Source organism: Lissotriton vulgaris, chromosome 7, assembly GCF_964263255.1.
Source record: "Lissotriton vulgaris chromosome 7, aLisVul1.2, whole genome shotgun sequence".
Lineage (NCBI taxonomy): Eukaryota > Metazoa > Chordata > Amphibia > Caudata > Salamandridae > Lissotriton > Lissotriton vulgaris.
In genome coordinates this window covers 553,609,014-553,681,102 of record NC_141695.1, presented here as the reverse complement: position 1 = coordinate 553,681,102, position 72,089 = coordinate 553,609,014, and the positions used below count along the sequence as shown (strand labels likewise).

The 72,089-nt window shown below is 45.9% G+C and overlaps 1 protein-coding gene across 2 annotated transcripts; it reads right to left on the bottom strand.

Annotated features, from left to right (window-relative positions):
- Positions 1 to 17,840: 17,840 nt before the first annotated feature.
- Positions 17,841 to 56,291, bottom strand: RNF222 (ring finger protein 222). Of its 2 annotated transcripts, none has more exons than XM_086930647.1 (2): positions 56,236 to 56,291; positions 17,841 to 19,899 (listed from the first exon to the last, which is right to left on the bottom strand). In XM_086930647.1, exon 2 carries the CDS (start codon positions 19,856 to 19,858, stop codon positions 19,217 to 19,219), a length of 642 nt encoding a protein of 213 aa, XP_086786773.1. In that variant the 5' UTR covers positions 19,859 to 19,899; positions 56,236 to 56,291; the 3' UTR covers positions 17,841 to 19,216. The 2 variants fall into 2 exon arrangements, with proteins under 2 accessions (XP_086786773.1, XP_086786772.1); XM_086930646.1 differs by lacking the exon at positions 56,236 to 56,291 and adding an exon at positions 38,174 to 38,316.
- Positions 56,292 to 72,089: the final 15,798 nt, after the last annotated feature.

Below are 72,089 nucleotides of genomic sequence, written 5' to 3'. Positions count from 1 at the left end.
TGTTTAGTGTTGTAAGTAGTGATAAATCTAGAGCTCCCACGATTTAATTGTTTTGAATTTGATTTACGAGTTCTTGACGGCTCAAAAAGTAGGGACTGTCTGGTCAGTTTTTTAGCTTTGCTAGCAGCACCTTTAAGGATTGTTTTGCTGTAACCCCTTTCTAGGAATCTCTGAGTCATCTCCTCTTCGATGGTGTTAAACTGTTCATCACTACTGCATGTCCGTCTGGCCCTATAGTATTCCCCAAACGGAATGCTCCTTATTAATGCAGTTGGATGGGCACTTTCTGCATGAAGTATTGAATTCCCCGCAGTCTGTTTTCGGAACACAGTGGTTTCTAATTTATTGTTCACAGGGGTTATTCTAATATCGAGGAAGTCAATTGAAACCTTACTACAGTTTCCCACAAATTCCAAATTTAAAGAATTTTGGTTGATCTCCTCAATGAATACGCCGATTGAAGCCTCTGTGCCCTGCCACAGCACGAAGACATCATCGATATATCGTACCCACAGAAGGATATGCTGCGACCAATGATCAAGCGGGCCCCCTCTGAGCACCTGTTCCTCCCAGTAGCTGAGATGAAGGTTGGCGTAACTGGGGGCAAAACAGGTGCCCATCGCGGTCCCCCGTTCCTGAATATAAAGATCATTTCCAAAGAGAAAAATGTTCTTAGATAAACACCATTCCATGATCTCTAGAATCATCCTATTTTGTGATGCAAGGCGTATTGGTCTTCTATTCAGATAGTGCTCACAAGCTTTTAAACCGTCAATGTGTCTTATACTCGTATATAGAGTAGAGATGTCCAATGTCAAAAGGACCATACTAGTGGGGTCCCAACAAATATCAAAAATACATTTCAAAAAGTCAGTAGAGTCTTTTATATATGATGGAAGTGTTCTGACAATAGGATTCAGAAAATAGTCTATGTATCTGGATGCTTTCTCGAATAGGCTCCCACAGGACGAGATGATGGGCCTCCCTGGTGGACTAGTGGGATTTTTATGGATCTTAGGCAACATGTAGAAGACCGGAATCACCGGATTATCTTGTTTAATATATTTATGTTCATCCCAACTTAATAAACCAGATTCTTTCCAGTGATCCAGTCTTCCAGTAAATTCTCTGACAACGCTTTCATATTCCTTAGAACTTATTCATTTGTAACAGCTGTGGTCAGATAGTTGACCCATGGCCTCCTTTTTGTACTGTTCCTTTCCCCAGAGTACCACATTGCCTCCTTTATTGGAGGGTTTCACCAGGAGTCCATCCTCCATTTGTAATTTTTTTTTACTGTTTTGTGAAAATTAGCTTTCTTCGGATTCATCTTGCATTTCTTTTGATTTTCTTGCAAATATAAACTCTTAAGATCTCTGGTTACATTCTCCCCAAATAGGTCTACATTATCTTTCATCGTTTGTGGTAAAAATTTAGATGTAGCTCTAAATGGAGTATGATCTTCAATTAACATACCATTTCCTAAGTCAGAATTAACATTATTTTCTTCCATGGAGGTGTCATCCATTAACGTTATCATATCTTCTAAAGCTAGCAATTCGTTGACAGTGAGGGAAGGTTGTGTAGTGTTCAGTTCCATTTCTGGGCTCAGAGCAGCATTACTATTTTTAGTTGCATGCATTTTGTTAAGTTTAAGTTTCCTAATATATTTGTAGAGGTCCATCCTACTGTTAGGATAATTAAAATCATTGGTATCACAGTAGGAGAGCCCCAACTTTAGGATTGTCTCATCGTCACTTGTTAATTTCACTGAACTCAGATTAATAATTGTCGTGTCTTCTTTGGTAGTGTTGGCAACATTTACTGCTTCTTGCTGTTCGAGCGCAGAGATCTTTTTGTTTGCCAACCTTGTGCTCCTCCTGTAACCTTCCCCCCCTCTTCTTTGTCTTCTTTTCCGCGGCCCCTTCCCCACCCTCTTCCTTTCCCCATGCGATGGTCCGACTGTTGTTCCATGATCATAAAACGGACCTCATCCGTTACCGGCAACCGTACAAACCAGCAGCACTACATTAACCATCAGGCCACCTGTGTGGCCACGCCCACCTGGGCGGAGACATTTCTGTTGAAAAGGGTGCTGGAGAACTGCCGTTTACATGCACCGAAAAGCCGTAGCCCATGAGGAAGTGCTCATGCACGAAACGCGTGGGCGGAACTGGAATTAAGGCGAAACAACTTGGCAGGCTGTATGTGGTTTTTCCATTAAAGTTTGTGGCTAATGAATATACCTTTGTGGGCCCCTCACTGCAGGCAACTTTTGTTTTGATATATATATATATATCCCAACAAAATCCAGTACGCGAGAAATAAAACTCACTGGTGCCGTGGCCTCAATTTCAACGGTATTTAATTATACAGCAACGGGTGCCCTAATAATTAAATACCGTTGAAATTGAGGCCACGGCACTAGTGAGTTTTATTTCTCGCGTACTGGATTTTTTTGGGATTTAAGGGAGTGGCGCCCCTGCCGCGTTGCCTGCCGTGACAGTGGCTTGGAATTTGCCAAACTACGTTGGGATATATATATATATATATATATATATATATATATATATATATATATATATATATATATATATATATATATATATATATATATATATATATATATATATATATATATATATATATATATATATATATATAACCTACTGGCGGTCGCCAGTAGGTAGTTATAGTTAGGATTTTTTTCAATGCAAAATCTCAAAATTCTATTGTGAATAACTTTGGCGCCAGTTGACGAATCTGCCTGAAAATTTCCTCAAATTTGCCTCGCAGAGCTCCGGTCCTTCCTTGAAAGTTTGGGGGGGATTCGTGAAGCGGGGCCGAGATAAAAGGGGGGGCCCAAAACGTGTTTTCCCCATGTTAATATCCATAGGGCGGTCGAACTCACTTTTAGCCCGAACGGCTGAATGGATTTCCACCAAACTTGGCAAAATTGTAGGGACTGGTAGCCCGATGTGCCTTTGCTATGTCTCAAGATATGTGCTCCAGTGGGTTTTGAGTAATTTAGGTTAAAAAAATATATATATATCTATGGCAGCGCCCCGGTACGCGCACCGGGGAGCGCTCTGGTGGCGCCAGGCGAGGTGCGCACGGAAAGCTGATTGGCTCTCGGGTGTCTGTAAACATTCGAAACAGTCCGGAGCGGCCGCCATCTTGTGTCTCGGTAGGATCGAGACACAAGAGGTGGGAAAAACAAAGGGGGACCCCCCTTGACCCCCTAGGTTTGATGTGGGGGCTATAAAAGGGCCATGTCATGAGTGATGTAATATGTGACGTCATCAGCAGTGCATTGCAGGCGCGCAAGTTATAGTGAGTCCAACTAACTATAACGTGGGAATTTCAATGGTTTTATGTCAGTAAAATTTCCAGCTAACTATAACTGGTGTGAAACCTATGGTTTTTTCAGTGAATTTAATAGGTTTTTTAAATGCTAATTCCTAACTATAACTGGTGTGAAACCTGTGTTTTTTTCAGTGAATATATATATATATATATATATATATATATATATATATATATATATATATATATATATATATATATATATATATATATATATATATATATATATATATATTCCCAACTCCTTACTACAGAGTACGCCGTCGCCTGCCAGAACAGCGGGTGTGTCGTCGCAAAAAGGACTTCCGTAGTCGAGTCCTTAATATTAAATTCTCCAGCACGCAGTAGAACAACACGCTTGACGACACCATGTGCTGGCCAAAATTCTTTTATTGAGTCAGCCCCTCGGACGCGTTTCGCCTGACCTGCAGGCTTGATCACCGAAGGTTTATGTTTTGTGGAGGCCATTATAACCCATGTGCAAAGCCCCGATCACGTGATAGTAAACTACAAAGCGGTAGACATGAATAACAGACTCTTAGTTCTGGCTGAGTTACACATTGTCATCAAATCATCAGCGCTCTTAGATTAAACGCGAAAAGCTGTAGATTGCATGATTTAAATACTTTTTACACAATGCAAAATTAAATACATGCATGCAGGTTATTGGCATAGTAATTACAACAATTAAAAATTAGGCTGGAGGAAACTATGTTATCCCTATGCCATAGCCCGATTTTTTCAAAATGCCATATTATCAACTTGCTTATCGCTTTTCTCTTCTATACTGCCCCAGTGGGCTTAAACGTCTGTGCACACTTCAGAATGAATTCCATGTCATTTCCATTTTATTGAGCCTCTAGTGGGCTAAACTGTTCTATGTCTATCAAAACAGCACTAAATAAACATCACAAGAAAACAGCCCCAGGTGTGGCTGTGGGCAATCCTGTCCTTAATGAGAACCTGTCAGTGGAAGACATGGACATGATACTGGATTTGCAGGAAATTGACTGTATGTCCATTGATGATCAAGCTGCAGAACAACAAATGAATCTGGAGTCAACTACACCAATGTCTATTGTGTAAAAAGTATTGAAATCATGCAATCTACAGCTTTTCGCGTTTAATCTAAGAGCGCTGATGATTTGATGACAATGTGTAACTCAGCCAGAACTACGAGTCTGTTATTCATGTCTACCGCTTTGTAGTTTACTATCACGTGATCGGGGCTTTGCACATGGGTTATAATGGCCGCCACAAAACATAAACCTTCGGTGATCAAGCCTGCAGGTCAGGCGAACCGCGTCCGAGGGGCTGACTCAATTAAAGAATTTTGGCCAGCACATGGTGTCGTCAGGCGTGTTGTTCTACTGCGTGCTGGAGAATTTAATATATATATATATATATATATATATACATCTGCACAAACTCCCAACACAGCCACTACTGGTTCTAGTGCCATTCAGAACCCTCCAGGCAAATAGGAGACGGACCACAGTCAGGATACACAGATGTTTTATTCCAAGGGTTGAAAACTGCGAGGGCAAGACGCGTTTCGGGCTTCCAAAGCCCTTGTTCACATGCATCGATTCAAAGACATTTTTTCAATTTTATAATGCAGTGCAAGCCCACCTCCCCGCCACTTTACACTCCGGTCACGTGATCATAAAGGTAAACAAAAGACTTCACATTATGAATGATCAATTAATTAACATGTAAATACATGAGTTATATTTGCAAAAAAATATGGCTTTCTAATAGCAAATTATTTGCATTTTAAACGGAACATTTAAATTAATTAAATTTTCCTTTTTTCAATTGTTTTGGGATAAATCCCTGTGCAAATGATAACATATGTGCAAAGTTTCGCGACCTGTAAACAGTTGGGGAGCGGGAAAGATGGTGAAAGTGCAAATACCAATTTGTCATAGAATCGCAGTCTGCAATTCGTGGAGTAATTTGTATTTGGTGCATAAATGCTGGTAGAGGGAAAATGAGAAGAAAGGGGAAAAAGTGCTGTGAGTGCATGATGATAAAAATCTGTGTATACAATGTATGAATGCTAATTTAGACATTGGAGGAAATTAGATTATTCCCTATCTGTCTTATTAAAAACATACATAAAACCATTTAATACCAGTATAAATATATCATCATATAAAAAGTTATAGAAAAAGACACCAAGTGTAAAAATAAGTGCTAAAAGATCTCACATCTACAGTTCATGAATATATACATAAAACAGTGAATATTATATACAGTGGAGAAGCAGAGCAATATATAGAAAAGTGGCTGACAAGGAACTTGACCAGCCACTATGATTATAATATATGAACATATTATTCATTAGGTGGTAAGTATCAGAACGAATCACCTCCCTAGATCACAGGGAACCTGACCTATCTAGGGGGCTACTGAGGTACTGTTGGGATGACAAGTTTTGTAGTTCAGCTTGTCCATATTAGAGTGAGTGATTATAAAAAGTGGCGTAGATCCTCAGTATTGTTTAGGCCGTTCGCCCATTTGCTGTCGAATTCGAGAATCAAGCTCGACTCTAATCGCCTCAATTTAAGCTCCCTATTGCCTCCTCTTCTTGGCTTCGGACAGAAGCTATCACATAGTAAGAGAGACAATTAAGATCTTTGTTGTGGGTGCTTTCGAAGTGGCGAACCACCGGATATGCCTGGTCACTGTGTAGGATAGCTCTAATATGCTGCAATATCCTGACGTTCACTTGCTGTTTTGTGCTGCCTATATAGTTAAGGCCACAAGTGCACGTCAGGACATACACAGCATATTCGGTTTTACAGGTATGGCTACCCTTAATTGGAACATCAGCAGTAGAAAAAGGAGTTCTGTAATGAGTCTTGTTAACTCCAAACTTGCAAGACGTACACTTTCGAAAACCTGCTGATATTAACCAATTAGGTTTTTGTTGCAATTCTGGGCTGCTCTGATCTAGAATTGCGCCCATATTTTGTGCCCGCCGGAAAGTGACCAAAGGTTTATCAGGTAGCATGCATCCCAAAACAGTATCTGTTTGAATAGTAGGCCAGTGTTTGTTGATGATCTGCCTAATTTTGTTTTCCTGGCTGCTGTAATCTGTAATGAATCTTGGGCAGTCTACATCGTCTGTTTCGATCTCATCCATAGACACATTATTCTTATTTACCAGTAGACTTGCTCTAGACAAACTTTCAGCTTTAGCCAGAGCTTGGTTGAATATCTGGTCTGAGTAGCCACGGGCCCTCATCCGTACTTTCAATTCACCAGTGCATTTTTTGAAATCCTCAGCAGTACTACAGATTCTTTTTAACCTTAGGATTTCTCCGTAAGGTATGCTGTGGATAGTGTGCTTAGGATGGAGGCTTGCGGCATGGAGCGTTGTATTACCTGCCGTGGCTTTCCTATGTAAAGTAGTTTGGATGTGGTTACTGTCGTCTATGTATATCTTGACATCTAAAAATTCTGCTTGCCTGGCACTGATGTTGAAAGTGAATCTTAAGTTGAGGGGATTATCATTGATTTCAGCAATGAATAGTTCTGCTTCCTGTTCATCCCCTTGCCATACAATAAAAATGTCATCGATATATCTGAGATATTTTACAATCTTCTCCCGCACCCAAGTCTGGTGTGTGACCTTGAGGACCCGCTCCTCCCACCAGCCAACGTGTAAACACGCATAGCTGGGGGAGAAGCAGGCTCCCATGGCCACACCCCTTAATTGTTTCCAGATTTCCTTACCAAATGTAAAATAGTTGTTGCTTAGACACCAATCAATCAAACTTAATATCACCTTATTATGTTCATACATTTCAACAGGTCGTTGGCCAAGGTAGTAAGTTATTGCATTTAAGCCATCGATATGTGAGATGCTGGTGTATAATTGTTCGACATCAAGAGTAATGAGTAACATATCATTCTGCCATTCCAGATCCTCTATTTTGGCCAAAAAGTCAGTAGTATCCCGAACAAAGCTTGTAAGAAGAAGTCAATATATTGTCCCACATTTTCTCCACAACTATTAATGGCGGAGATAATGGGCCTCCCAGGAATTGGTGTTGTTCCTTTATGGACCTTTGGAATTAAGTAGAGGCACGGCAGTACAGGATGCTCATTGTACATGAATTTGTATTCATCTGCTGAGATGAGGCCTTCTCTGCGATATTTTAGAAGCAGTTTGTGCAAAACATCATTAGCTTTGGAGTACTCTTTATTATTAGATTTGATGTAACAGGCAGGATCTTGTAATTGCCTTAATGCCTCTGCAGAGTATTCAGACTTAGGCCAAATAACGATGTTACCCCCTTTATCGGCAGTTTGTATTACAATATTGGGGTTGTCTTTTAGCTTTTTCATGAGTTCAAAGTATTTGGTCTTTTACACATTATATTTCTTTTTCTTATAGTTGTTGGTTCTTCTGTACTCTTTCTTGATTCACTACCTTAAGGTTTCCCTTCTATATATTGAGTGGTAACATATGCAATGTTTGGAACCATCTCTGGTGCTAGGAAGCAAATAATGAAATATGATAAATACAATGATCCTTTTGAGAATAAGCTGATATATGTCTATGAGCCTGGGGGTGAGTATACCTATTCTCTAGTGTAGCACACAGTAAACATTCCCATGTAAATGTCAACAGAACTTAAATGAAGTAAAAGAAATATTCCTTAAATTCAGGTACAAAATTTTCGCTATTCTTTTTCCTTTAGTCTCCCAAAAATTAAGAAAAGAGCGGGTCCCCACAGCGCAGGAGCTCAGGATTAGGTAAGTAATGCAGGGTAAATAAATAGCAGAAAGAATATGGCAGCGCTGGAGCGCTGTTACCGTGTAACCCAGAATCAGCTCTGAATTAGATTTGTTCTTCTTTTTTAAATGCAGGTCCGACGAGTGCGAGAATCCAGGAAAACCTCTTCTCTTTTAAATGCAGGTCCGATGAGCACGAAGAAACACCAGGACGAGAAGGGGCCCGCAGACACATCGGAAGAAGCTGCCACGAGTAAACAGGATGACGCACCAACACCAGCCGGGAAGACGTGAGGAACGCAGAAAACTGGAAGAACATCAGGTAAGACAGCACGCCTTCCAACGCAAGAACACGTATCGATGCCTCACTCAACCTAAGTCCCGCGCATGCGCAGAGGAAAACAAGCGGCCATTTTAGTACTTTTCCTTATTCTCATGCACCTGTCCTTGGGTACGCATGACAGTACACCCCCCCATCAACCCCTCTGCCGGTTTTGGTTTGTCAGGATGCTTTCTGTGAAAGAAAGACACTAACCGAGGAGCAGGTACTTGGCTGGCCGGCTCCCAGGTACGTTTCTCAATTCCGTAACCCTTCCAGAGTATCAGATACTGAAGGTTGCGTCTCACCCTACGTGAATCTACAATCGCCTCAACCTCATATTCCTGTTCCTCATCCACCATCACAGGCGTGGGGACATTAGAGAGACGTGTGCCTGGTTCTACCGGTTTCAGGAGAGAGACATGAAACACCGGATGGATTTTGATTGAGGCCAGAAGGTCTAGTTTCATGGCTACAGGGTTCACCACCTTTCAGATCTTGTAAGGACCTATGTACTTAGGTTTGAATTTGCAGCATCCTCTCAAAGTCAAATTCTTAGCGGATAACCAGACCTCATCACCCTGTTTGTATCCAGGCTCCGTACATCTGTGAACATCCGCTCCCCTCTTGTAACTAGCCTTGGTCCTTTCCAGGTTCACTTGTGTGGTCTTGTGTACCTCTTGTAATGTCTTCATAAAATCTGTAGCTACAGGAGTTGAACAAAAGGAAGAAAGCGGTGTTAAGATGGTTCGGGGATGAAAACCGTAAGTGCAATAAAAGGGTGAGTAAGCAGTGGAACTATGGCAACTATTGTTATAAGAGAACTCAGCTAACCATACCATCTCATACCACTCAGCATGAGTGTGCAAAACCTGGCACCTGATATGTTTTTCAAAACATTGGTTAACTCTCTTGGTTTGACCATCTGTCTGAGGATGGTGACTTGAGGACAATCGTATGTCTATCTTCAATAGGTCTCCCATTCCCCTCCAAAACCTAGAGGTGAACTGAGTCCCCCTGTCTGATATCAACACGGAGGGAAGGCCAAGTAAAAGTACCACTTGTTGAAGGAATACAGAGGCTAATGCTCGAGCAGTAGGGAGGTTTTTCATGGGAATGAAATGGGCCAACTTAGTCTATAAGTCGACTACAACAAGAAGAGTAGTATTCCCCTTATTTGTCCGAGGTAATTCTACAATGAATTCTAAGGACACTGTGTGCCAAGGACCAGGTAGTGTAGGTAGAGGCTGTAATGATCCTGCAGGATTCTGATGAGAAACTTTCCACTGGGCACACACATGACATGTCTGAATATAGAGTTTTGTGTCTTTTCTCATAACAGGCCACCAAAAGTGTCTATGTAGTAAATCAAGTGTCTTATAACCTGGATGCCCTGCAAGGAGATGAGTGTGACACAATTCTAATGCCTGTAATCTCAGCTCTTGAGTTGGGAGTACTAAACCTCCTTGAATGTATGTCATATCTTTTTCTACAGTGACTTCCTGTGTACCTGTTATTCCTTTCATGTCTGTGGTTATTTGTGCTTGCGTCACTACCTTTAGGAAACTTTCTTTGGAATATATAGTTCCAATTATTCGATCTCTGGCTACTATAGGGGGGGGGGCTCGCCGTGTGAATCTATGGGTTCATGTCCTAATCGAGACAGGGCATCTGCTTTTCCGTTCTTCTTTCCTGCTTGGAACTGTATAACAAAATCAAAATCACTAAAAAACTGAGTTCACCATTGCTGTCGCATGGATAAAGTCCTTGCAGATTTCAAGAATTGTAAATTACGATGGTCCGTTAAGACTTGTTATCTTGTGGTCGGCCCCTAATAAGTTCTGCCTCCATTCCTCAACTACTCTTTTTACAGCTAATAATTCCTTGTCTAATTAGACTAGTTTACTTCAGCTGGAGTCAGCTGGAGTGAGCAATAAGCCACTGGATGAAGGACCCCTGTACTGAGATCTGTCTGAGAAAGCACCCCTCCAACTGACACTTTTGAAGCATCAGCCTCGACTACAAAGGGATGTGAGGGATCAGGATGCCTTAGTATGGGAGCTTGTGTGAAAGCTTCTTTGAGTCTGCAAAAGGCTGCCTCTGCCTCAGGAGTCCATTGAAATTTCACTCCTTTTTTCAACAGTCTAGTTATCGGGAAGGCTATATCAGAAAAACACTAACAAAACATCTATAAAAATTGGCAAAGCGAAAAAAGCTCTGAATCTCTTTAACATTGTGTGGTGCATGCCAGCGATAGATAGCACCTACCTACTTTGGATCCATACTAAGTCCCTGTGGAGAGATTATGTATCCCAGGAAGCTTACCTGCTGAGTGTGGAAATTACATTTCTCTAGTTTGCAATACAAATGGTTGTCCCGCAAACGTTCTAGTACTCTCCTTACATGGATTACATGTTCTTGCACGGACGGGGAATAAAATAAGAGATCATCGATATAAGCACCAACAAATACGTCTAGTATATCCTTTAGTACCTCGTTAATAAAAAATGGAAATGCGAAAGGGGCATTGCATAGCCCAAAGGACATAACTAGATACTCATACAACCCGTACTTGGTACAAAAGGCCGTCTTCCACTCATCTCCCTCCTTGACTCTCACCAGATAGTATGCCCCTCGCAAATCTAGTTTGGTGAATACTTGCGAGTTTTTTATTTGATCAAGGAGGGAGGTGATTAATGGCAAGGGGTATCTATTCTTGATGATAATAAAATTCAGTGCTCTATAGTCTATGCAACATCTAAGACCCCCTTCTCCCTACGGAATAAAAAAAAGAGAAGGTGACTTAGAAGGGCGAATAAAACCTATTCTCAACATTTCGTCCAGGTATTCTCGTAGGTACTCATTCTCTTTTTCAGTCAAGGAATACACTCTGCTACTAGGTATACGAGCGCCAGGCTGCAGGTCAATTCTGCAATCATAGACCCTATGTGGGGGGAGGCTAGTGGCTTGTTCTTCATCAAATATTCCCCTAAGATTATCGTAAACGGAGGGCAAAATACCTTTGTCAGTATTCGTGGATAAGATACTTTTCTCAGTGTCACCTGGATCAAGATAGATATGTTCTTTACAAAGATTCTGCTTGAAAGTTAAAGTCATATTTTTCCAGCCGATAAACAGACTATGTTGGCATAACCAGGGTAGTCCTATAATCGCTGGAAACTGAGGGGAATTTGTAAGGTCAAACGCTATCTTCTCTTGGTGGTTCTCAATTACCAACGTCAAACCAATATTAGTGTGCTTAATGGGGCCAGGCTTCAGAGTACTACCATCAACTGTGGTAACTTCCTCCTACGACGATTTAGATACCCAAGGGATCTTCTGACTCTGAGCCCACTGAGCATCCATAAAATTACCCGCTGCTCCAGAATCAACCATAATTTGCACCTCTACTACCTGTTGATCCCACTCCAGACGTGAAGGCAGAAGGAAATGACGTGGCTGGGAAGTCATTACTTCCATGGATGAGACAATCAAACCTGAATTGCCCGAAGTCCTTGTCTCCTGAGACTTCGGGCTCTCTAGTTTTCTGACCACCGTTTTGAGAGGACATTCTCTCAGAAAATGGCCCTGTTTCCCACAGTACAGGCATAATTTATTATCACGCATTCTCTGTTTTTCTTCACTACTGGGCCCTCAAATACTACCTATTTGCATAGGTTCAGGTTCCTCCATTTTTCTCTCCGGATCAGGTTTTCTTTCACGATAAGTAAAAACTCTCCCCTCTGACCTACCTCTTTCTCTCTCACTTATTCTATGATCCAATTTGACTACTAGATAAACAAAGGCAGGACAAGACTCAAGAGGGTCTACTTTTTGTGCCAATGCATCCTTTAAGTCCGCTCTTAACCCCTTGTAGAACAGAGCACTACGCTTTTCTTTAGGCCATCCGGCTTCGGCTACTAATCTATAGAACGTGGAAATGTTAGAGGTCAGATCCTTGGTTCCCTTTTTCAACGTTAACAGTTCAGTATTAGCTGAATGGGTGAAGGTATGTCTATCAAACAATTTTCTAAGTTCTCTTCTAAAAGCACTGTAATCTTGTAACAGTGGGTTGTTTTTCAATCAAGGGTATTGCCCAATAAGCCGCAGACCCCCCTAAATAAGAAATAACAAATGCTACCTTAGCCTGATCTGTAGGGAAACAGGAAGCTTTGCACATGAAATGGAGCTGACACTGGCTGATAAAAGCAGCAAACTTAGTAGTGTCTCCATAGAAATGTTCAGGAGGCGCCAATGGGACAGACGTAGGTGTTGTTACTTGTACTACTGGACTATTAGTGCCTGGATTAGGAGACCTTATGCCTGGATCAGTTTTCATTTCCCTCTGTATGGAATCCACCCTGGTAGATAGGGATTGAGTTTCTAGTTGTAAATTACCTAACATGTGAGCCAAATCAGCTTGAGTAACCTGATTAACATCCATGACGTCCAGGCGGAAAGAAAAACTATTCTTTTTGGGCTTCACATTTGTAAGAATCTCACCTATTTTTTCTGCAGGAACATCATGGATTTGAAGTAGGGTCCTCAACTTCTCCAATTAAACAATTGCACCCAAAACTATTAGGGCGGCAAGGCCGACACTATTAGGGCGGTAAGGTTGTAATGGTAATCCGGGGAAGAAGGGAAACAAAACAAGGAATAAAAGGAAAGAAATTCAGTTTGTTGTTTAACACCAAAGGACCCGTCTGGAAGGTGGTAGGCTGTAAATAGGAAAGAGTTAACACATTAGAGGAGTGAGGTAAATGTCTACTGATAGTTATATATATATATGTATGACTCTTTCTTGATTCACTACCTTAAGGTTTCCCTTCTTCTATATATTGAGTGGTAACATATGCAATGTTTGGAACCATCTCTGGTGCTAGGAAACAAGTAATAAAATATGATAAATACAATGATCCTTTTGAGAATAAGATGATATATGTATATAAGCCTGGGTGTGAGTATACATATTCTCTAGTGTAGCACGCAGTAAACATTCCCATGTAAAAGTCAACAGAACTTAAATTAAGTAAAAGATATATTCCTTAAATTCAGGTACAAAATTTTTGCTATACTTTTTCCTTTTGGCTCCAAAAAATTAAGAAAAGAGCGGGTCCCACAGTGCAGGAGCTCAGGATTAGGTAAGTAATTCATGGTAAATAAATAGCAGAAAGAATATGGCAGTGCTGGAGTTCTGTTACTGTGTAACCCAGAATCAGCTCTGAATTAGATATGTTCTTCTTTTTTAAATGCAGGTCCGACAAGCGCGAGAATCCAGGAAAGCCTCTTCTCTTTTAAATGCAGGTCCAACGAGCGCAAAGAAACCCCAGGACGAGAAGGGGCCCGCAGACACACCGGGAGAAGCTGCCAGAGTAAACAGGACGACGCACCAACACCAGCCGGGAAGACGCGAGGAACGCAGAAACCTGGAAGAACATCAGGTAAGAAAGCATGCCTTCCAACGCAAGAACGCAAAGCACTGCCGCTTGCTAGATGCCGGGTTTTGACTCACTCGACCTAAGTCCCACTCATGCGCAAAGAAAAACAAGCAGCAATTTTAGTAGTTTTCCTTATTCTCGTGCGCCCGTCCTTGCGCACGCATGACAACAAGATGCTTTTTCACTTGGTGTACACAGGACTGCATCTCATGTACTGGCAAGGGAGCACGTTGACTGGAGATGCAGTACGATGTCAGAATGGCCCACTTGCCTCATCACAACACATATACAATTCATCTGCACAAGGCCGCATCTATCTGACGCCAAAATGAGGATGCACTGTGAATGTGACTGATCATGTACATGAGTAGACATGCCACCACCAATGTCAGCACACATGCAACATTGTGCCCATGTGTCTGACTTGTGTGCAAGATTGTGTATGTGCAGTAAGATCCCACTTGAAGCACATGCACATTCTTGCACATAACTCAGACACACGGGCACTTGGAAATGCATGGTGTTGAGGCAAGGGGGCCATTTTGACACCCTACCAAATCCCCAGTTAATGGGCCCTTTTGCTATTGCATGTTGCCCTTATGTTGCCCTTATGATGTTGATCTTGGACTATATTGAAGTTACTTTTCTCTGCACATTTCCAAGTCTGTGTGCCCACCAATACGTGTCTTCCAATGTATTGGTTGAGTAGGGTGATATGTGTCTATGCCACCAGGGACAAGGGTATACAGGACATGATCCACAGTCATTGTGGGTATGCACTGAGTGATATTTAATTGGGCAGGAGTGTCATTGGGCCCATCCACCCCCGGCCCCCCAGGCCATGGTTGTTACTCACTCAATCAATCAATCAATCAAGGCATTCATAGAGCGCACTACTTACCCGGAGGGTCTCAAGGCGCTTGGGGTGGAGGTGGGGTTCCGCTACTGCTCGAACAGCCAGGTCTTGAGTTTCTTCCTGAAGGAGAGGTGGTCTTAGGTCAGGCGGAGGTCGGTTGGGAAGGTGTTCCAGGTCTTGGCGGCCAGGTAGGAGAAGGACCTTCCTCCTGTTGTCGCTCTTCGGATGCGGGGGACGGCGGCGAGGGCGTGGTTGGTCGATCGGAGGGGGCGTTTGGGAGCGTAGAAGTTGAGGCGGTTGTTGAGGTAGCTCGGGCCTTGGTCGTGTAGGGCTTTGTGTGCATGGGTGAGGAGACGGAAGGTGATTCTCTTGTTGACGGGGAGCCAGTGCAGGTCTCTCAGATGTCTGGAGATGTGGCTGCGTCGGGGGATGTCGAGGATGAGTCTGGCTGAGGCGTTCTGGATCCACTGGAGTCTCTTCTGGAGCTTGGGGGTGGTTCCGGAGTAGAGGGCGTTGCCGTAGTCCAGTTGGCTGGTGACGAGGGCCTGGGTGACCGTCTTCCCGGTCCTGGTCTCGGTGGGGATCCACCGGAAGATCTTCCGTAGCATGCGCAGGATGTTGAAACAGGACGCGGAGACGGTGTTGACTTGTCTGGTCATGGAGAGGGAGGAGTCCAGGATGAAGCCCAGGTTGCGTGCGTGGTCTGTCGGTTTGGGTGCGGTGCCCAGGGCGGGGGGCCACCAGGAGTCGTCCCAGGCGGAGGGCGAGGAGCCCAGGATGAGGACTTCCGTCTTGTCTGAGTTCAGTTTCAGGCGGCTGGTCGTCATCCACTCGGCTACGTCTTTCATCCCTTCGTGGAGGTTGGTTCTGGCGGCGACGGGGTCGTTGGTCAAGGAGAGGATCAGCTGGGTGTCGTCGGCGTAGGAGATGATGTTGAGGTTGTGTTGGCGTGCGATGGCCGCAAGGGGGCTCATGTAGACGTTGAAGAGGGTGGGGCTGAGTGAGGAGCCCTGAGGAACGCCGCAGATGACTTCCGTGGCTGCAGATCTGAACGGTGGTAGGCGGACTCTCTGTGTCCTTCCAGCGAGGAAGGAGGTGATCCACTCCAGGGCCTTCTCCTGGATTCCGATGTTGCTGAGGCGCTGCACTAGGGTGCGGTGGCAAACAGTGTCGAACGCCGCGGAGAGGTCTAGGAGGATGAGGGCCACTGTTTCACCGTTGTCCAGCAGGGCTCGGATGTCATCGGTGGCAGCGATGAGGGCGGTCTCAGTGCTGTGGTTGGCTCGGAAGCCAGACTGTGAGGGGTCGAGGGATCCATTTGTCTCGAGGAAGGCGGCCAGCAGCTTATTGACGGTCTTCTCGATGACTTTGGCTGGGAACGGGAGGAGCGAGATGGGGCGGTAATTCTTGAGTTCGGTGGGGTCCGCTGTTGGTTTCTTTAGAAGAGCGCTGAGTTCTGTTGCTGATGTGTCTGGTCCAGTTCAGCAGTATCCCGTCCTGGAACTCCAACCACCGTCTCCTCAATGATGACAGCGGACATCCAACGCATCCTTCTCCTCCTGTGGTGCTGGACTCCCACCTCCAGTCTGCATTGCTGCTTCGAGATTGGCTGCAAGTTTGGCCTTGGTCTTGCGCTTAGCATCATGCCAGCGCTTCTTGCAGGCATCCACTGTCCTCCTCGCCTCTCCGACTGCATTCACCTTGGCTGCGATGGACTGCAATATTGCATTTTTTGTTGCCAATAACACTGCCGAGCTGACAAAAAGCTGTTGCTGTTTTTCTGTCACCTCTGCAATCAGGACCTGGTTTTCCTGGTGACTTCCTCTTCCTTTTCTGCTTGCCCTTCCCTTGGGTCTCTGTCTGGCCTCCTGGGTGTTTGGGGGTTTGTTGTTGGCTTTGGTACTGGGTCCAGCTTCCTTTATGGTTCTTCTGTATATTTCCCTGTTTTTTTTGTGTTTGGGCTACATAGCGGGCGTTTTACAGTGGTTTTTCCCGCCTAACGTGAAAAAAGTGGTCTCACGCTAATTAGCATGCAGTTTCTGGCCGCTAATTGGCCCATTGCCACTTTTTTCACGTTAGCGTAAGTATTTTTAATGCTGTGCCGCTATTCTTAATGCCGGAAAGTTCACCCAGTAAGGGAAACTATCGCCAGTTAGTGACATTTTGTGAATACGCTGCTAACACGGCGATTGCTTTCCGGGCTACATGGCGATAAAAAAACTGCTGCTAACTGAGGTTATCAATAGTTATCGACAATCCTTGTACATATGCCCCTAAGTTTCCTGAAGGTTGCCGCAAAGAGATTTAACACAGAACCATACATTTGCCTGGATGAAACTTTGTCTGGCCACGCATGTATGTAGATTTGATAATCCTCAAGCGCAATCCTCTTTCCTGTGTGTTCACTACTTCCGGAGGACTCATTCAGGAAACATTATGACCCATAGGTACTTACACATTTTTCCATTGGCACAGAATAAGGAAAGTCCTCTGATACATCAGCCCTTATGTTTTAAGAACTAATTAACAAACCCACCAGGGCCCTTGGAGCTTGGCCTCTGCTACTCTTGATCAGCCAATGGTGAAAGCTAAAAGAAAATCTAACGTTTGGCCATCAGAATGAAGAAAACATTGTAATATAAAATATTGCTTTAATTGAAAGAAATAGAAGTTACATACCATAAAATAAATGCAATTAAAACATATTTGCACAAACATTTTTAATTCGAAAACATATTGAATAAATAGTAAACAATGCCTTGGAACTAATAATTTAACATTTTCGAACACATTAAATTTACCTACAAAAGCTTTTAGTCCTAAAATCTTGCATCTATGAATAATAACTTTCTGTTCCCTGGTGTTGTTATTTGGTTCAGGTAATTCTCAAAATTAAAATACAAAGTAAAGCCTCTTGGAATTCTGAATAAGTAACTGGTATTTTTAAAACTTCCTTAAAAAAACTATGGTACATTAAACCTTTAATTTTGGCTTTTTGATGCAGTGTGAGGTTTTATAAGTAACCAATGTTTGTGATAGATTTAGTTGGCTTTATCTTATTTTGGATTTCGCAAATGAGGATTCATATTGTAAAAGAAAGTGTTGCTTTCTATCAATAGGACTAGACAATAAATTGCACTATACTTTGAAGGAAAAGAGGTTGAGCTAAAAGGCTCTTTTAAGATCCCTAAAGGAAGTAAATAATGGGTGCTAGAACACACCATAGTCTAACACTGAAATTAGTCAACGTGTAATATTATAACAGAGTAATACTACTGAGAAAGCCAGGTAGGCAAACTCAAACTTGCTCCTTCATCAAAGAGTTTTAATGGAGTTATTTTGTTAAACAATGTGGCAAAAATCAACAAAGCCGACTACAAACATTCGCAGACATTCACTTTTATTTATCTAATTGGTAATTCATTCTTTATAGTACACATACGGTCAGCGGACCCATCCGATTTGTACATGCCATCAAAAGTTACGAAAGATGTACCAGTAGATGAAAGCATCACAGTAGATTTTTAATGATTTCGTCTTTTTAAATGTATCTCACAGAAAAATTTGCTGATAGTTTGAACAATACATATTGGAATGTATTTGCATAGACTGCAAACAATTAACTATTGCTGCAAATACTCTCTGGGATAAACAGTAATCCATGTAAATACTGCTGCTGGTATTAATACACATAGCCTTTAAGTCACCACCCACCTTGTTGCTAAAGACTTATGTAATACATTCTGCTAGGCTTAAATTAGGTACAAATTACAATAGCTTCTGTATACCATAATATTGCAGATCATGCACCATCAACTAAGGTATGCTCTATTAATATTAATGTAGCAAAAACAAAACTAAATGGCCCTGGGAGTTTCCCCTAGGGTATAAGGGTGATTTATTTACTTTTTTCAGGACCGTCAGTCTTTTCCTGACAGTCCTGAAGATGAAAAAAGTATATTTGAACGTCCACCCTAAAAAGACAGATGGTCTGAGGTACTTATACCGAGGCCCGATGTTTGTAGGGCTGTATGTCTAAGGTTTCCACCAGCAGAGCCAGCAAGGAATCCGCCGACTGAAACAGGTTGGTTTGCCTGACTCTATACAGAGCACCAGAATCTACACTTTTGGGGGACAGAGTACTACATTAAACTATGTCTCTAAAAGACCCTAAGTAGGTTAGTTTTACTACCTGCTTTTTATTGCCTGCTGTCATTGTAATACAGTTTACCTGTAGACCATAAATGTGCGAAGGTGGAAACAAACATGAACATTGTTGTCTCTATCACTGGATTTTACCATATGCGAACAAATGATTGGTAAGAAACTTTGACCCTTCCATTGAACCATAATCATAGCTTTCATTTCCCTTGCAGATTTAAAAAATCCATCAATACTTTGGACATTGAAATGCACAGCACAGCCACTTGATGAATAGCACAAATTGCAGTTTATCATTGTGCAGGTTAAGGTCTTTAGCTGCATTCACGTGTTCTTTTTGGAGATGAGAATCCATGGAAGTACAGCTGCCAAAATGGCGACCACCAGGATCATCAATAACAGCAGTATCAATGATGGAGAACGACAGCAGTTGAGTCCTGTGCGTGGGCTTGCTGTGGTTCGCCTTTCACTCTCTTCATTGTCCATTGGCTGGCCAAATTCACTGATGACGAAGATCTGGGATGTGGCCAAGTTGTTGGTGGATGCAGTTCGCGATTCCGTCGGACAGATTGCTAGGTACCTTGCAAAGTCGTGCTGTATGTCATTCTCAATGGCGATGACCTCAGTGTTGGGAACTACCAATGTGTTTGTAGATCCCACTCCCGCTGGATGCCTCAAACAAGACGGCGACAGTGGCACCTCCAGAGTTTGTGCTTTCTCTTCGGGCTTGGGGTGCCAGCATAGGCCTTTCTTGTTCAGAAATGTGACATATCTGCAGAGGGGGCAGACAATGTTCTTCTTGATGGGTCCTTCTTGCTTGGCCGTCACCAGATACTTCACCAAGCAATCATGGCAGAAAGTGTGTCCGCAGCTCAGCCTCCTCTCTGCTGTGGACATACTGTGGAGGCGCTCATAGCACACCGGGCACTCGGAGGAGCTATCCTTACTGCTCTCCTCATCTGACATTGTTGTGAAACGGCCTGGTCAATTTTTCAGTCGCCGCCTCACTAAAAACGAAAAATTGGAATAATAAGTGGAGATGCAACAAGAAGTATACGCTATGTGGTTTTCATAAAAATAAATACTTTTATTTTAGATTGAGACATTTCTTTAAGAATCCAAGTGCTTATTACTGTAAACCACAACATTTATGCCCATAGAAGAAGGGCACAACGTATACTGAGATGTGTGTGCCCTGTATGCTGTTTTTTTAAACCAAAATATAGCATTTGTACACAGTAGAAAAGAGAGAAGACGCGGAACATATGATGGGCTGTTTGGAGAAAAACCTTTGACTAGAATTCCTATGTTAATAGAGTGAAGTAAAATGTCATATGTTGCCATGAGGTAGTAGGAAAACAAATAATCATTTAAAAAGTCAACATGGCTTGTGTAGGTGCGTTCATGTCTTGTTGTGTTGGATTCTTCGTGCAAGGAGGGTGCTGGTACTTAATAGTAGTCTCAGAAGAGCCCTGAGAAGCCGAAACGCCACTTAGGCTCAATTTCCCCCTTTCCCCTCTGAGTAGGTCTAATATCACAGTGAGAAAGTGAGAAGCTTCACCAAAACGACATTGGTAGCAGAACTGACGTCCAAAAACATTAGACGTCACAATTATGTGACAGGAAGTGACCTCAGATGATTTTTGACAGAGGCGGTGTCTCATTACTTTGGTATGTTTGGCATCGGGGGGAGTGATTGTGAAAGGCCATGAACAGAGAGTTTGGCAGTTCAGCCTTCCCTTGTAAATGCACTGAGGTTTTTTTTTATTGGGCAGGAACCTATGAGCGAACAGTTGTCGTGTTTACAAGTATTATCACTTGACCTACATGCTAAAGGGTGGGGAGATTATTTGACGATATGTTCTTAGGACGACAAACCAGTTAACTCGAGTTCACTTCCTGAAACAAAACTCCGGAGTAGAGTATACCCTCATGCTTCCGTGCTGCTTGTAACAATTTTAAACTGCGTTCAACCTCATACCGTGATATTGCTTTGTACTTCAGTAAACAGCGATAGTACGTGCACCTCTGCTTATTACAAGCAACCATGAATCTGTACGTCCTTGTTTTGCTGGTACAGATGTTTTGTGTACTTCACTTTCTTTGAAATAAACGTCCACCTTTACATACCATAGACCACTTTTTTAGTTAATTTATCATCCATAGCCCATACAGCCTGTAAAATGTTGTAACCAGAAGATAGAAATGTTCAATGATGTGCAGCAAGCCATGGACTTCTAAGAAGAGGCCAGGGTCTGATGCCAATGCCCCTAAATGACTATCAGCAGAGCTGAAATATTAATGGAACTATTCTATTCTATTCTATTCTATTCAGCACTTAAATAGTGCATAGCTACCCTTAGGCATCCCAGCGGAACTGGCTGCTATACTTATAACCGTGTGGGGCCACCACCCATTCGTTGCAACCAAGTGGTCAAGACTAAATGGGCAACGAATCAGAAGTCTCTTTACACTTATAAGTTAGTGTGTTTCACACTTGTAGTGTTATTGTGCACACTGGAGCTTACACAAACTCTCAAGCTAGACACTCATGCACGCACATTCTTGTCTACACAGCATTGCACCTGCCACATACTTCTATTAAAGATTATTTAACGATTGCAATTTCAACAATATGTTCCAGCATTAAAACACAATTGCACACATATAGGCGCACACACACGCGTACTTAGTTTATTTTTTAGGAGTTTTGTAAAGCTCTACCTGTCTCCTTTCCGAAAGGGCGATTGGAGAGACAAAAATCTCTTTAAAAACCAATAGATCTCTAGGTCCATAGATATTTCTCTGACCCTGGATCCCAATCTGCCCCTATCCCTTTAATCCCTTTTCGATAGTGTCAGTGGGTCCTCAATTGTATAACTCTGTATTTTGCACCAGCCCGCCAGCCTTAACAAGTGATCTCTTACTCACCTCGCCTAACTTAAATCACTAGCACATATTTCTTTGGCACATAGAGCGGATACTTTTGTATTACTTGCTATAATTAGTTTATGCCAAGACGTAAGCATGGGGGTTGAAGTAGTAATATTCCAGGTATTCATCTTAATTTCCATTCTAATAGCCTGGATCGTGAATTTAAGAGGAGATCTTACAGTTTTTTTAAGTCACGCTCCTTCCAATTTCTCCTAATTGAGCCCACGTCCTGGTCCAAGAATCTCTTCTTCATAAAGCAATTGAGGGGGTACCATTGCCTTCAAAGCCATAATGACAAGTTCGAATGAGGGTCCTCCGAAATCTCTTTTACATTTCTTCAGCCCACCTACCATAGCTAATGCCCTGGTTTTCACTGCTTCGATATCCATCTTCTACTGTAATTTATTAATAAAATGACCCCTATGTAGTTATAGGATTGGGACTTCTTCAACCAATACACCTCCTAATTTTCAATTGAACTGCTTACATTTCTTCCCAAATTCCAGAATATTCTTTTTCTTAACTTGATTGCGAGTTTCATCTCCTGGTAATATTTATCAAAAGTGTGTAATTTCCTTTGCAAACCAATCTGAGTCACATCTACAATAACCAGATTATCGGCATGAAGTGGACAAGGTATATGCTGCCCACCCATACGATGGGAACACGAGTGGGCTGATTGTAAACCTATTGGCAGGTCTGCGAGGAACAGTGCATAAAATGTTGGTGTGAGGGCGCACCCTGACAAATCCCTTTGCTAATGATAATTTTATGGAAAACCGAGTCATTCGTGCCTAAAACAACCCTTGCCTAGTTCTCCTTATGCAATGCTTTCAGTACTATTAACAGGGAGTTGGGATACTCATTGTACCCACCACGCCCAAAATACTAGCATGATTGACCAGATCAGAAGCAGCCCAAAAATCCACAAAATAACAAAAAATATCACTTCTTGTCTCAATTACTTTTTGGGCCAATGGCTGAAGCAATCCATGGTTGAGTGTATTTCTTTAAAACCCCCTTGTTCAACTAAAGCATGATCTGCAATCCAACCCTTCAAATATACCAATATTGCCTTCAATTTTTTTTACATCTACCTCAAGTAAGCTTAAGCGGCGATAATTTTGGTGGTTGGCTGGTCTGTCTCTTTAAAAAGTGTCCTTATAACAGCACCTCTCCAACTGCTAGGTTAGTAGCCTGTCATAATAAATGCATTAAAAGCTGAGCTAAAAACACATCTTGCCCACCACTCTAGATCAGATTTGATTACTATTGTCTGCAGATTATCTGGGCCAGCTCCTCTCATCAAATTAGCTGTTGAAATGATATTCTTTATGGACTTTACAGCTAAATAAGATGGGCGGAGCTACTTCAGTTTCTGGGTTCCCCCTAGCCCGCCCTATATACTGCAGACAAATAGCTAATCCAGTTCTCTTCAGGGAATAGCGACGATGCAACTCTATCATTGGTAAGTGATCCCCTCTCCGCAAGTAGCCAAGGGCCAGATGTATCAAGTGTTTTTCCTGTTTGCAAACTAGCCGATTCGCAGAATCGGCACGTTTGCGAATGGGAAAAAGCTTTATGGGATGTATTATCCCAAAAGGCATCCGCTAAATAGGGAATCTCAAAAATTGCGATTCCCTATTTTGCGAATCGCAATTTGCAATTCCTTAAATGAAATGCAGGAAGCCAAAAAAATGTGCAACCTTCCTTCAAGGAATCGCAAATGACCCTTTTTTGCATTTTTCAAGGTGCCTTGTGGCACACATACATGCCCTTAGGGCGCCGACTGACTGGCACGCTTACCTTTTAGGGAGTGCAACAGGGTGGCCTTTTGGTCCCCCTATCACCCTTGAAATTGCATTCGCAATTTGCGAGTACCTATTTGGTACTCGCAAATTGCGAATGTCTTCCCATTCATTCCTATGGGCCTCTTGGCCCATAGGAATGAATGGGAAGGTATATGTATGCAGGAATCGCAATTATTGCATTTTGCGATTCCGTAATAGCGAATCGGTAAAATGCGCTATTATGGAATCTCAAAATCTAATATTGATACATGTGGCCCCAATTCTTTTTCATGTCTTTCGAAACTAGTACTGATAACATTTCTTCTCAGTTCCCCTTGTGCTGGAGACTCTTACTATTTCTGATAAAAGCAGTATATTCCACCTTAGTTTTACGAAACTAAGAGGCCCACTCTGCATGCCACGCTTCACTTTTACATTTCATTAACTTCTTCAATTTTCTCTTTAATCCTGACACTGGGAGTTAAACCGCCCAGAAGACTTATCCCTATTTCCTCCTCTTAAAGTCTTGCTAGCATGGATATGTTTAAAAAATACTAACAAGCAGCCCACCGCTCTTTTTATTATGGGGGAATACCAATTGGGAGATGAATGGTACTTCCCTTTCCCCTTATTTAAGTCTTTGGAATTGTGCTAGTAGGGCCAGCTGTTTTTCATTGATACGTGCATCTCTTTGTCTAGGGAAACTCATTTCCAGAAGTAGCGTTTGTTTTCTTACCACGATGCCCATACGTAACTCCATGGATAACAACCAGTAATCGCTACCATCGCACTCTAACGCCTGCATGCTTTTACATTTCTCAAAATTCCAACTTACGTTAAAATGTAATCAATTGGCCCCTTCAAATGAGCATGTTGGAAGTTTTATGTTGAGGGCCTATCCAAGACCATATGGCCGTTGAGACATACAAATCCCCCTTTAAGTAGGGTTTTTTTGCATTTCTTGTGCTATTACTGCATTTTAGAAAACAGCTAAAGGGATATTGTTGGACTTGGCCCTTTTTGCAGGGATCATTCCTGAGCTTTTTGCCTTCCCTCTATATTTTTTCTGACCTATTGTTGGCTATTTTCTGACTCTGGGCACTTTATCACTGCTGATCAGTGCTAAAGTGCATATGCTCTCCCTACTGTAAATGAATGTGTTAATTGGTGATTCCATGATTGACTATTTGGTTTACTTGTCAGACCCTACTACAGTGCACTGAGTGTGCCCAGGGCGTGTAAATCCAAATGCTGCTATTGGACATGCAGCACTGGTTGTGCCACCCACAGAAGCGGCCTTGTAAAACGTGTCTAAGGTGTGCCATTGCAGAGCCTGCATGCAGTCTGGTACTGTCATGCTGACTGGGCAAGTGCACCCACTTGCCAGTCCCTAAACCTTCCTTTTTCTTCATATTATTCACCCCTATAGCAGGCCCAAGGGCAGGGTGCATTGTAAGTATAAGGTAGGACAAGCCCTGATGTTTGTGGCATGTCCTAATACTGAATTACAGCCATTTTCGTTTTTCACTATTGCAAGGCTACCTGTTCTCCATAGGCCAGAATGGGCTGTTAGAATTATTACATTTCATAATCCTAACTCACTCAGAGAACATGGTAGAAATTCGAGTTTAGTATGCCTGGACTCAGAATGATAAAATACATATTTTAGTAAAGTGGGTTTTAACATTCTGTGTTTGCAAATACCACTTTTATAAAGTAGGTATTTGCTTGCCTAAACCTTTCAAGCCTGCCTCTGCTAGGTTGTGTATTCCTTGTCTAGAGTTTGAGTGACAGGGCTGGGGGATTCCAGGAGACAGAATGAGTCAGCCCAGTGGTGAATAGAGAGATCTGCATCTAGATGGGAGGGAGGAGTTGCACCTGGGACATGAATAGGACTGTGCCCACCCCCCACAGTGCTGGACCCACCCCCTGTGGTGCGTCTGATGTCTCTGCCCTGCACACTGAAAGAAGAGAAGGAAGACTGTCAACAAAGTGCTCCAGGGCTGTACTTGCCTTCCACAATGCTGGCTCCACCTTCTGTGGGGTGTCTGATATTCCTGCCCTGCACTGTGAAAGGAAAGGAGAAGTCTGGTAAACAGAGTGCTTCAGAACTGGTTTGGACTGGGCACAGGCCGATCTCCCCTCAGAGAACAAAGGATTTGGGGGTATAAATATTGGGACCCTGATCTGAAGAAATGACATCACTTCTGGACTTACAAGATGAAACCTCTGCTGAGGAGAGAAACCTGAAGAAACTGAGGAGAGAATATTCCCAAGCTGAAGTGCTGTTTGGGGGATTGGCCTGCAGTGGTTGCCTGACTGTCAAAGAGAGGAGAAAGAACTTTGTGGACTTTACTTTCAACTTGTGAAAAGATCTCCAAGGGCTTGGAAGAGAGCTTGCCCCCTGACCAAAGTCTCAGGACCAGTAGACGTCACCAGCCTTTGTGAATTGCTGCTGGAAACGCTGTTTCAGTGGCTAGAGAGGCAGGGAGGTGTGACCGACTTACACGACCGGCCCGGTGTCCTGTAGGCACCACATCAAAAAACGTCTGCCTCGAATAACGCGAGCTCTGAGCTCACCGATTCCGTCCTGACGCCGTCACCAAGCCGTTGCCTGCACCGCGACTGGTGGACACCGCAACGTGCAACGCCTCGCTACACCGACTCGTACTGGTCTGACCGACGAGTTCACTGCTGCTGACTTCGAGTTCTGTGAACGCACTGGAGTTTGGCACCGCCTCGCATGCTTTGCGAAGCACCGCCCAACTCGCACCGCTCTCCGGACTGATCGACGCCAGCTCCCGAACTCCAGCTCTGTCACCGTACCGTAAGCTGCAAGCACGCATCAAAGCACCGTCTCGCTCTGCAACGCACGACTTGGATCCACCGACTCTGTCAACGGGCCGCTGCCTGTACCGCATCGAGGGACAACTCGTCCTGCAACGCTATCTTTTCTGCACCACGAAGAACACCGGAACCGGCTCGCACATCCGTGCCGCCGCCTCAAGTAAAAGGTACTGTGACTGAGTCTGTCGACATTTGAGTGGGCCCGTACCGACGTGGTCCGCTGGATTGGCTAGACTCTGTTATTTCAATAACGCTGTCGCAAGACCGGGCTACCGACTTGCACAGAACCTTGAATTAAGCCTTTTTACCCAAACTCTTGGAATCTAATAGTACTGTGGGTTATTTTTGTCGTTTATTGGTCTTGTGGTAACTCTATATAAAAATATGTATTTTTGATATAAAACTTGTGTGGTGTCCATTTGTAGTGTTGTCACTGGGTTATTGTATGTGGTCACAAATGCTTAACTTACAACGCCTCTGAGATTGAGCCTTTCCTATCACTCTTCTAGAACCCATGACAGTTCTTAGTGTGTTCTTTCAACCAGCTTGCTTCGAGATCTGTCAATTATCAGTCTGGTCAGCTGGTGAGTTGTACGCTGTTTCCCTTTGCTCCAGAATAAACTCACACTTACCTTAAGAAGATGTCTGTGTTCATCTCGTGTTTAATCTACTTTAGTTTGGCGACGATCTTAGCAGCTGACCCGACTGTGACTCCTGCGTCTTCATTGGAGTGGTCTCTGATCATTCCTTGGGCGGCAACTCTTCCCCAACATCGGATCACGCGTGCAACAGCATCGGCCTCGTCTTGCTGCATCCACTGAGGTTCTCTTGGTAGAGTTCCGGTAATTTTGGTGTTCTGTTTCCATTCCTTAAGAGATGTGCACCTACATCATCCCCAACTGTAAGTGGATGTTGCCTCATGCGCGAGAGTTCACCCGTGACAAGCGTTGCTTAGCTATGATCTCACTATGCGTGTTTAACTCTGAGCGCTATCGTCATTCACAGTGCTACGCTACAACGTCATCATGTCCTTTCCTATTACTCTTCTAGAACCCACGACCATTCTTAGTGTGTTTTTTCAATCAGCTTGATTCCAGATCTGTCAGTTATCAGTCTGGTTAGCTGGGGAGTTGTACACTGTTTCCCTTTGCTCCAGAAAAACCCAACACTTACCTTAAGAAGATGTCTGTGTTCATCTTGTGATTATTCTACTTCATGCAGCTACAGAGATAAATGGATTTTTGGGGTTGATGATGCTGTGACCTTCTATGTGTAGGGCATTTGGTTTCAGTAATTTCACAGATGGACAGTCTGGAAGTTTAGTCCTATATTATCTTTGCAGCTGACTAAGTGACATTGAGAATTGGACAGAAGTTTGTAGAAATCATGGGAATGACTTGAGGCAGAAGAGGTGTTAGTTAATTAGATACATTTTTAGATAACTATTTTGGATTTGAAACGTGTCACAATCAGTTGTGACATTAGAGCATGGATTTGGCAGTGCCGAGGCAATGGTATTCAGTGTATAGTGCAAGATGGGGGTGCCAGAGTGTTGTTGCTGCAAGAACCACATAAGAGGGTAAAGCTCATACAGGCTGTCTGAGTAGTGTGTTGCTGGGGTGAAGATCCAAGTTTGAATGGCAAAGAAGGTAAATGTGCTAGAAGCAGTGGCAGAAAGGGGTGGAAACAGGGAAGGTAGCTGTGGTGTGAGGGTGGCATATTAGTGACAGTCTAGATGGATTGGAGGCATTTCTGAGAGCTTATCTGCAAAAAGTTTGGACTGGAATGCGTGTAGCTAAACTTCAGGGTTAGCTAAAAACAAAAGGAGGTTGTTTTTAGTTTTTTGCTTTTAATCATTTATGTAGAAGTCAGATATGAGCAAGACTGTACTGGCCATACTGGGCATTGGGCGTTTCCCCGTGAGGCTGGAAGAGTGGGGGGGCGGTTTTGTAACTGGGGGGCCAGTTTCACAGCAGTGCTGCAATATTGGCCCCCAGTAACAAAATCAGCTGGCCAGCATAATCCACTCAGCAATTTTCGTTTCCAGCCTCCCTGTGTTTTGAAATATGTTATGATTTTAAAAGCAACAAAAGAAGGAGTGTCACCGTTGAGAATCATAGATTCTGAATGGGATATATGTTTGAAAAAAGAACATTTTCTCCTTTTGTAAAAAAACCCTCACTCACCAGCCTGGTGGTGACATGCTTCATCATTGGGGTCCACCCTGATGACCGAGTGCCATCAGGGTGTGCTGCGACACCTGAACTACAGTGGAGCTGTTTGTTGTGAGTGATAAGTGCAGAAAAAATGTTAAAAATTGTCCTGGTTTAACTTAATAGAAAACATTTTTTATTTGTAAGCAACTATACAATATTAACAAGCATTTACAATGCAATGGTCTCTGCATTATTAAAGGTAGAGCTATTGGCATTGCTCATGACTTTTTTTTATCATAAATAAATAGCATTGTCATTTACAATGCCAATAGCTTAATCGCTCGCATATGCATGACCTATTGCATTTATACACACAGAGCCACCCACACAAAAAGCTATCTACACAGGAGGAAAAAGTGAGATGGGCAGAAAGAAAGACAAGAATAGAAGGGGAAAGGAAGAGTGAAAGAAGGAAGGAAACTTTGAAACAAAGAAGGAAGAAATGGTGAAGGGTGGAAGGATGGATGGACTTTAGAATGAACCAATTGGAGTAATGGATGGAGCAATGAGTAGCAGAGTGAATTGAGGATTGGTGGAAGGATAGGTGATGGGCTAGTGACTGGATCAACGGCTAAAAAGATAAATGGATGCATGCATATACCGACGAGTGGATGGACAATGAAGGAAGCATGCAAATGTGGATGAATAAAGGGTGAAAGTGAGAACCGATGTGTGGATGGATAAGTGAAAGGAAGGACGACGAAAGGGTATAGGAAACTGTTCTAGGGAGTATGGGCAGTGTCCCTTGGTGTTATTTAAGATATAGTTCAAGGTGGGAGCTATTTTACTGTTATTACTGCTCAGTTGTTTCAAAGTCTATGAAATGATGCAATTCAAGGAGCGCTGTGCTGCAATCCCGAATTTTCATCTGTTGACAAAGTTTGATTTGTTTCCCCTGAATGTTTTGTCAATCTTTGTATTGCTAAATTAAAATCAACTAAAATTATGTGCACAGATTATAAAATCTGGCAACATATGTTTTGCTACCTCGGAAATCACAGAATTTCTAATTATATATTCTAGTATTATGAACCCAGATCTGGAGGGAATGTCCTGTTATCAGGACATTTCTGTATAGATTTTTTCTGGTCACCCTGATAACAAAGTTGGTTACGAAGTGCAAACAACCCAACGTGAGAATACTTCTGATTACCTCTGAGGGCCATTGCTGGTTCCCAAATCTCTTTTCATCCTTCAGGGCAACAACATTGGAGCTTGCTGTGTAGACTGAATCGCCGGTCACAGGGCAGGCTACACCACTATATCTTCCAGCCGTTGAAGTTAGCATCTTGGCTCCTACATTCCTTAAAAATATGGAGATATGCCTTTATTACCTAACCTACTGAAGGCAGCTAAGAGCCATTGTATCAGATCGTCTTGTTCCCCTAAGTGGGAGAGGTTCTGCATCTAATGTATCAATGTGAACATCAACCCAATGTACGGCAGGGGGACAAAATTATCTTCTCTTCTACTTAGCTCAGTCTGACTTGTCAGGAATCCCCGAGCACACTTTCCGCAGAGGTTACTGCTCGTATCTGGAAGGCCTTGTCACATGTCTGAATTCCACGGTACGCATAGGCTTATTGTAGGCCGGCCTTAGGCAGCTATAGAGGCAAAGGAGGGCAGGGCACAGTGGACTGCCCACAACATTTTTGGGGCATGATAGGGAGAGTGAGAACAGACTCGCGAACTACCAGGGCATTTGGCTCAGGGGAAGATTTAATCACCAGTTGCAGCCACAACCTTTGCCTGGCAACTACAGTTTGTTGGTTCTCTGCTTCATTAGATATGATTATTATTTCACCCCATGTGTGCTCCCTGCACCTTTTCTGTGTATTACCATTACGGCCCCCTTTTCCTCACATAGGTCTCTATTCCATTCATGCAGTGCCACTCCTCTGTCATGTCTTGCACTATTAACCTCCTTCCGAATTTCCAAATTACCTCCCAACCTCTGATATAAAGACAGCAGGTACAGACTTTTACCCTAGGCTTGTTGGCATATTACTCGATTACACCGGCTAGTTACATGGAGAGTTTGTGTTTCCTTCTCCCCTCTTTCCTTTCTCTTACCTCTCCTTTCTGCCCTCTACACACTTTAGTGTCAATTATTAGTGCCCTGAAATAACCCCGTTTCTTTTCTTGTTCCCATAATTACATTTATCAGGGCTCAAATTAGTTCCAAGGGTGAGGAGACAAAAGACATTGTGGGTTTTATTGGAATAAGACGTGTGAATCATTCCATCAGTTTCCCCAAGTGTTTCAGACTGAGACAGTGCTTAATTTGAGCGATGCTTGCAGGTGAGGCCCATTGGCACAAATTGTCAGAACCAGCACTTCCTTTTCCTTATCAAACATTGGCCCAGTTCAAGAGGGGGTAAACACAGCTAGATGAAACGATGAAAGACAAATAACAAAGACAAAGGGAGAACACTGTAATGAAAAACAACATCCGAGAGTGATATAAAGAGACTGATAGTATATAAGGCGAACATAAACGTGAGGTGGCATCAAGACAGCACACAACCTTGGTATTCTTCAAAACCCACATTTATCAGCACCGGTTGCAGGTTTCTGAGAAAATCTTTGGGAACCGATATTTATATTTAGTGGAGAGGAGACACGGACAGCGGGAGAGGCGACACCGACAGCGGGGGGGGCGGGAGAGGAGACAGGGACAGCGGGAGAGGAGACACGGACAGCGGGAGGGGGGGCGGGAGAGGAGACACGGACAGCGGGAGAGGAGACACGGACAGCGGGAGAGGAGACACGGACAGCGGGGGGGGTGGGAGAGGAGACACGGACAGCGAGAGAGGAGACACAGACAGCGGGAGGGAAGGGGCGGGAGAGGAGACACGGACAGCGGGAGAGGAGACACGGACAGCGGGAGGGGGGGTGGGAGAGGAGACATGGACAGCGAGAGAGGAGACACGGACAGCGGGAGAGGAGACACGGACAGCGGACAGCGGGGGGGCGGGAGAGGAGACACGGACAGCGGGAGAGGAGACACGGACAGCGGGAGGGGGGGTGGGAGAGGAGACACGGACAGCGGGAGAGGAGACACGGACAGCGGGGGGTGGGAGAGGAGACACGGACAGTGAGAGAGGAGACACGGACAGCGGGAGGGGGGGCGGGAGAGGAGACACGGACAGCGGGAGAGGAGACACGGACAGCGGGAGGGGGGGCGGGAGAGGAGACACGGACAGCGGGAGAGGAGACACGGACAGCGGGAGGGGGGGGCGGGAGAGGAGACACGGACAGCGGGAGAGGAGACATGGACAGCGGGAGGGGGGCGGGAGAGGAGACACGGCCCCCCTGGATAGACCCCACAGTAATTACACGAGGTAAAATGCCCCGAACTAACAGAGAAATAATAACCGGTATGCAGTTATGTATGTTTTTTTATATTGTGCAAGATTGTAAGTGATGTGCAGAAAATGCTCTTTTCTTTGTTGCATTACCCAAATAAAATGTGATAAAGAGGTGTTTGGAAGAAAAGAGTGGTCTTTGGTGCAGCTATAAAAAAACAGGCTGACAGCTCCGCTGTGCACCAGCACATATGAGCTTTCGTAAAGTGATGACGAGCTGCAACAGCTCAAGAGGCGCGGCTGCCCTGGTGCAGATGGAGGTGCAGCGCCAATGTTTGCGCAGGGGCACAGTGTCCATTATATGGCCCTCAGCCATGGAGCAAGCCCCAGGTCACCGAGAGCCTTCTAGGCGCATCTGTGTGCAATAGGCTATGTTGTTTAGTGCCGCTAAGGGGCCTGATTCACTAGTGATAGCTGGAGCCGCAGAAACGATCTACAATATTGCTTATCCAGACCCAGCTTCTAGCGGTGGGATCCAGGGCTCATACGGTATCCGTTGCTCCCTTTGGCAAAGTGATTGAATTGGGCGATCTGCGAGCCGGGAGCAGGGCTGTCTGAAGCTGTTTGTACTGGACTGTCATGATAACACGCGAGGGGACCTTTGCACGGTAATAATACATGTGTGCGTCTGGTTTACTAACATACTCTGTCCACATACGAGGTCTTCTAGGGTCAATGGGCACGGGAGGGTAGAGGGAGGAGGGAGATTGGATGGAGGCGAGCTGGGAGTGAGAGTGCAGGGAGGTGGGAGGTTACAGGGCAGAGGAGCGCGCAGGACGAGAAGCGCCGAGAGGGAGCCTGCCGGAGCAGGGAGCTACGGACTGGGAGGACAGCGAGCTGGGAGTGAGAGTGCAGGGAGGTGGGAGGTTACAGGGCAGAGGAGCGCGTAGGACGAGAAGCGCCGAGAGGGAGCCTGCCGGAGCAGGGAGCTACGGACTGGGAGGACAGCGAGCTGGGAGTGAGAGTGCAGGGAGGTGGGAGGTTACAGGGCAGAGGAGCGCGCAGGACGAGAAGCGCCGAGAGGGAGCCTGCCAGAGCAGGGAGCTACGGACTGGGAGGACGGGTGAGAGCGAAAGGGAGTAGGGAGGTGGGAGTCTGCAGGGGCTGAGAGGGAGGCTGCAAGGTGACTGAAGAGGCGACCTCACAGGGGACGGGTTGGTGCAGGCTAGACTGCGGGAAAAATGGCGGACTCGAGCTTCCAATATTGTTTGGATTTGGGGGCGTGGTTTTGCTGTCCTGAGTGACGGACTACGTCACGAGCTAAAGAACAGCAAAAATGACGACCCAAATCCGAAAAAGAGGGAGCCTATTCCGGGGGACGGCTCTCTCCTCCAATGGCTGGCCTCCGTTTAGGAAGCCAGCCAATGGAGGGAGAGCCAAAAAGAGGGAGGGATAAAGCAGCCCTCTAGCTGACAATAATTCTCGGACTTCGGCAGACCGGATATTACCAAGACCTAAAAAGGGTGTGAAGATACTTAGTTGGTAATTATGACCAAGAGTATCTGTGTGGATGGTCTACATGTTTCAACCTATGTGTGGAATTTACCAGGTTTTCTTCAGGACCAAAGTGCAAGAAAATGGACGGTCTACACCTCCTAAAAGGTATATCCAATCCTAAATTCTTGGTGCCAGATAAGCAAAAATCTGCAACTTGTGAGGACTCTAGCCAATCTAGGCAAAACCAAAAGAAAAAGACCTGTGGGAGGAAGAAAACAACAAAGAAACAGTCATAAATGAACTCAATTACGTGCCTGTAACGTTGTGTTGACTCTCACGTGTCTGCATGCATCATGCGAATCCCATTCTGTTTCATAAGCCTGGTTTGATATTTGTATCAGAGGGCAGGCTACCGTGGGCAACCTGCTAGAGGCGTTCTCTTGCTGGGGAAGGTGTCTATATATATGATTAATAGAGTACTCATGCACACATATCAATAGGTGTGTGTTTGGTGACGCTTATAGTTATTACTTGTGTCATACGCACATCCAAACTTTTGGTGCGGTGACTGTCCATGTTCACATTAGTCAACGTGATGTAGGATTAGAGATTAAAGCGTGCATATGAACCAGTACACGGCAACGACAGACACAGACATACAGACAAATAACACATATTGTTATTCTGGTAAAGCTTACTACTATTTGTTGTCTAAGGACATCGTAGGGCAGGGGGTAGGTTTGTCTCAGCTAAAACGTATTCTGTGGGTAGTAATGAGACAAGAAGTAGGATCAGCGTAGCTGAGAAAGTGCCTGTGTGGTGGTGCGGCTGATAGCACGCGATTCGGGCTCTGTAGGAGTGGAGTCGAACAAGGCTGTGGGGCAAAGGAAATTGGTACTTACAGTTTTGCTGGACTTAATGCGGCCGTTTTACCTATATGCCATGCCCTCTGTCCCCGCTACAATGGCATTTGCTACCGGCGATAGTTAAGAGCCGGGCAGGTTTCCGGGTAGGGCGTGGCTAGTGGTGGACTGTCATAGCAACCACTGCTGGTTTACTACGGCGGCTCTGGAAGGACATCTCGGCTTGCAAGCTACGTTGGAGGGGCGAGGCTTGCGGGGGCCTGTAAAGGTTGCCCTGGAGACGGCAGAACAGCTAGTGATGCTGCGGCTTGGGGGAATTCATGGGTACAGAATGTATCGCAACTGTGCAAGCACAAAGGAATAACATTGCAAGCTATGTTAGAGGGGCGAGGCTTGCGGGGGCCTGTAAAGGTTGCCGAGAGACGGCAAAACAGCCAGTCATGCTGCCGCTTGGGGGAATACATGGGTACAGAATGTATCGCAACTGTGCGAGCACACTAAGGAATAACACTCTTTGTGGGGGCCTGTAAAAGTTGCCCTGGAGACGGCAACACAGCCAGTGATGCTGCCCCTTGGGGGAATTCTTGGGTGCAGAATGTATCGCAACTGTGCGAGCACAATAAGAAATAACAATACAAGGGGATGGAAAGTGGTTGCAGGAGCTCCCCAAGGCATGTTATCTTTAAAAGTGTGGTGGCGCTGCCCGTACTCGGCATGGTGGATGTACAGGGAAAAGAAGGGGCAAAAGGGCACAATGTGGGTGCCACAAATGATTATAATGGGTGGGTGTCTGAAGTTTTTATAACTAGCACTGAATCATCACAGTCAGCTGGATCATAGGGCATGTTATCTAAGTTCTCTGGGTTAAAGTTCCAGTTCAGTGGATTACTTCAATACAGAGGCCCATGGAATGTTATCATTCAGCCCTATTTGGTGCGTGGACAAACTATATATCCAACGCTGCTCCTTTTCAAACAAACGATTCTGCAGGTTTGGTCCTGGTTTGACCTGTTCAATTATTGTCCATGTTATATCGTTTGGGGTATGTTGTGCTTCCAAAAAATGGTCCGTCAGTCTAGTTGCACTCTTCTTGCAACGTATGGTACTGCGGTGTTCGCAAATGCGTTGTTTGACTTTTCGCGTTGTCATACCGACATATGGTCCTGAAGAAAACCTGGTAAATTCCACACATAGGTTGAAACATGTAGACCATCCACACAGATACTTATTGGTCATAATTACCAACTAAGTATCTTCACACCCTTTTTAATATTGTCCAGTTGCTTACAAATAAAAAAAAATTCTATTAAGTTAAACCAGGACCATGTAAAAAAAAAAAATTCTGCACTTATCACTCACAACAACCAGCTCCACTGTAGTTCAGGTGTCGCAGCACACCCTGATGGCACTCGGTCATCAGGGTGGACCCCAATGATGAAGCATGTCACCACCAGGCTGGTGAGTGAGGGTTTTTTTACAAAAGGAGAAATGTTCCTTTTTTCAAACATATATCCCATTCAGAATCTATGATTCTCAACGGTGACACTCCTTCTTTTGTTACTAATATACCTTACCCAGGGGAACAGGAGTACTCTCCGATCACACTTTGTGAAATCAATCCCTTACTCTCTCTTTTTGTTACTATATAATGATTTGAAAGCACCTGCTTTAGAGTTCCTTGTACATCTACAGTTTTCAGCACCAATACAAGTGTCACGATATCTCTGGTGGTTAATCTTCCTGCTGGAGAGATTTTGGAGTTTTGTCTAGTGGCAGTTTTGACTCTTGTAAGGTAGCACAGAGGGCTAATATGCCTTCTGGAAAGAACTAGTACCACACAGATCACTGAACTGTATTTTATGTGCATAGCTCTATAGGCTTCTGCTTTTGTCACAGAGATCCTTTTGTGACTATGTTGTTCATAAGGTCCAATCGTAATCTAGCATAGTGAGCTCTGTACTGCCATCAAAGAGCTGAATAAAGGACTGCATGGTACAGACTAAAAAAGTATGTTTTCCCAGGCACTATAAAACAGATTAAATACATGTGAGAGAGGGGTATGGATAGATGAGGGGTACTTTTGGAGAGTGATAGTGAGGGAATCATTGAAGAGCCCCGACAAAGATTGTCATATACTGGTGCACTGTAAGCTCATCATTTACGATGCTTTAAAAGCTCACAATTGACTTTATTATTGATAAATGGGTTGTAAAGTGCACCATTTTTGCCTTTTCCTGCCACATTCTCTTAGGGGAATCTCCCCCAATGCCTTCCCCTCCCCTGTAGTGGTCATGCTCTATTGCTGCGCTCACTCACTACACAATTTGCTAGGGCTGCTTTGAGTCCCAGTCTGGCCATAGCTAGGAGCCTTTATGGATGTGCTGGTTATTTATTAGTCTCTGTTAGACCTGACAGCCTTAGGGTGGTCGTCCTGCCAACTTTTTGCCTTCCTCCTCCACTTTTCTTTTTCTGACCTCGCTATTGCTGGTAATTTGGACTGCTGATCAGTGATAAAGTCCTTTTACTCTCTCCCCTAAACATGATAATATTGGCTCATCCCCAATTGGCATATTTAATATACTTATAAGTCACTAGTAAAGTGGTACTCCCTGTATCCAGGGCCTTAAATTAAATGCTACTAGTCGGAGCTGCAGCACTGACTGTGCCACTCACTTAAGCAGCCCTTTAACCATACCTCAGGCCTGCCATTGCAGAGACCTGTTTGGGAAGTTTACACATGCCATGTCGGCCTGGCAAAATAAACCTTTTGCCAGGCTCAAACCTTTTCTTTTTATACATATAAAGGTAGGCCCTGGGCAACCAAAAGGACAGGGTGCACTGTATTTAAAAGGCAGGAAATGTACTTTTAAGTTTTACATGTCCAGGAAGTGAAAACTCTCAAACTAATGTTTCACTACTGCGAGGCCTATATATGTCCGATAGGATAACATTGGGATTTCCTTATTACATTTTATAAAAGTAATTTCCAAATGGGAAGATATGTTTGATCCAAGTTTGGCGTCTCCATAATCCTAATTTAAAATCTTAATTTATGGTGAAGTTAGATTTTAAATTACATTCAGAAAATGTCACTTGTAGAAAGTTATATACACACTGTGGATCAACAAGAGATCTGAGAGAGCCAAGACGTACTGATCCCTATGAGAATAATTGTAAATCACAGTAAAGTATGGCTAGCTAGATCTATGTGGAAAGAAACTTAAAGGTACTAAAGAACAACTGTTCTATGCGGCCCTAACGGGGGGGGGGGGAGATTTCCCTCAGGTCAAGAACCCTCACTCACAGTTAGGTGACATGCTTCATCATTTGGGTTACCTCCTCACATCGTAGTGTGAGCTACGGCTCCCCTCGGGGAGGAGCTTAGGTGTTTTCTCTCTGAAGATGAGCGTAAGGAGAAGGTGAATGAGGGGCAAAGTGCATAAAAGTGTGGAAAGGTGTGATTTAAAAATGTCTGTCTGAGTCCACTGAAACTTTATTGGGTGGTCACAGCGATATAGTTAAAATGCGGTGCCGGGTACGGATTCATAAGATATACACTAGTGCATTAGGCCAACATGTTTCTGCCAACAAGCATTCATCAGGACCTAAATATCAAGTCACTCTGCAAAAGTGATAAAGGTAAAAAGTGAAGGCATATAGGCCACCACTGGAACTGTGTTGCCAGCCCTTCAAAGTCCCTCTTCTAGTTCAGAGGGAAACATGAACCTGTCAAGAACAGGTCATGTTATTAAAATTAGACCTCTTAAACATTCTTACTCCCATCAAATACCAGTGCTCGGTACAAAACATGTATTCAGGTGCTTACCTAAAGTGCCAAACAGTCATGTGCACTCTCTATGCTCTTGGACCATCTCCTGGTGCCCAGCTGTAAAAGGGCACATAACATACATTCATGTAAAAAATGTATTTCTATCCAACTCAGCAGACATAGCAAACATTTTAAAATTCCAGTCCTAATCAGGGAATCAGACAAAATGTTCCTGTGTGCCCTTCATGTGATTCAAAACTGGGCTAGTGCAGAAGCTGATCACCTTGGAACTCTCACTCCCATGTCTCTTAGTGCCAGCGACCTCCATTTACTGTCTCAGACCCCATGTTTTCAAGGATAGTCACTTATTTTACAACCCTGAGGAGGGCGGGGAGGGGGGCAAGGGAAGGGATGATTCGCTGAAACTCCAAACCCAATCTGGGTGAGGAAGGAATGTATGGTGCGGCTCACACCCCTTTTTAGTACAGCGGTCCAATACATACACCTTAAGCCTGGGTGCCAGTGCTGCATGTAAGCCGGAATGGACCCTGGCAAGAGGGGTTGTGGGGGCGGGGTGGCTCCCACAGTGCTTGTGTGGCTGACCTACACGGAAGTGCAAAGAAGAGTACCCCTGGTGCAGGAAGCCCCTACCTCTGGGACACCAGGAGTAAGGGATATGGTCTCCTTGGTTATGCTGACTGAGGTCAGGTTGAAATCGTGGTGTCCCAAATCACGCTTATGCCTAAAGAGACGGTACGGGTGGTTATCTCCTACGGGAGTCCCATTAAAGAAACAGTGCTCCCGGTAGGAGCGGGAGTACAGAGTCCAGCGCGTTGTTGGTCCCGGGACCAATGTGCGCAAACCAGCAGGCTAAGTGAAGGGCTCCCCAATCGGGGGTCGACGAGGCAACATCTGGATATACACAACGGCTACGAAATGGAGTGGGAGTACAAGAAAACAGCCCGTCCAGGGACTGATACATGCAGGCAGTCTGCAACTCGGTGAGGGTTCGGGCATGCACTTACTTGAGCCAACTGTGGTCGTAGTTCCTGAGATGACAGGCAAGAGTGGTCAACAGCTCTCCCCTGCCTTCTCTAATACGTGGTCATGCGTCGATGTGACAAGCGTCCGGTCACGTGACCACTCGACGAAGGTGGCCGCATTTGAGAAGGCAGTGTTGAAGGACTTTGAGAACATGAAGACAAGAGCAAAAATTCCCTTCGTGAACATCACGAAGGAAGAACACCAGTGCTTACAGGAGCTGGGAAAGAATGAGAGAGTTATCGTGAAGCCAGCTGATAAAGGAGGCGCCATTTTCATCATGGATAGAAATCATTACCACAAGGAGTGCACCAGTCAACTTGCCAATACCAGACACTACACTAAGCTGCGGACTGATCCAACACAGAGATTGCAGAAGAGGATCAAATGCCTGGCAGAGAAAGGAGAGGAGGAAGATTGTATCACTAAGAATGAGTGCGAGTATTTGCAACAAAATAACCCCAAGACATCATACTTTTATGTGCTTCCTAAAATCCATAAGCCAACAAGACCACCACCAGGGAGACCCATAGTGTCTGGGATTGGATCGGTCCTGGAACCTCTCTCCCAATTTGTTGACTGTTTTTTACGCCCTTACGCAACTAAAATGCCATCCTACTTACAGGACACAAAGCATGTGTTGAACGCTATTAAGGAGCTGGCCTTTGATCCCAACATCCACAATCTGGGTTTGTTTGATGTAGAGTCTCTCTACACAAACATACCCCAGGACGACACTTTACTGACGATCAGGGCACTTCTGGACCAGAGATCAGCGGATAATATGACACCATCTCCCTACATCATGGATCTAGCTACCTTAACTATGAAAGAGAATTTTTTTCAATATCAAGACTCGCTGTACTGGCAAACGTCAGGAACATCCGTGGGCAGCATCTTTGCGCCAAGCATGGCGAACCTCTATATGCACCAGTTTGAGACCTCCCACATCTACCCCCAGGAAAATCCTTTCAAGAAAAAAAATACTGTGTGGAAGAGGCATATAGATGACATCCTGGTCATATTGGAAAGTGACTTAGCAACCCTTCAAAACTTCTCCAATTGGCTGAATACTAGGGATAACAATCTTAGGTTCACATATGAGCACAGCAAGACAGAATTTACATTCTTGGACCTACTACTGTACCCTAAAAATGGGAGTCTTTGTTCAGAACTGTACCACAAACCCATGTCAAGGAACTCACTACTCTCCTACAACAGTTACCACCCAACTGCCTTAAGGGACAATTTACCAGTAGAACAGTTCCTGAGATTGAGAAAAAACTGCAGCGAGTTAGTGAAATACAGGACTCACGCTAGGACACTGAGTACGAGTCTCTTAGAAAGATCATACCCTGCTCACCTGATTAGAAGAGCAGAGAAATGAGCCAGGCACAACAATAGAGAATCCATGCTGGAGACTTATTCAAAACCTACTTTTGACAGACTAGTATGTGTCACCACCTATATCCACCTAACCAAGACGATTAAGAAGGTGATCGGAAAAAACGGGCAAATCCTCAATATGGGCAATAGGGCGATGCTCAAACCCTTGTTTACCTTCAAGAGGAGTAGGAACATACGGGAGATGGTGTACATACAATACCAGAGTCCCACACTAAGAAACCTTCTCCCTCAACTACAATGGTCCCTACCCTCAGTTACAGGACATTTCCCATGTTACTCATGCGCTGCCTGTCCCTACACACGACCTACATGTAACTTTGACAGAGGATTACGCACCTCTTGGAAACTCACGAAACACACTAACTGTAACACTGAGGGAGTAGTGTATTTGCTGAAGTGTCCGTGTGATCTACTATATTTAGGCATGATGACACACACGGTCATAACCAGGATCACAGAAAATCGGAGTTCTATTAGATGCAATAAATCCAGCACTAAACTGACAAGACACTTTCTTCAGAAGGGACACACTGCTAACGACATCTTCGGGCTTGTGCTGGATAAACCCAACTACAACAGCATCATGGCTCACTCAAGAGGGTTCTCTTCCCCCACCAAGGCGTAGACTGCCTGCGCGTATCAGTCCCCCGATGGGCTGTTTTCTAGTACTCCCGCTCCATTTCAGAGCGTCTATGTATATCCGGGAGTTGCCTCGCCGAACTCCTGTCTGGGAGCGCTTCACTTAGCCTGCTGCTTTGCGCGCATTGGTCCTGGGACCAACAACGCGCTGACCTCTATACTCCCGCTCCTTCCGGGAACGCCGTTTCTTTAATCGGACTCCCATTGCTAATAACCGCCCCATAGCGTCTCTTTAGGCATAAGCGCAATTTGGGACACCACAATTTCAACCTGACCTCAGTCAGCATAACCAAGGAGACCAGATCCCTTCCTCCTGGGGTCCCCGAGGTTGGTGCTTCCTGCACCCGGGGTACTCTTCTTTGCACTTCAGTGTAGGTCAGCCACACATGCACTGTGTGCGCCACCCCACCCCCACAACCGCTCTTGCCAGGGTCCATGCAGGCTTTCACGCAGCACAGGCACCAAGGCTTAAGGCATATGCATTGGACCGCTGTACCAAAAATGGGTGTGAGCCACACCATACATACCTTCCTCACCCGGATTGGGTTTGGAGTTTCAACAGCGAATCATCCCTTGTCTTACCTCCCAGGGTTGTATAATAAGTGACTTTCCTTGGACACATAGGGTCTGAGAGGGTGAATGGAGGGACGTTGAACGGCTGGCCCCACCGTTCCAGTGGTGGCTTGTATAACGTCACTTTTTACCTTTATCACTTTTGCAGAGTGACTGGATATTTAGGTCCTGATGAATGCCTGTTGGCAGAAACATGTTAGCCTAATGCACTAGGGTATATCTTATGAATCCCTACCCGGCCCGCATTTTAACTATATCGCTGTGACCACCCAATAAAGTTTCAGAGGACTCAGACAGACATTTTTAAATCACACCTTTCCACACTTTTATGCACTCTGCCCCTCACTCACCGTCTCCTTATGCTCATCTTCAGAGAGAAAACACCTAAGCTCCTCCCCGGGGGGAGTCGTAGCCCACACTACGGTGTGAGGAGGGAACCCAAAAGATGAAGCATGTCATCTAACGATGAGTGAGGGTTCTTGTCCTGAGGGAAATCTCCCCCCGTTAGGGCCCCAGAGAACACTAGTTCTTTAGTACCTTTAAGTTTCTTTCCACATAGATCTAGCTAGGTGTACTTTAGTGTGATTTACTTGTGGAAAGTTGGCTTTTTCGTGCTTTAGCCATTTGGTGCATGCTGTCTGCCTCCGATAACATGTCTGGGGTGGGTGACTGCTTGGCTTCTGGTATTCCCCCAGACAGCATCACACAATGGGAGATTTGGTGTGACATGATGGGCCATCCTAACAGGATCAGAGGGAGGAACAGGACCCAGCCTCGCTTACACCTGAATAGGTTGTCTCCTGATGGCCCCACACAAAGGGCTGCATACCCTCTGAAGTGATTCTGGAGCCAGGGCAGGAAAGAAGGACTTCTGTGCACTTCAAAGGCATGTCTTTGAAGTCTCCTCCATTTCAAAGGCACCCCTGGGTATAAGTACTGGACCTCAGGCACTACGACTTCAGTACACTTCTGGAATTGTGGATGTGAATACTCTGCCTGGAAGAAGGACTGCTGTGCTGTTGGAGGACTGTCACACTATTGGACTGCTGCTTTGTTGGACACCTGCTTTGCTGTGCTGACTTGCTGCCCTCCAGGCTGGGTGATAAGGACTGGACCTGCATTAACTGTCCTCAGAACCCAAAGTGAATCCAAGGGCTAGCTGGCTGATCTCCTGGTCTAAAGTCTAAGTGACATCAAAAACTTCCAACAAACCTACTTCAGCACCTAGACTCTGCTATCTTTAATTCTGCCCTGCCAAGTGGTGCCACCCCGGTCCTTGGCCCTTGGAAGTGTGCCTAAGGTGTATCTCCAGCAGAATCGACACATCTTCTGCTGAGCAATGAATCCCTGAACAGAAACAACACATCCGCTCGCTTAGTGGCACATCTTTGAATAGAACCTGTGCATTGCCGTTGTTGCATGGATTGGATCCATCACAAAAGACTCATATCACCACAGCCTTCTGCATCTGGGACTGACGCATTGCCTTCGGAACTGCCGCTGCGTGATGCTCACCCGGCACAATTTACTCGCAACACGCGACGACAACACAGTATTGCTGCATCGTAGCTTCGTCGATCATCGGAAACGACTCATCGCCTCTGCTGCACCTCGCATCCTGAACACCGGCCTTCGCATCGCAAGCCCCTTTGACAGGATCCTTGGTGATGACGCATCTGGACCTCACACCACAGCCTTGTCGCTTCTCTGAAGTGACACATCGCCTCGTCTGCGCAACGCATCTTCGATTTGGATATATGCAAGTGCTTTGCAACCAGGATTACGGTACTTTGGTTCAGCCGGCCTAACTGAGTCCCTGTAGCTGACCCACGGTCTATCGTGCTCCGCGTGAACTTTGACTTTGTCTCAGTCTGGCAAGACCAATATCCCAAATTGCACTTTTTGCTTCTAGGCCCTACTTTTACTTAAAAACTTCAATATCTCAAGTTCTACATATTGGAATTTTTTGTTTCAGTCTTGTTTTATTTATTAGATTAAGCTCTATTGTTCTAACTTGGTATGGAATCTTTTTGTGTGGTGTTTTCACAGTTTTATTGTTTGAAGTGTTGCACAAATACTTTTTACTAAGCTAAGCCTGAGTGCTCTCTGCCAAGCTACCAGAGGGGGAGCACAAGTTAATTTAGGGTCTGCCTGCTACTTAACCTGACTAAGAGTATGGCTGCCGCTTGACTAGGGCTCATACCCCAATCAACCAACAATCCAATGTCTAATTATATCCTTTTTGGAACTGGAAGTTGGTGAATACAGGATACAATAATGCTCAGGCACGCACACCTCCCCTCACCAGCACAGGCAGCAGTAGTAAAATCATATTCATGCAATGCAAGCTTTCACTTACTCACATCCAGTATCTGCAAGGCTTTATTCGCACACACAGAATCAGCAAATGAGCAGCGAAAACCTCTTACTCTTCCACTCAAAGAAAAAATGGCTATAAACAAATGTGATGGTAACGTGAATTCCAGAGTAAAATGGCCATTCAAAGAGTGCAGCCTTGCAGAAAAGTGTAGTCTCAGCGCTCCTCAATTCCAGGGGCGTAAGGAGGGGTTCCTAAGTCTCCCATATATCACAACTATGCATTGGCTTTGGGCGGAATGGTGCCCATCTGAAAGGTATAGGGGAAGCTGGAGGGTTGGGAACCCCCCTGGCCTGCAGGGCGGCAGGGGTCTATGTTACGCCCCAGCTCAATTCAGATGCCAAATGTGCTTCAGAACACTGTTACTGTCCCATTCAAAGCAATGCAGCCCTGTGTGAAATTCCTGAATTCTACTTACTTGGATTGTGGTCCTGAAGAAATTGCTGGTACTGTCTATTTAGAAGCACTGCAGCCCTGCAAAGAAATACATATTCAGCTGTAAATTATTTATTTGTTCATGTGGGGGAGGGGGGCACAAGTGAGTGCCTGTGTAATCTTGAGAATTTTGTGGGCCTGTGGCAAGAAATATTTTGAGGGCCCCTGTTTGGAACAACTTTAAATTCTATTGTCCATTTTCTGCTAATCCAATCCTTGTGTTACTGAATATACTGAATTATGCGCTGAAGATTGAAATACTGAAATAGGCATATATATATGTGAGGTAGAGAGAACATTCACTTTCCCAGGCGGCCCCTGGAATGTGGGGCCCCTGGGCACTTTGGCCTTGCCTTGAAACGTCTCTGGGGCTTAGGGGGAGGTCATACTGCTCCTAGTGTCCATTCAACAAGAGTCCACTCAGGACACCGTCCGGCGAGCCTGACTTCCCCATAAGAGCAGTGATTCCTACCTTCACAGAAGCAGATAGTTCACTGGGCTAAACAATGGCTGCAGCGATCTGCAGGGAACCTAGAGGGTCGCACTTTTGAATTCCGATGGAGCCGACACAGCCGTTTTCCACCCATGAGTGAACAAGGGGTCACCAGAAAGACTGGTGATATTAACACCCGTAAACTAAGCACAAGGGGGCATATTATCAAGGGGGTTTATCTCCGCTTTTTTGGCTTTAAAAGCCAAGAAAGCGGAGATAAAATTATCTCCCTATTACCTAGCTGTCGCTACCACCAGTTAGCTACAGCTAGTAGGAGATAGCGACCATCTTGGGCCCCACTTTGCATGTCAGTGATATTTATCACTAATGACATGCAAAGTGGGCGTGCCAAGATGTTAGCGACTGGAAACAGTCGCTAACATCGCTATCTCCTATTACCAACTTATGGAGATATTCGCGCTAAGCGCAAATATCTCCAAAAGCTAACCCCTGCCCTGAGCAGTTCTTAGCCATGTTATCCAATGGGAGGTGGATAACATGGCTAAGAGCATTAGCTCGGTAATGCATGTATATCGCTGACTTTTCAGCGATATTCATGCATTGCGGCCGATTTTTATCGCATTTGCGATAAACCTTGGTAATACCAAGGTTTATCTGCGATAAAAATCGCCGCAGCTCAGCGGTAAATTTTTGTCTCTAACCGAGCAATAGCGATAATTATCGCTATTGCTTTGTAATATGCCTCTTGAAGTTGACGCAGGCTGCGCTGTGCATCTTATCGATCACAAATCCTACTTCCGTCGGGATACAAAGAACACTTTAAAAAAAATAATGTTTCTTGTGATTCCTCACTTATTTGTTCATGACATGACCCCTTTCCGTTTCTGCCAACCCATTCGAGGTTTCCAGAATTTTTGGACATTGATTACAGTATTACAGTATTTAGTGATCTTGGGTCCTTTATTAGACATTTATGTTTCGTTTCTATTTCGAGACCTTGGTTACACACAGCACATTTTTAATTTGCAAATAAGTAAATCAGGGCGGGAAGATCTTAGAAACGTTATTGTGAGTTATCTCCTTAAAAAGAATTCAGTTGTGCCTTCAAACTATTATTCATCCGTTTAAGCTCACTTTCTTTCAAAATCTGATTGAATAACTACTGTGAAATGTTTAGGACTACTCCGAGAAAGGGCTAGACTTCATGAAAACAGGGTACAGGTTCAGCACTGGCCTACATCCTCCTTTGGGTGAATTCATGATATTTCAAAGGCTATTAGGCGCTACGCTTTCTTTACATGACAAAAGTAACCACTCTGCACTGTGGTCCTACATCCCGTGGTCAGTCAGCCCTCAGTTAAGTCAAACAAGCCCTTGGAAATCAATGCCTGGCCCTTTTCGGATCTTGCATTACTGCAAACTTTACTGGCAACCATCGACTCTGGCTGACTGCTGATCCCCTCCCACCTTCTAAACTTAGATTGTTAGATAAGGCTGCCCTCACAGTAGTTCTGGATCTCCTTAGTTCTTCCTTGATCACGGGTGTGGTACCTCAGAATGGGAAGCATGCCTTGGTACTACCCCTGCTCAAGAAGAATGACCTTGACCCTTAGTGCTGGCAAACTTTAGGCTAATTTCGCTTCTCTCTGTTTTCTCCAAAATTTTGGACAAACATGTTAAAAAGTTACAACTCACCTCTCTTCCTTTGTTGCTGCTCATAACTTGACTGCTGCACCCATCCCAGTCTGGGTTTAGGGCCGGCCACAGTACCGAATCCGCCCTACTTGGAGTCACAGAACTCCTGAGGCAAGAACTGGATCCTGGTGGGACAGCCACCCTTATCCTTTTGGATTTTAGTGTGGCTTTCGATGCGGTCTCACACTCCATTTTTCTGGATAGATTGGAGGCTTCAGGCATTGCTGATATTGCCTTAAAGCGGCTATCTTCTTTTTTGAAAAATCGAACATTTCAGGACTTATTGGCAAACAACACCTCTACGACCCTAACACTGACTATACTAAGCCCTCTGCTTTATAACATTTACCTCCATCCTTTTAATGGAAGAGATAGAAGAGTCTGGTCTCATCGTATTTTCGTACGCGGATGACTCCGATTATTTTTTCACTATCAGATGCTCAAAATAAAGATCCTTCCCCTGTCAGGCAAGGCCTGTCCAATGTTGCCCTCTGGATGAACAGAAATGCTCTTAAACTCAATGGGATTAAAACCGAAGTCCTGATCCTGGGAAATATCTCCGAACTTTGGGGAGTCAACCACTGGCCTGTCAAACTGGGGCCTTCACCCGCGCCGATTGATAAAGTTAAGAATCTCAGCTTCATCATTGATAAGAATCTCTCCCTGAAGCCTCAGGTTTTCAAGCTCACAGCCTCTTTCTTTTCTATTCTGAAAGGACTCAAGAAAATACTTTGGCTCATTCCTCTAAGTACCCAGAGAACAGTGCTACAGGCCTTGGTAACGTCCAGATTGGACAATGCGAATATACTGTATCTGGGCGCTGATAAAGTCTTGATTCATCGCTTGCAGATCATCCAGAACGCGGCCGCCCTCCTCCTTTCCCGGTTGCAGAGATATGCTTCCACCACTCCCTTGCTCCACAAATTACACTGGCTGAAGGTTGACAAACGGATTAAATTCAAGGCCTTATGTTATATGTTTCCAACTAGGCACGGTCTCACCACTTCTTATATCCAAGACCTGGTGTCTCTGTATGTCTCTTCTTGACTGATCAGATCAGCTGAACTCGCACTGTTTACCACGCCTAGGTTTTGTAGAGCTGTATTAAAGGGCGCTCCTTCTCCTTTTTAGGACTAAAACTCTGGAACTCTCTTCCGGCAGCTCTCAGGAACTGTATCTCATTTCTTACTTTCTGTAAGAACCTAAAAACCATGCTCTTCAACTGCTCTGAGTGAGCCTTTTATCACCTGATTATGAGACTGCGTCTCTTGCTTAACCTCTAGCGCCGGGAGACCCTTTTGGGTAGCTGCGTGCTCTATAAGCTTCTTAAATAAATAAAAATAAATAGATGGCAAACATGCAGGCAAAGCCGACTCTGCTATCAATCATCTTACTAACTGTATAAACTTATATTCCATTTGATGACCTCATTCCGAGTCTCAGTTGAATCCTAATTTGTGTGCAAACCGGAATATTCACCAAGCTATGATAACCAATCCTGTCGCAATTAATGCACCAGCTGGCTTTTCCCTGCACAATTTTCGCAGAATTTGTGCATTGAAAAAATGCAATGATCTGAATTGCACACCCCGAACCAGAAAAACAGTGATATTACTGTAACCCTCCATTAAGACATGCACATTTCAGAACAATGTGATGAAAGGTACCCAGTTAAATTCCATCGCACATTAACACTTTTTTACTGGGCAGTAGTACCACACATAATTACAAGCAATTGAAAAATGTTCTTGGAATGTCTACTATGCCCTGCAGAATGAATCATAATCTTAATAATCTATACTACTATTATAAAGAGAGAACAGAAACCTTTTGGCAAGGTAAACTCGGGAACCACAGCGCCAATCCACACACCCAATACATTGTTGGAATCCTCAGGGTGTGTAGATGGACATAGGCGACATAAAATAAAAATAAAACGTAAATTAAAAAATTTAAATTTAAAAACAAAGTAGTCCCCTAAAACTAGCGCCGGCCGGTACGTAGCGCTGACCGCGACCTAGACGTGCGTGATGACGACAGGCGGGGAGGAGCGGTGACGAGCGGCGAGAAGTGGCGGTGAAGTCCGGAGCGGGTGGCTCAGGTAAGGCAAAGGCGAGGCGGGAGGCGCCAGGCGCAAGGCGGTCTGGGCAATGTCAGGGAGGGCGGGGGCGGCGAGGCAGGAGGCGGGAGGCGGTCTGGGCAATGTCGGGCTGTATTTGAATGCTGAACCAATATAAAAGCGATGTGTGCCAATGAAAATGCGAAATCACGGCAAGCCACACCAAGTGCCATGTTAACGACTATGATCCTAGAAATGAAGGACAAGAGACACAAAACTCACACACCGTGAAAAGTGTAAGCAGAAGGAAGCACGTAATCTGGGCGGGCACATATCTGATGGACGCTTAGAAAACGGTCTGCTATGATGTGCGAGTTAGATTTAGATAGATGCACTTTTATAGAAGCCCTTAGAGGAATACATGGTTGTCTTCAGGCAGATATTAACGTTGACTCAATAATTTCCCTATTATTCAAACTATTTTGACCCTATATATCTATAAATGCTGCCCCCAGCCCCAGGCAACGCTGGGGCGGGCTGCTAGTATTGGTATATATGCTGTGGAAGCCCTGAATCGGTAGCTATTAACATATTCAAATGTACTTCTTAATCAGCCTTTGAATGATAAAACCCCTAAGTCCTGCCGGATAAACGATAGGTGCATCGACTATGATATTTACTTGCATCGCTCTCCTACTCTCGTTGTTTTCTGTTTTTTACAGTGGCTTCTAAGCACCGTGGGGTAGAGATCAAACGTTTCCACATGCCAGGAACAAAATGTTCAGACAGATCTGACTTTGTAGTTTAGTACTTGTGTAGTCCCACTGGGTAATGTCCCTTCCTTCGAGGGGGCGGTTAAAAAGGACATAAAAACCTACCTTCCTTCTCTCGTAACATACCAGTTAAAGAAAAGTAAAGGTAGCCGTACTGAGGCTTGAACTCATTTCTGAAAAATGTCCTTTCTCTAGTCCTTGGCATCATAGAGGGCTCAATCTTCTCTGCTTCATCCTTACCTTATCCAATCGGCAGCCATTAACTTCAGCAAATGCAGGGAAAACAAATCTAAGCCACTCCAGTGTGGGACACCATTTACATCAAACATGCACCTTGAATATTAATAGGAGAAAAAGGCAACTCCCAGCAGTCAACTCCATGCTTGTATTTGCATATTGTGTTTCTATCGTGTGAACCTTGCCGACAGGCAGAGGAGCGCTGCGCAAGGTCAACGAGAAGCAATGAGTAATGCGAGAAGAAGCTGGGTTGCAGATGAATAATGCATTATGATGTAATCTTCTTTAAAGAGGGGAATTCCACTCTTTCCTAAATTGGAACAGTGGTGGGGAGGTATCAATAGATACCTGGCTGTTGTTCCAGATCCTAGGGGCATCCATATAAAGGCCTTCTGCTTGTGTTTGGTATTTTTACACTTCTTAGTCTAATTTTGTTATGGCTGCAGGTGTGCCAAGAACCACTCGAGATGGTGAGCCTGTCTACAGGATAAATGGCTTTGTAAATGACGCAGTTGGTTTTGAAAATGGTGCTCGCCAGCAAGGGGAGCTCATGGAGTTCCATCAGGATGGGGATGATGTGCTCGTATTTCTCCAGTAATTAAATACATATTCGATTTCCATCCGCTGCCTATTTTCCCATTGATGCGTTGTTGCTCCTAATGCCTTAGTGTTTGTGTATACCTCCACTGTCACAAGTTGTTTTGACACTTATGCTTTACCTGGGTTATCTTAACGAAATATCCAGAGCCTTTATAGTAAAAGTTATTAGCTATGTTATCAGACCAAAAAACAAAACACTTAAATGTCCTCACAGAAATCACACAAAATCAAAAGGATACCATTTTAATGATAGTGAACAGCTTCAGTTTGGCGATTACATGGGTGCTGGAAGGGGCAATACCTTTGATAGCCACCCGATGTCCTCACAAAGATTTATTTAGGGTATCAGTAAAAATGGCAAACAGAGAAAAGTAGATGGAATCAGTCATGTCATTGAAGTATTTTTGCCCAATCCGTCAATTTGTAAATACCTGCGTCACATTATACCTGCGGCAGGCATAAGGTATGAAGGGGAGGCATTCCCACATTAAAAGCCATGTACAACTGACGTAGTGAAATGTACAACTTTTCACTGCGTAACTCTACGACTTGACTTCCTCAAAATCCCTACGCCTTCTCAAACCAAGCATGAAGATTGACACAGACCTTTTAACATGGCACTTACGACCAACTCCAGCAATATCTCACTTTAACTCTAAAAGATGGGTCAGAATTTACGACGTGTCTGTGAATCCTTGCGTGTTGAAGCACTGTATTGTAACTACTGCGCATCAATGGCATTGTTAGGGCGTTTGTGGCCGGCGCCAAGAAATCTGCCACATCGAGCCGATGTGTCAGTTTTTCTAAATATGCCCCTCAGTTCTTACAGTGAGCGTTTTTTTGCTGTCTTGTCAGTCGCAAAAAGTGCTGAATGGAAGTACAACGAATAATAAAAACATGGTGGAGGAAGTGGCCACTGTGTTTGTGTCAAATTTGCTATTGATCTGTCTAGATTTTTTGTGCATAACACTCCTTGCAGAACTTGAATGGGTAACACACATTTTGATTGTCCCTTGGTAACCCCCGCCTAGGTAATTCTGCAAGAAACTTACATTCACATATGCTATTGTCTTGAAAATGTTCTTTCAGTTTGACAGATAGACCCAATTTTGTTATCAATCCAAGAATATAAAAGCAAGAGGTACTGTCCCAGACTAATAAATAATGGAAATAAAACTGTGAATACCACAGTGTAAAGAGACTTGAACTAAAATTACGAAAGTGGCTGAACATCTCAGTCCTGACATGGGCGACTTGAGATCTGAAACAGAGGTTCTACTCCACATGACTACAGAAGCGGATAGGCACAATATGTTCATTATGGCTAATTTAAGATTACAGCATAACACATGACATATCCCACTATTGTTAATATGTTCACCCAAAAGCCTCCGGCTTCTAACTAGCCACAACCAACTGAAAAGTGGTGCATCCTTCATTATAGAGACATCAATGTATTAAGACAGGAGAAAATCCTAGGACTTATATCCAAAGCTCATCCTGTTCCTCTCCGAAAAAAACACCAAGACCAACTTTCCCACCTGCATGACATTAGTAGCCAGCTGGAAGAAGGACAACTGCCAGAAGCTCAACACGGACAAGCAGAGGTACTGATCTTCGGAAACAAACGCTCCCCTTGGGACGCATCTTGGTGGCCCTCAGAACTTCGACCTACTCCTACCCCCATTGACCACGCTAGGAACCTAGGCATCATTCTGGACAACAAGCTAACCATGACTCAGTTCAACCCCGTCTCCGCCTCCTGCTTCTTCATCCTCTGCATGCGTCATAAGATATTCAAATGGAAAGCTCAAGACGCACCATCACCCACTACAAATCTACTGATGGATTGATTGAGATGAAATTACAACATAATTTTCTCCAACAATAAACAGCAGAGAGAACAAACACGCATACAAATGTCACAAGATAAAGTCACCATTTCAGAGGCAATTGTGTCATGGGCACACATAAAGGAAACCTCACACAACAGGTGTCTAACGTACCTGCATGACACAGCAAGCATACATAACACCATCGTATTTGCAAAATGAAGATTCTGATTGTGAGAGTTTGGAGTTTAAAACTTCACGATTCCATGGCATACAAGCGCATGAGCAATGGGGTACAGAGTCAAATCCAATGGATTCCACGATGGAAGCAAAGCGCAGACTCTCTACCAACAGCCTCAATACCTGCCATAACCAGCCTGCCTTCCTGCTCTTCTTGTCACTGACAGCACGGGGATGCCTTAAGGTAGCCAGGCGCTTTATAAATATTTATTAACAATAATAATAATAACGCAACTGCGCATCCAGTATTGCACAGGAACAATGAAACACGGGCCCCATTCAACCCAGCACAAGAGCAACTATTTTAAAACCACCCCCCATACATTCCAAACTGGCAAAAAGTCTACACAGTCACAGAATTCTCCTGCCCTCAGATGGACAGAAAGCAGCAGGAGGCCCACATATACCCGGTAATACAAGAGCGTGGCCTATCAGGGTGTGCTCAGCCAGCTAGCCTGAGGTCCTTCTGCCTTTAATGTGGGACAGCTGGTGCTGAAAGAGCCCACAGGGGCTAGAGGAGCAAAGAGATCCTGCTGGGGTGGGCGGGAGCCGGCCTGAGGTAACTACAGAGGAAGCTTGATAGATATCTGGGTAACCTCCCTAAGGCCTAGGAGGGGGTGCTTGGAGCCGGTAGAGGCAGTTGTGGGCTAGTAGAGACTGTTGGCCGTGGGTGGGAAACTTTCTGGGATAACACAAGTGGTCTGTAGAAATTTCCAGTGCCTCTAAGGATTGTCAAGGGGCATGGCTGTGGCTTACAGACCAATAGATGACTTGCTGGATTGCCGAAAAATATTTTACAGGACAGTGGTGGTCCGGCACTATGAACTTTGAGGTCTAGAAGCACCATTACTCTTGTGGGTGCGCAAGAAAGAATAAGGGCAGTGCAAATGAGCATATGCCAAGTTCAGAAATTGATGGTCTTACTTACGGAGTATGTTTTTGGACTCCTGACATTATTTTTGTCGTCTGGAATATCCTTCTTTTCAGAACTCCCAGTTTTGATAGTCATTGTTTAGTGGTTGAACCCACTGGTGTAACAATAGCCCCCACGGTGCGAGGAGGGGCCCGGGCTCCTAGTGGGCTCCCTCTGGCTCTGTTCAAGGGCGGGCCTATGAGCTCCTGATTGGGTCCGGAGCGTGGGTGGGCACCTCAATGCACTTTGCAGGGGGACACCCTCAAGTTTAGTCAACGCCATTGGATGAGCCTTTTTTGCTGCCTGAAGGGGTAGGTGGTATCCTCTTCAGCGGCAGAAGCTCTTTTTTTTGCTGTATTGAAAGAAAGAAAGAAAAAGTAAGAGAGAGAGAGAGGTAGCGCAGAGCTGCACTGCATGGGAGAGGGAGTGATCATTTATCTTTTCCATGTATTTCTTTGTTGAGCCTTGAAACGCTCCATTGCGCCACAATGCAGTGAGTTAGACTCTAGTTTGCTGAGGAAGGTTGAGCTTGGGGAAGTGTGTGGCTCTAGCTCCTTCGTCCGCCCAGGACCACCTTTGCAATAAATAACACCATTACCTGAGAGTTAGGGGCACCGAAAGTAATATAACAAAACTAAAGCATTTTTAAGTTAGATAATTGGTACTGATTTTTGAAAAGAACAGTAAAGTTAAAAAATAAATTTAAAAAACTAGAGGCTAAAGCTTACGCTTGAACCTGTTTGATACCACTGAATCAAAAAAATGCAGTATTAGGTCACCCCTAAGAATAAACCCACAACTCATGCAAAAAACACGGCAAAATAATCTCAAAACAACAATTCTGCAGAAGACGTAGTCCAGTCCCTCAACATTTTCAGACCTGACCGCTCCATCCAAAAGCCACCAGCAGCAATGAAGTCTTTGAGATCCCTTAGGCAATCACCCCAAAGGGCCAAAGCTTCTGAACAGAATATATTTACACTCAAAAAATACCAGACCACCTCCATGGAATGGCCAAGTTCATATCATCTACAGAAAGATATGTTTACCAGTCAGACCAACTATTTCCACAACTCTCCATCACAACACATGCACAACACTAGTGGTCCTACAAGATTTCAGTGTGGCTGTAACACTGTTGACCACAGCATCCTGGTCATTTGCCTCCTAGACGTGTAGGATTGCTGGATCCTCCCTGCCTTTGGTCCTGTCTTTCTCCAGTCTATGATAGAGAATCAAACTAAGCCCCACTTGTCAGTCTGGCATCCTTCCCACGAGCATCACCCATGCCACCTGTGCTCTTCAACACCTACCTTCAGCCCTCCTGAAAACCATCATCTATCAGCGATATTTATCCAGGTTCTCTAATCCCAAAGGGAGCGGCTGGTATACTTCTGCCATTGGTTCCTACAGAGCAGCACCTTCATATGTTCACACTGTGACATTGAGCACCTTGGCAAAGCCACCATTCAATGACTTTTGGCTTTGCCAGTGCTCTTTGCTGATACTTTTAAGCATCTTCAAATACAAAAAAAATGCAGTAGTCAAATTACAAGACAGCATCACAAACCCCTCTACCCAAAAAAGAGATATGAGGCATATATGTGCATGCATCTTCATGGATGTGTGTGTGTGTGTCATGATGATACAGTGGCCAAAGCACACACGTGTTATGAGGCGGTGGGCATTTTGTTTTTTAAAACGTTATTTACGATTCCACAAAGCGTCATTGTATGTTAGAGTTGTGTATTTAAAATATAACAAATACAATAAGATTAAATGTTCTTTAAAATGGAGCGGCTCATCAGCGAAATGCAGCTGGTGGGCCCTCAAAAAATTCAAAACACAATGTAAAAAGGGAAATGAGGATTGGGGCGGATGGGGGCGTGTGGGGGCAGCACTGGTCTAATGGCAGTTTTACCAACACCGACGAGCGGTGGGTTTGGAGAGTGTGGGGTTGGAACAATGGAGATGCTGGCTTGGGGTTTGGGTGTAAACAAAAATCCACACCAAAAATAGACGATGTCGAGGTAAACAATGCAGGAGCTGGAGGTGAAAGGCAGTGAGCACAGCTCAGGGATTTCAGTGGGCAACCGTCGAGAGAAAGAGAGAGAGAGAGAGAGAGAGAGAGAGAGAGAGAGAGAGAGAGAGAGAGAGAGAGAGAGAGAACACGCACTAGCATGGAGGGCGGAAGGAAATACCCACAAAGTAGTTTACAGAATGTATGCGCTGGAAGGATACTTGTCCGTCAATCAAAATAAATTATGCTCCGGAGATGGCTATATACATGAAGAGGAAGGAAGGCCTTTGCATAAGACGCAATCAATGTAAGACTGATGAGAAGAACAACCAGTGGCAAGAGGTGGGCTTACCCAAAGCCCCCTGTTAAGTATTGGTATTGTCCAAGTTGGTGTTAGACATCAGACCGTGGCAGCATCTGAAATTATGCCACCCATCCTCTGTGTATGCACACACGGGGCATTGTGTAGATTGACATTGTTTTGGGCGTTAGGGATTCAGAGATTTTCACTTGTTGAAGTAGCAGCCAGATGTTCGTGTTAACTGACTAGCTTTAGCCTATTGTCTATCATGAAGTTATCTCTGCAGCTGTTCTCTTAAAGTGATGCCTTGTGCGCTTCACAGCATCATCCTAATCCCTGAGTTTGAGACTTTGATCAGGGCTAAGGTTCACTCTCCCTCTCATCCTTCAGAGATCGTTCAAATGAGTATCAATTTCATTGGGTGAGAACTATTGCCCTCCTCGTTAAGCGCTTAGATAACTATACCAAGAGCGCTATACATGGAAATAAATAAAGCAGCTGCCGCGTTAGCTGCAGGCCTCACCTGCCCTCTCCAGTGCGCCGCAGTGATGGGTGGATAAATCGTTCTATCTGAATCCCACAACCGCGGAGCACCTGCTGCGCGCGAGTCCGGTCAGAAGTGAACGCGCGTGCAGCCAGGCCATGGAAGCCACAGCTTTTATAACATTAGGGCGTGCGTATGATTGGCAGGCGCGCGCCTCATTGCATTATTGCACAATAAGACGAGTGACGCGAACAGAGAGCAACCCTCCCAAAAGTGAATGTCGTTCAACCGGTTTGAGAGTTTGGGGTTCCGCGCTGTCCTCCCGGACAGTGTTTATAGTGGGGTATTTGATGCAAGACGGACCCTCGTCCAGACGACAAACGCTCGACACCCCTTTTCTTTCAGGCTTCCATTGGAAGCCATGAATCATAGTCGGACGGTTTTGCAGTAGTCAATAGCCAGGTTAATCATCAATAAAGACTGTGCCTTCATCCATCCCAAAAATCTTGCTGAACAGGAGAAGCGTGTTATGCGCAGGGCTGTAATTCTCGGATGTTTAACGTAGGGCAGTATTTAATGGAGCACACTTGCTTCTTATAAAATCAAAGCAGTCACATGAGTTTATAAAAATATGGCGGCATCACCCGTGTATCAGACGACCAATGATACACCTCGTTGAATCACAGATGTTAAATGACTACTCTGATTGTTGCTGACATCCTATTTTTAAATTGAGTTAAAGGTTTCTTAGAAAACTTTTTAGATTATTTAAGTAGATTGGTTAAGAACTGCATGACAATGTCAGGGCTTGCTTCAAAACTAGTCAAACAAGCATTGGCATAGCCAATAGGTCTCACCTTTGGGACCTTCTAAGTTTAGCCATGCAGCAGGTTACCCCCTATTAGCATGCCCACACACTCCTCATTTTTGAATAATCGTACACTTTTTATTTAAAGTCGATATGAAAAGAGCTAAGATGCGTCGGAGATGAATGGGCAGCATGGCTGGAGTATGGGTGCCAAGGTGGGACGTGACAGGTGTAATGGTGACACCTGTGACTATTCACCTTGGCAGCATTATTATGATATATTGAGAGGGCGTCTGTATAAAAGGAGGGCATGCTGTATTAATGGTGTTGCAGCGTGAAAACAGGTTTGTTTTGTTTGCTGGTGCGGGGAGAGGACTAGGGCTACGTAGAGACTAACGTTAGTTGAATGTCAAGAATGCCTGCAGTGCACCTATTAACCTGAAAGCATGCATACCACAAGTTTATAAAAAATGTGATTATATGGCATTGTCCAGAGTGGCACATAGAATCACGCGAGTCTGAAGTATAAGTCTCAATCTATAAAGCACTCATTAAACCATACCTCAGGAGATTAATGCACTGACTGCAGGAAAATATTCACACCATTGCGATAGAGATTCCAGTCCCTGCAGTCTTTTGACCAAAAGAGTACATGAAATGAGTAATATTAAATTGAGCAGCTTTAACGCCTGCTGTTACAGCGGTTAGACACTAGAGCCGGATAAAAGAGCTATAATAAAGACCGTCTCGAGATGCTGTATTTTTGTCTTGTGCCCACCAGTCTCAGATGCTTGTTTCCAGTCCAGGGAGGATCTGGCCTGGCAGTTTGGTCTGGACTGTTCCCATTGGGCGCAGGGTCAAGACTGATTTGCATATTGCTGGGTCCAAACAGGGCCAGACTGGGGACTGAAAGTAGCCCTGGCAAATTTTGCCAGAGCAGCCCCATCCTGCCCATAGCGAGTGAGTGCAGCGAGCGAGCCCGACCACTACTAGGGGGCTTTGGGGGGGTTCTGCTCCCTAGAAAATATTGGAAAAAGACAGACCAAAATGGTGCATTTTACAGCATATTTTTTTATTACAAATGTAATTGTATTAACTTTTAAAGCACAGTAAATAGTAGATGATGACCTTAAAGAGCATCAGATTATCCAGTCATTATGCCTACAATTAAGGCAGGTCAGGTGCCTGCCTGGTTACGAGGAGTTTTAGTGGTAGACAGTGGCTGTCATGCCGAAAGTAAGTGTAAACGGGCCAGCACGCACCGGCCGCACGGCACACTGTCCCTGTGCACGCACAGTGCAGTAGCTGGGTGGACTGGTATGGTAACTGGGGCTGAATTTATTAGTGTGTGTGTGTGAGGCACACACACTACTAAATTCAACCCAACTACTGCACCACAGCACCTTTGTCCGTCTGTGCGGGTAAAAATACCACTGCCATTCGTAAGTGAGAAGTCACCTCACCAATGGCAGTTGTGCTTTTTCTCCGCAGAGCATAGGCAGGAGTGCACACTGCACTGTTCATAGCTGCCAAGGTTTCAGATTGCTATGTGTGACAATTTCATAAATTCAGTGTAATTAGGAGTGGCATTCAATGACTATGAGTGACACTTTCTTGCTAGCAAAAATCAAGAAATGAACATGAGGGAGACATATAAATATCAGAATGTGCACCTATTTGAGCAACCAGACTATCTAAGATCTTAAACTGCTGCACTAGTGCTGCTGGAAAATTCCATCTGAAAGTGGCTCTGCGTGAGACTGATTCCACCAAACAACACACCCACTGCTCTAGTGATCTCCAAAGGATAGAATATAAAAAAATGGCATGGTCTGAAAATACAGACAATTACAGCTTGTATGATAGCGGATATAGTTAGTGGAGAGCTGTAAAGCTATGCAGACCAATGGTTTGTCAAATTTCTAGGATTTCATTTCTGAAATGGACTGAAAAGTGCCCGGATGCATTTCAACTTCCAGCACAGTGCTATAAAAAGTTCACAAATAAATACAGTCAACAAAAGTGTATCATAATCGTTATGGGAAATATTAATTCTAAAACATTGCAGTGAGGCAGCGCAATACAAGAAGTTCAGGCAAAAAGCAAACAGCAACTGGTGGTGTTGTGGTTTGTGTTTACTCTGCTTATGCCTGACAGCTTCCCCAGTGACAGAGCCTTAGAGAGAACAGAATATGCCCATGGCACCTTGAAGAAGTGAAGGATTCAAAACTAATAATAAAAGCATAGACAGCCAATAACTAACACACACAAATGGAGAACGGCGCTGTCAGGAAACTGCAGGTAATTTATATACATGCCTTGCATGGGCACCCTCAGGACGCTTCAGTGCTCCAAGCCCCACACAGCTTTAGCATGTTCATTAGGCGGCTATGCCTATTTCTTGGTGGATTTCAAAGTAGCACTTAGGGATTCCCTCTCAGCCCTACAGGCCTGTATACTGCCCCACTTTCTCTTTTTTTAATTGTCCCACCTAGACTGCCCCTCCATCTGACCCAGCCTCAGCAGTGGAGCCCCCCACTTTACGACACCTCCAGCTTCTTTCATAGTCACACCCTGTTCACATCAGTCACTTACTTCTGGCTCTATCAGCCCTCATTACCGGCCCCACTCTCATTCAGAACAGCCTTACACGTGAGGATCAGGGCCGCGCTCTTAGGTAGATTATGGCTGCACTCCAAGCGGCTGCATGAGACCCCACAGATCGGTCTCTGGGGTGTGCGTTGAGGGGCCGAGGTGAGAAAGGGACAACATCATTGCATTTTAGCGTGCCTCAAGGACACAGAAAGCCGACAGAGGCTTTTCACGGTAACCGAAATGAGAGAAGTAAAAGGGTCATGGGGATCCAGAGGTGGTGCTGGGAACAGTAGGTGCAGTCCTGCCAGGTACCACGCATCAGGTGTTAGTCTAACGCATTTCAGGGTGGTGGTCAGTATCACCGCACTGAAATGCACACATTAGTCACACATTATAGTTGTCAGTTTCCGCGGCTGGTTGACTTGTGACGCAGACCAGTGAGTCCTGGGTTGACCACACTGGCCGGTGCGGTGTGTCAGGGAATTTTTAAATAATACAGCCTGTGGTCGGGCAGGCTGTATGTGTGGTTCAGTCAGTGATCAAAGTGGGGGGGAAACAAGTAGGAGAACTGGGGGGGAAGAATCGGAGGGCGGGAATAACCTGAGGCTTGGGTCAGTGGGTGGAGTCAGAGGTGTGGCAGAAAGAGCAAAATATCCCAATTTTTGGTATTTGTTTCCCATTTCACTGACAAGTTACAGCTTATTACATTCTTTAATTCAACCAATGGATACACATGTTTATTTAAGGTTTAATATGAGTTATTGACATTAAGATACATTCACAAAGTGGAATATGTTTCCAATTACAAAACATCCCAAATATGCTTAATAGTGGAAGCACATGCCATATGTCAACGAGCCATGGAGTTTCTGTCATCAGCACTTCTCCATTTTTCCACAACAGCAGTTCAAAAATGAATGGCAAATTATCCTAGTTTGCAAATGTTTTCCACATTATTGTGGTTCTGCCCTATTTTCCACATAATACATCATCTGGTACATACTACATCATCTGCTACATAATCTGAGGATTTTAACTAATAAAGTGTTTGTAGCAAGTTACTAAAAATGTGACTGCCATGAAGTGAAGGGCCCTTTGCAAAGGTTGATAGGTCACCTTTTTCACTGCTGCAGTTGTATGTTCAACTGGTACTAATAAGGAAAAATCTTTGCAGAGACTGTTAGCATGTGTAAAAATGTCAAAAGAATAAAATATCAGAAAATGTACAGTGCCATTAATACCAGTGTAGGGTGTCAGAGCACTTTGCATCACACATTACACAGAGAAAATCAATCATACATATGTAAATCACTGTATAAGAAATGTTACAAAAGACTAGGACTACAAGGTGTAGGAGTCACATGACAACCATACTGGTAGGCAGCATAGTTTAATAGTAATTGGTCTGAGGAAACACAAACGCAGAATTTATAAAGCAATACCTTGGTTGGGGGTTCTCTTTAATAATCCGAATTGATTTCTATCCAAATGAACCCTTTTTTGTAACATTAGGATAATCAAAGACTGCGGAAAAACCATAATGCTCTAATTTATACCTTGCAGTTTGCCTGCAACTCTTGGATACCATTAATAACTCACTGGTCTATGTTAGGATTTTCACCTATTAACTGTTAGTAACAATAGGTCTCTTTGACAAAAGCAGTAACCCACTGACCTATTTACATTATATGCACTTTGTGATCTGCATGGTACATTCTTAGTAGCAGGCACATTAACACTCTGTGCTTTCTTTCAATGAGTCAAAACTTCCACTAAACAAAACACCATCTCTCTGTACTAAGCACATTAATCACCGGAGTTATCATGACATTGTTGCTGAAAATTTCTGGAGGCCAGGCAGGAGGAAGCAAGTGCCTTTAAAAACATATTATACTTGCAAGCACAACACCCCCACTTAAAGTCAGCGCCCTGTGTGGTAGCACTGCCCTAGAGCCACCCTGCTCAAGGGTCCTGTGACCTCAGTGACATGTTCACTGTCACTCTAGGGTGTGCTGCTTCATAGGCCTGCCTGCCAGACTGGAGGTGAACTTCAGAATGAATTATGGTGGACAGGCCTTCAATTTTAACCACACTTTGCACTGCTAGGGTCCACCTGCTAGTGCTAAGACACCAGGGCTTTTAAGATCTTGTGGGGCCTTCTAAGGTCTTACATGTGAATGTGCTCCCTCAGGGTGAGGAGTCTGGTGGACTGGTCAATGAAGGCTGAACCTGGTTCCCCAGTTCCAAATTCAGCAACTCTGACCATAGTGCCACATCCTCTCCCCCACTGAACACCATACTGCCCCACTGAGAGAAACGTGCACTGCCTTCAACTACAACCCAATTGTGCCTGCTATAAACCCCTGTAAGTGACTCGATTCCAATTACGCCCTAGACAAAAGCAATATGCTGCCTAAAAAGAAATTAACAACATCCTGGAAAAAGCAAACACTCACAGGGAATGCAAGAAGTAAAGCATGTGAAATGTTACCAGGGACAACATGGTTACCCTAACGCTTTGACACTTATTATGCAAAAATCAGTGAGTGCCTTTGCCTGAAACATTAAGGACAGGACTACAGGGCCCGAAGGGTCCCGTTTCAATGTTCATTGCTTATTTCCTTACAAAATGTAAGCAATATGGTTTCAAAAGACCATATCCATAAACACAGAGCAGAGGTACACATTTTGTTTTCCAATTCACCCATTAAGCAGGTATTTCAGTACCTCCAGGAATGGTGCACTTTCCCACCCAGGAAAAACAATGTTGTTCAAAGCGAGACAAGAACACAAAAAAGCGCTTCACTGGCAAACACTGTAAAGTTGCTCTAATGTGTAGATAAACTCATTGTGGCCACTTTGCGACCCCCTCTATTTTGCTTGTTATTTATTTATTTTTCATATTTTGAATGTTTTATTTCTCTTGATCCCGAGGCTGCACTCTGAAATTGAAAAATGTCAGAAAAAGAGTATGTTTCCAGCAAAAGTGTTTTTCTTTTTTGGATCCATTTCACACGGGAAGAAATAAACGAGAGGAAAGAGAGGGTGGGAACCTTTTGTTGAAAACACGGTTTTCAGTGAATGAGTAGGAGCGAGACAGAAAGAGGGAATAAGAGGAAGAGAGAGGGGGCAGTTGACAGCGGCGGCAGGACAGGATAAGTGGGCACTGTCCTTTTCTTCTCTGGGCAAGAAGGAAAAGACAAGATACACACTACATTTGCCACCTGCCGTAATTTAATTGCTGGCAGAGCCATCAACCCGGGGGCGATGTTCAGCTACGCTCTCCCACTGCAATAGTGCGGCCACTCGCCTGCACCTTGCTCTGATGGTCCCGGTGGTCGAGGCTCTGTAGTACAGTGAGGTGGTCCGTGTAGGAAGGTGGATTCCTGACTATGGTTAACCCAGATTTTTGCCTAGTGTTTAGCTGGTTTTCGACTTAGTTGGCCTGGGATCCTGCTAATCACATACACAAGTCTGACCTCCTGCTGCTGGTAGTCCTTCCAGCGAGGGAGGCTTGGACAATAGGTTTCCTGCCTTGGGAGGTGCTAGCACCACCCCAGACAGGCTTTTGTGTATTGGGGCAGGGAGGGCTGAAAGAAATGAGACACTGCCTGGGGCACACAAGGTGTCCCATGCATAGTCCAGTTCAAACCGGTGCTGGACACTCAAGCCCCAGCTCTGGTGTGAAACTGGACAAAGGGAAAGGGGTGTAACCACCCCCTTCCCTGGTCCCACCCATAGGAGGGACCAAGCAGGTAATTCAGCCCCTAAATTTCGCATATAGGTAGGAGCTGAGTCCCAAGACTTTAGATTAATCCTGACTGACACTCTGAAACAAAACTCTGGACCTTCGACGATCTACTTTGCAAGAAGATAACTGAAGAATCTCCCTTGTGGTCAAGGAGTGACCAACCTGCACAAGCAGGCACCATCCAGCGATCAACGGCTTGCTTTATCGCCACCTCCCACCGGAGCCCGAGCATAGAGCCTGACAAGAACCAGACTTCCAGACATCCAATAGCCCGATCCACAGTCCCAGCAAAGATGAGACCCGTGGAGGCGACGAGAGACGTGGAACTGGCCATCTTGAAAAGTCTGCGACCTGCTAACTGTGCAGCCCCCAAGGCCTTCTGGAAGCTGTGCATTGGGGATTGAGATGCCCCAGCCCTGAGCAGCATCTGCACCAAAGATCAGCCCTGCACCCTCCACGAGTTCTGCGTGGAGCCCTTTTGCATTTTCCTGCTTGAAGCGTCTGCCCGGTCACTTGCCCGTTGGCTTGTTGCCATCTTGGCGACGGTCCTTTAAATTTACACCACTGGTCTTGTTTCTCCAGACTGGCCCTTGCTTCCCTCAAAAGAAGCAGCCCCTCAGACCTTGCTGGTCTGAGTAAGAAGCCTAGTTTGTATCCTGCGTGGGTTGCCTTTGCCATAGCTTGTTGACTCCAATCCTGAAGCCGACACCGCCGACAGTGAGAGCCTTTGTGAGACAGTCTGTGTCTGACTCCTGGTTGTCGTCATCGCCCTCTGGTCCACGTGGCTGCAGAGACAAGCTTCCCACCAGCACCTGATTGCTTTGCAACATCGCCTGGTTCCTTTCTGGTCACTGGCTAGTGACCCAGACTCTGTCCCCTCTGCTTTCAGGTCCTCTTCATCTTCGATCTACCCTTGGATCCACCCGGACACTTCTCTCCTGGCCGCCTGCAGCATCTTTTCTCCAGGCTCCATAGGATTTGACGACGAAATCCGACACACTTTGACACCTATGCACCCGCCTCCTGTGGGTGAGGTAATGCGAGTACTTCGGTGCTCCTGTGGGTATCAACTATCCAACTGTCTAGGTTTCAAGTAACTTTCACTGAGGCCAGTCAGAAGTACCCTAAAAGAACTAGTTTGTAACTTGTATGTTCCCATTCATTCTCTATGGTAACCTGCATGTGTGTTTAGACACTGCACACGCCTCCTGTGGGTCTCCTGCTTCCTAACACTTGGTAGCTCAGCGTAGCCCCAGCGATTCCCTAGGCCCTAGGCCTATTCACTTTCAGTGTAGTGGTCCTTATACCGCTATTCTAGTATATGGCTTAGCGTGCTCCTAGGGCCCTAATGTATTTTGTGCAACTTATTGTATTTTACTTGAATATCTTGTATTGTGCTTGTGCCTTTGACCTCATAAAGAGTTCAGAGGGTTTGTCTAGTAATAAATAACATATATATTTTATATATATCCTGTGTGGTGTCCTTTCATTTGGTATTAAAGGGGTTACATATGGTAAAACAGCTGGCTTCACATGCCCTCTTGAGTTTAGCCTAAGACTGTTTTGTCCATGCTACCCCTAGGATAGCTGGTCTATAAAGTTGACTTTACAACCATCACCATTAGGGTGATGGTTGTAAAGAGAAAGAGAGGAAAAAGAAAAGAAAAGACGAGAAAGAGAAGAAGGGAGAGTAAAGCATAGAGATGAAGAAAGAAGAGAGAATAGAGAATAGATAATAGAGAGTAAAGAATCTCCGGCAACACAAAGACGGTAAAAAGAAATTAAGGAGACAACACAAATGGAAATTGCTCTACCAAACCTTTCGAAGCTAAGTCCACATATCTATCCAATGATTTCCATACACCACTAGAAATAGAGGGAGAGAGATGGTTTTCTTCCACAGAGGTGTGAGCTCCAGTGAAAAGACAGACCCAAGCCCACCATGTATGATAAGATATGGATCCAAATGATTTCCACTCCGTAAGAATAATTTTTACCGCAATTGTTAACAACAAATCTAATAATTGCATATCTAAAGAATCCAGCGGCAATGGGAATAATGTAGCCCATGGACCCAACAAAATTAAAGGTAGCGAAAGCTGAAAGTGAATGTTAAAGATTAGCACAAGATGTTTATGAACCAATTCCCAAAAAGGTTGGAGTAAAGAGCATTCAAAAAACATATGCTGATGGGTACCAGCGACTAAGTTGCAACTCCAACAGAGGTCATTATCTTTAAGATTAAGAGAGTGCAGGCGGACCGTTGTCCAATGCAACAGATTAAGAGAAAAAAATGTAGACTGAATTAGAGAGGGGGTAATCTTATTACGAAGAGAAAGTCTCCCAATAAGTTGCCAAATTTCTGGAGAGATATGTTTGAAAAGATCATGGTCAAAATGATGTAGCCATTTTTGTTGTGTAACAGTAGTCAACAAAGGCGGTGTGGAAGATAGAAATTTGTAAAACTTAGAAGCCACATGACATGGTTTATACCACATAGATAAAAGAGAAACTGTATGGGAAACCGGATCAAAATGAACCTTAGCCACAGCAACTTTGATTTTAAAAAATGTATAAAAATCAAAATTAGTGAGAGAAAACTGCTGATCTAAAGAAGAAAAGGGTAATAGATCATGATTAGAATCATAAAGATGTTGAACAAGGGTGATACCCTTGTTATCCCAGTAGTCCACAAAAGTCGAATCAATATCAATCTTAATTCTAGGATTGTGCCACAAAGAGGACTATCTAGACTTATGAATTGGTTTAGATAGTTTCTTATCAATCGCTTTCACTGCAGCAATAGTATCCAAAATGATAGCACGAGAAAAGGAATAGACAATGGGGACGCAGTTAAAAAAGACGAGGGGGGGCGTGGCCAGGATGGCGACCTGAACAGACGCAGGTCTGCGTGGCTCCCTGCCCTAAATCCCCCATAGCCCACTTAACTGCTGCATTTTGCCTCCAACACGCCGGCAGACGGAGGATCTCACTGCTGAAAACTTCCCCGACGCAGCGGTGTAGTCAGCGAGGTCGCCTGCAGCCCTGGGACCGGCGAGCTCGCCTCTCCCGGGATTCCGCTGGTGGCTGGCGGGGAACGGCGCAGCAGGCGCGAAAATTGAAGCCCCGGCCTGGGCCTAACCGGACTGCCTGTCCGAACATCTCCTAGCAGACTGCCGTGCTGGGAAGCGCCTCGCCCGCCCGCCTTGCCCCTTGAAGTACGGAGGGTCCTGTGCTCGGACCTGGAGTGCCTGGCTCCTGGCAGCGGCCGGTGAGGACCACGGGACAGACGATAAGGGGGCCCAGCCCGTGCCGCGGACCCAGGTGATCGGCGAGGCGGCGAGCTCGCCGCTGGCGGCAAGTGGAGCGGCAGGCGAAGCTACAGTGCGGGATTGCCGGTGAGGGATCAGCGGAGAGGCAGCGGGGCCCGCCTTGGTCCCTGCTGGACGGCCCCGGGAGCGGAAGCCACCGGCGCCAAAATCGAGGCCCCGGCCTGGGCCTGAGCGGACCTGCAAGGTGAGCGCCGGGTGGCTGGCTGGCAAGAAGAGGGTCCCATAGGTGTGACACCCAGCGACCTGCACAGTAGGGGGCCGACAGCGCTGGCCTCGAGGGCCCGGTCGGGGCCTACGCACCGGCTGGGGCCGGCAGAAAACAGGAACCCACCTGCGCCATTTGGAGGAGTGCTCAGCCTTGGTGGCCGCTAGTGGGGGCTGTGAACGGGACTCCCAGGGACGGCGGTGAGGCGATAGAGAGACCCACGGCCCTGATCGCCGCTGGATCTGCCCGCGAGCGCACACCCTGACCAGCAGTCGGGCGGGAGGTAGCCATCGCCCAAATCGAGGGCCCGGTCGGGGCCTAGGCGGACCAGCAGACGGGGCGCCAGGTGGCTGGGGACGTCTGCACTTTCAGAGGGAGCGGAGTCCCCCGGAGGAGCCCTGAGCATTCCAGGCGGTGAGTGGGGGCACGACTAGCGTCGGACGGACTAGGCCGCGGCACCCGCGGACCCCCGGGGAGCACTCGCGGGATAACAGGGGCATTGGGCCATTGGCGAGTGGTGGTCTGTCGCACCCGGCGGCCCCCCAGAGACACTGCATATTCACCGAGCCCCCGCATCGCAGCGATCCCCCGGGGGGTAGTGACTGTCCTGCAGGACTAAAGCGGCCCCCAAGGACCACTTGGGATTGTGAACTAGTGACGGAGGTGGGGGAGTTGCGCAGAGCTGCTGGGGACGGCACTGCAAACAAGGTCGCAGACGGGGGCTCCGGACGCAGAGCGTGGACGGCTGGACGCCATAGGCCGGCAACGAAGTATAACCAGGGACTGCATTGAGACCTCCACCTGGCGGCCACGCACCATCTCCGGAACGGCAGCACCGGATCCCGCTTGGCCCACCGAGTGGCCTCACGACCGGCCGGAGCGTCATCCCGGAGACGTGACCGTAGAGGGAGAGCACGGCGAACCACGCCGACATGGCAAATGCCAACCGGAGGGGGGGCCGCTCTATCGCCGACCTGCTGGTGAAACAATCCCAGAAAGGGGACAAGGTCCAGACGGCGTCGTTGTCGCCCATACCCGCGTCCAGTAAGAGTGGGACCCAGGAGGAAGCCCCGGTCACAAGATCCTTCCTCGAGGCCCTCTTCGGATCGCTGAGAGAGGATTTCCAGGCTCTCAAGCAGGAGTTGGTGAGCGAACAGAAGGAACTACGCAGAGACATGGACGGCTTGGGAGAAAGGGTGGCCGCGATGGAGGACTCGAACCAGGTCCGCTGCGAGGAAATGGTGCATCTCCAGCAAGAAGTCCTGCGGCTCCGTGACCAGCAGATAGGTCTACAGGCACACAACGAGGACCTGGAGAACCGCTCCAGGCGGAACAACATCAGAGTCCGGGGCGTGCCGTCGAAAACGGAGGGGAACAGTGTCACCCTATACCTCCAGGAGCTATTCCGGGAAATCCTCAAGGAGCCGGCGGACTTCCCCATCCGCATTGACCGTGCACACCGAGTGGGCCTGCCCCGCCGGGCTCCTGCACCTCCCCCGGACATACTGGCATTCCTCCCGGACTTCCCTCTGAAGGAGAGGATCCTTAGAGAGGCGCGCCAGTCTCGACCCCTCCGCTTCCGAGATGCATCAGTGGAGCTCTTTCAGGACCTCTCAGCGATCACGCTCCAAAAACGACGGGAATTCAAGATTGTCACCTCTTTCTTGAGGGACAAGGAGGTGCCCTACTCCTGGGGCCACCCGTTTCGACTTATCTTCCGTTGGGATGGCTCTCTCCACCAGATGCGTTCCCTCCAGGATGTCTGCACCTTGCTGGGGATCGAGCTGCCGGAGCAAGATGTCGGCGACGACACTAACACAGAGTCGTCACAGGAACGCTCAACAAGATCCCGTCGCGACGGCTGGCAGAAGGTCCACAGACGGAGACAGCCCAAGCAACGGGCCCGGCCGGACCCATTGACAATTGCCAAGGAGCAAGCTGATGCTGTTCAGGAAGTAGCAAAGGACACCTCTGGGCCTCCATGAGTCACTCCTTGCGGGGGCATGCAGAGACAGCAGCTTCATGGGGGGTAGCGGGGTGGGGAGCCGCGACGGTCGCTGTCACCACGTACCCTATCTGTACTTTGACTCCAACTGGTTTGGGTCTCTTTGGACTCTGACTACTCCACAGGTCCTTCCTCCACTTGGTTGACCTGGGACTATGATGTTCACTCTGGTTTCTTTGGTTGGGTTCTGGGGATTGGGGTGGGGGGAGAGGCGAGGGTGGGGGCGCAGGGGACAGTTCATTTTTGGGGCTAGAGACGGGGGGGGAATGGGGGGAGGGTCAGTTGGGGTGAGGGGGAGGGGGTGAGCAGGGGGTGTTATGCAAGAGGGAGTTGGAAGGGAGTTGGTGGACGGGAGGGAGGGGGGAGGGCACTCTCCTTGTCCAGGGCCTGTTGGCTCTTTATTGGGAGTCACGAACTGGGGTAGCACTGACCAGGGGATTGCTCCACGCCATGCCGCCACGTCGCGAGCACCAGACATAACAATAGCTTCCCACTCACTACGCCCACCATGACACGCCCACTGAGGATACTTTCCCTTAATGTGCGAGGACTCAACAACCCGGTCAAACGCAGAGCAGTCTTGTCCTTCCTAGACCACTCGAAGGCCGATATCTGCCTCCTGCAGGAGACACATTTGGTGCCCAAAGACCACCTTAGGCTGCGGTCGCGCGCCTTCCCGTGGCAATTTTTCTCCTCCTCCCACAAAAAGGTTGCTGGGGTGGCTATACTGGTTGCCAGGTCTTTCCAGGGGCGGGTCATGCAGAAAGAGGCCGAGATCAAGGGGCGGCTTCTCCTCCACAGTTTCCAGGTGGCGGGTCAGACGTTATTGGTGGGCTCGGTGTACGCACCGAACGAGGGGCAGGAAAAGTTCCTTCTCACGGCGTTGGAAGCTGCCACGGCCACTACACATCCACATTTACTGCTTGGGGGGGACCTGAACCTGGTGTTTCACAACACGGCTGACCGAACCGGCCAGAGGTTTGGACAGGTGGGGGCGCTCTCAGAGTCGGGACACGCACACCTCTCTGACCTGGCCATCACTGACTTATGGCGACATTTCTACCCACACTCGGCGGCTTACACCTACTACTCAGCAGCCCATAAGACCTACGCGCGACTGGACTACTTCTTGTGCTCCGCACAGCTGATGGCGCAGGCCGAGGACGTAGAAATACTCCCAGCCTCACTGTCAGATCACTCCCGGTGGTGGCGACCCTCCGGATGGCGCCTGCGCCGACACCACGGCGCCACTGGCGGCTTCGAGACGGACTCCTGTTGTCCCCCGCAACACAGGATAAGCTCAAGACCGCGCTCGCGCAATTCTTGGCCCACAATGCCAATGACGACACGACCAAGGCCACTCAGTGGGCGGCGCTCAAGGCGGTCCTGCGAGGTGAGATCATTTCTATCGCCACCGCCGATAACAAAGACAGGGCACTGAAAAGAGCCGAACTCACTCAGCGGGTGGCTGAATTAGAGCAGATGCACCAACGCACTGGGGCCGCGCGGGCGTGGCGCCAGTTGTGCACGGAGCGGAAGATGCTCGCGGCACTAGACCAGGATGTGGCAGAATACGCCGCCATCCGTCTCAAGCACGTGTACTACACCGGAGGTGACCGCTGTGGGAAGCTTCTAGCGAGTAGACTGCGGGCACAGGTGCAGAGACGCCAAGTGTGCGCCCTCAACTCCACTCACGGGACACAGGTCACGGACGACGCAGCTATTGCGGCGACTTTCGGCGACTTCTACGCCGGCCTCTACGACGCGGATCGCCTCGACCCACAGGCGGGCCTGGACTATCTGCGCGGCGCGACACTCCCCACCCTCACTCAAGCGCAAGCGGACTTCCTAGACCGGCCCATTGGCCTGGAGGAGGTCATATCGGCGATATCCCGCCTCAAGGTGGGGAAGTCGCCGGGACCGGATGGCTATACGGCGGCCTTCTATAAGACATTCTGCCAGCAGGTCGCCCCCATTTTACGCGACTTGTTTAACACCTTTGATCGACCCGGTGCCATTCCCCCTGAAATGCTTGTGGCGGCCATATCAGTGATCCCTAAGGCTGGTCGTGACCCGACGGAATGCGGCTCCTACCGGCCCATTTCCCTGCTGAATGTGGATCTGAAACTTTACACCGGCATCTTGGCGAATCGCCTGGCGCCGTATATGCAGCAGCTGGTAGACCCGGACCAATCGGGATTCATCCCCCAGAGGCAGACCAGCGACAATACTCGGCGAGTCCTCCATCTCATCGAGGCCGGCTCGCGCACGAGACCGGGCTGCATGCTCCTCACCATCGACGCAGAAAAAGCATTCGACAGGGTGCATTGGCCTTATCTTGAACAGGTGTTGCAGCGCTTCGGGTTTGGGGAAACCCTCTGTCACCGCATATTCAACTGTTATCGGCGTCCCAATGCCGCGGTGCGGGTTAATGGTCACACCTCCCCGAGGTTCGAAATTGGCAGGGGTACTCGACAGGGGTGCCCGCTCTCTCCCCTCCTGTTCGCCCTCTATATGGAGCCGATGGCGCAGAGAGTGCGACAACACGATCGCATCTCGGGTGTCCGCTTTGGTGGTGACACTCACAAAATTAGTTTGTATGCGGACGATGTACTGCTGTCTCTCACTGACCCGATGCAATCTCTGCGAGCGCTTTTCGTGGAACTCCACGCCTTCGCGCAGGCCTCGGGCTTTAAAATCAATGAGGCGAAATCGGAGGCCCTGAATATCTCACTGCCCCCCGACGTCCTGACTGAGGTCAAGGCGGAGTTTCAGGTGCAATGGTCGGCCTCCTCCATCTCCTACTTAGGGGTCCACTTGGCGCCGACGGTGCGGGCCACTGCAGAGGCCAATTACGCGACTCTAACGGGAAAGATCCGTGACCAACTGCGGCGCTGGAGGCCACTCACACTGTCATGGCTCGGCCGAATCGCGGCGGTTAAAATGACTTTGCTCCCACAGATTTTGTACCTGTTCCAGACGCTCCCCCTGCGACCACCGCGTGAGTGGCTCAAGAACACCCAGTCGGACCTATCGCGATTTATCTGGAATGGGCGACGTCCGCGTTTCAAGCATACTATTGCGACCCTGCCACCGGAACACGGGGGAGTGGGGATACCCGACCTCACGCTATACTTTCAGGCGGCACAACTGCGCACGTTGGTGGAGTGGCATCAACTAGAGTCGGGCAAGCACTG

Coding starts and splice junctions, on each gene's coding strand:
- RNF222 (XM_086930647.1), bottom strand. CDS start 19,858: ATGTCAGATGAGGAGAGCAGTAAGGATAGCTCCTCCGAGTGCCCGGTG.